Here is a 72,089-nt window from a genome sequence, read left to right as displayed (position 1 = left end):
CTGGATGATTCTGTGCATGTACACTTTACAGTTTACAGTTACCTTCAGCTACACTGTACAGTGCTCAGAGAAACTGCTTTGAAGTCAAGATCTGTTATGACAGCTTTTATATTTTTATATTTTTACCTGGAAGAATGGTCAAATTGCTGTGTATTGCCGACTTGTTGATGTGATTTTGACAGAATGACATATTGCTAACTTTAAAAATGAACAAAATGAAACAATATTTATAGTTTAACAGTAAATCATATTGTGCCTGGAACCACATCCACAAGTTTGCCCCACTTTAGGTCAAGAGGAGGTTTAGGTGGGTGGAATAATGTGTGGGCATGTATTTACATTGATTTGGGTAACTATTGACTTCTAGTGCTTGTCAGCAATGGTAGCAGCTTAGCTTTAGCGAGCAACTGATAAAACAAAAATTGGGAACCAAACCTGCCTTGGCTGAACTGCTACAGCCATTCATTATGTGAATTACATTTCTTTTAAGGTGTAAGTTTTGGTTTGAGTTTAAGATTTTGGTTTAATTGAGTGGTCAGGTTTGGGAGTAGGAAATCATATATTAAATATATTAGATATTTAGTTGAATGTAAGCACTGTCACTGACAGGTTAAGCATAAACAAACAGAACTGTCATCAGCTTCTCCTCCTTCGGCTGTCTACTTAACATGTGTACCTGTCAGTCAAATCAGCTCCATTGTTTCATGTGTTATTATTTTATTCATAATTTCAGGCCTCCTCATCTTGTCTTATCTATAAAATACATAAATATATGAAGAATGTAGTTTTACCATGCTTCTGAGGTTGATAAAAGGAGGGAGCTCTGAGAACTGAGAATGAGGGAACAACTTAAATCAAAATCATCATCATGCAGCATCACAGTCTTTCAGTTTTAGATCCAGTGTAAAAGGCAGCATTCATATGTATACAGTATGTACATTTAGATTTTTGTTGAACAGGATTGCCAAATCTAGCAAAAATCACCAGCCCAACATTTGCCTTTTAATTTAGACCAAAAGGGACCAAAAGGAGAAGTCTAACACACTTCAGTAACTGTGCTGGGAGATGATGGATGGACTAGGATCAAGGATAACTTGATCGTTATTTCCAAGTAGAAAATCAACACTTTTTGGCATTTTAACAGGGGGACTATGACATAGAGGGGCCCTATTAAAAACATATGAATTGAGTATTTTGGCAGAATTGATAAGAGTTGTGGGACCCAGTGAAACTAGTATATGTATTCATATCAAGTTATGAGAATGTTAATGTTTTCATTGGCACTTGAAAACATACTGCATGATTCTATGGAAACACAAATGATTCTATCTATCTATCTATCTATCTATCTATCTGTCTGTCTGTCTGTCTGTCTGTCAGTCAGTCTGGAATCATGATATTAATTGAGGACACCAGATTAAACAACAGCAATTATACCCACTTAAAAAATGAAAAATATGAAGGTTATCACAAAAAAGGCCAAAGGTCTGTTTCCATTGTCATTCCAGTACAGGCAGCTTGGCAGAGCAAAGCAGGTTCTCCTGTGTACAGATGTCTAGACACGTCTATTCAAATCACTCTCAATTCATTTTCTCCTTTGTTCTTGGTTTCGGCTGTTGGCTTGTCTGTCTGTCCCCAGCCAGGAGGTTAGAGCTGGACGAAGCCCAGCTGCACCTGTTTAATTGGGCAGCATATTGCTTTCTTTTAGCAAATGAACAAAGGCTCCTGAAAATTGACAGACCCCCTAGGGCACATCAACCTACAAGCTTGTTTTGTTTTATATCAGTCAGATACACTTCAACACCCCTTCTAAAGAGTCTCAGCTAATGTAAACTCAACTACTAAGATGCTCAGTTGCTAATACACGCATTTAGTTGTGCACACACAGTTTGTAAAATCTAAATAGAAAAGCACTAATAGAACATGAGCACATGAGCTTAAGATCATTATGGCCAATGCCAAGCTTAGACTAGAAGTGTCTAAAGCCCACCATTTTTGTGTTGTGGAGCAGTGGAATTGTTTTTTTTTTCTGAAGTGATGTAGCTCAATCCATATAATTGGAAAGTGTTAAAGTGGATGAACTGATCATCCAACATCTGACCTCACTGATGCTCTCATGTGGCTAAATGCAATCATATTCTCACCACAATGTTTCAGTATCTATTGTTAAGCCTTCCCAGAACAGACTCTAGCAGAAGCAAAAGGCACTACACTCCCTTTTCAATTTCAGAGAAAATCAGGGGAGCAGGTGTCCACAAACATATGACACTTGCATGTCTGTATTTTGTGAAATGGATGTATGGATAAAGATATTTTACTGCATAAATGATTGATCATTTATTGATTATTTAGTTCATCAATCACAGTAGGTAGAGTACTGTGTAGAGCAGTGTTGGCACACATCATACACCCAGTAAACAGCCCAGTAACCCTTGTTTATGAATGATAAAATGTGTTACAGTGATGTTATTTGAGGTAAATCTGGTATTGTGTGTTATGAATCTGGCCCAGTGCTTATGACCCAGTGCTGTGGCTCACCAGGAGCAGGATTAAGAAACACTGATTTAAGAGATCGGTTAAACATGCTTTCCATCGCATGCACTGTCGAAGTTCAAAGAAAGGTCATTTTTAATCTTATAAAATAGTGTGCAGCATTTCATTGAAGATAATATAATATTGGGGCTTCTATTTTGAAAGAAAGAAATAATTCAGAATAAAATGACAATAGTCCATATTTATGTCATGTTACTTAAATTTATAATGTTTTTATATAAAGATAAATATTATGGATGAACCTCTGTCTCAAGTTTACATATTTGTAGAGCTTTCAAACTAACATATCTCATAGAGGAAGCAAGAACAACCCCTTTCAAGAACACATCACTCAAACACCACTAACAACACAAAACAGCAAACAGTGAAAAAGACTGATTTTTTTTTTTTAAAGAAATGTTATAAACTCTATCTGTAAGTAAAGTAACCACCTGTGGACCAAAGGAGCATGGTGGAGACTGAAGTTGTCCTGGATTACGTCATCTCTTAGATTCTCTGAAGAAAGCACCTTTGAAGTAAAATGAAACTCTAGTTAAAAATGAAACAGAGCCTGTTTCACACAGAAGCACACCTCCAACCCTTTCTCCAGCCTGGTTCTTCTCTTTTCCTTTCCGGCCCAGTCTCAGCATTTGTGTTTCAGACTAGCCTCACCCCTGTCTTTGCCCCCAGTCTCATTAGTCCCATATTTTCAGCTCATATCCTTCTGAGATGTCTAGTTTGTCCCTGTGCAAATTTAGCCCATGTTGTTTCAGTGTTTCTTTGTCAGGTCTTCAATCCAGCAGTGTCACAGTAGATCCCTCTAAAAAACATCCATGGAGGAAAAGGCATGCTCTTGCCACTTTGGTATTCCTTTGACTGAAGGTGCCATTGCCCCATTGCCCTTCAGTGGTTAAAGCCATTGCTTTTGCCATGTCATCTACTGTAATTAGTTTTGTAATTAATTACATTTCTATTCTGACATTATATTTATTTTATGACAGATTCAAGTGCAACTTGGGTTTGTTTTGTTGTATGTAGAAATATAAAGGATGTTCTTTCTTTCTACAGAACAAGACTGTATCAGAGGTAAAATTTTGTAAAATTATCACTGGCATTGAAGAATTTCTGTTTTGATAACAAAAATAAGTTAAACATTTTAAAACCTGCACACTAAGCTCAAACTTTTTTATAAAATTAAAATTGTAATGCATTATTTATTAAACTTATACTTCCAAACATTAAGGGAGTAACCTTTGTATGTTTAGAATCAGCACTTTCCACACAATTTATCCACTTATTTCTAAGTGAGAAACAATGAATCTAAAATTACAGAATGTTTTTGGCATTGCAGGCATTAACTGCAACTTCCTAATGTCTGGAATTCGTCATTTTGACTGGCAGTGCTTTCCCTGTGGCACCATTGAGAAATGTCCCCTCTGAGAGATCCTGTCTGCAGTGTTTTGCAAAACAGTGACCTAAAAAGCAGGAGGTCAGTATTTCTAAATTATAAACACTGAGGGCTCCACAGGTTTTCATATAAAAACCACCACGCCCCATCAATCTCAGACATGACCTGGAGACGGCAGTTGCCACAAGGGACTGCAAAGTGAAAGGTAACAAGATAGCTAAGAGTGCATTCTGCTCTAAAATTAGCATTCCCCATCTCACCTGCAGCCCAGCATATCCTCCAGTGGTGCCTTTTAAATGATGCTTCCTTCCATGCAACAGGGCGTGAACTAACAGGATGGATCTTCACACTGTTCTTACTCCCATGTTGCTGTGTTAGAGCCACCAGAAATACCCACTGCCATTTTTCAGATTGTAGAAAGGAAAGCAAATCTTTATGTAGAATAATGTTGCAGTAAACTTTAAATTAAGACATTAGTGTCTGTAAGTTAAAAAGGACATATTTAACCATGCTTTAAAATTGATTGATTGAAGGTATTTGCAAAAAGAAAAGAAATCTGCATTTTACATTAGGGATTGTAATTGTGTTATGTATTAATTGTTAATAAATCATTAATTATCCATATTTGATGTATTATTTTGCTGTTCACCCACAAACTGATTTAGTACCTAGTGTTTAGTAACTACTTACCGTATAGGCTGTTAAAGTAGTTTCTCATTAGTTTATGGTGCATTTACTTATTACCTGCTACCTACTAGACTTCCAAAAAATATTCACACTTACCATAAAGCAACTAGAGAATTTTAGTCCCATGAATGACCTCTTAATGACAGATTTATTGATACACTTTCAGTGTGCAGCCTTGTTTGGCACATCAAGGTTTATCAAGCTTTATTTATGTATTTTCCTTTTTACATGAAATGACACACACTGATCAGTATTAACATTAGACCCCCTGCCTAATATTGTGTAGGTCCCCCTCATGCTGCCAAAACAGCTCTGACCCATCCAGGCATAAATTCTACATGACCTCTGAAGGTGTATTGTGGTATCTGGAACAATGACTTTAGCAGCAGATCCTTGAAATCCTGTAATTTGTGAAGTGGGGACTCCATGGATCAAAATCAGTGAACCTTGAGTGCCCATGACCCTGTCACTGGTTCATTGGATGACTTCCTTGAAGCACTTTTGGTACTGACCACTGCATACCAACAACCCCCCTACAAGATTTGCCGTTTTGAAAGTGCTCTCTGACCCAGTCAATCAGCCAGCATAATTTGACCCTTGTCAAAGTCACTCAGATTCTTATACTTGACCACTATTCATGCTATTTATTTTTTGTATAATTTATGTTGCTTTACTAACTAAATGAACAACAACAAAATACATACACTGTAGATTTTTTTATGCTGCCAGGTTTGATATTTTTCCTGCTTTTAACACATCACCTTCAAGGACTGAATGTCCTCTTGCTTTTATGGCTGATCAGAGTAAGTATAGTAAGCTCGTAAGTTATCTTTATGTGACTTCTACTGTTTATTGTCAGTGTAATAAGCAGGACAGTGTGCAGGGCAGATTTAACAAGTTCTAATTACTAACTATACCATCAGTTAACAGTGTACTTAAATACTAATTGCTATGTTATATGTTATGAATTAGTAAGTAATAACTAATGCTTAATAAATAGTAAGTTGATTTAATCAATGATTAATTAACAATAGTTCAAGAATAGTAAAGAATTACATTCAAAGTAAAGGTAATAAATGAAATCCACAGATTATCTACTTGCATAATTACATTTATAGAATGTATAAAAATGCAGTATTTGCTATGAATTATTCTGTAAATACTGAAGTCATCTTGATCATTTGAATAAACATTATTAAAAGGAAGACTCCATTACTAATATGATACATGAGACAAGTACTGTTGATGCATGGTTTTAACCTGGTATAGTCATGGTTATATCTGACAGCGGAATTAGTTCAATCTGCAGCTCTTGAGGATCAGACTACAGATTTTGGGCTTCTACATGGTGACAGATGGTCCACTGTTGGACTGTTCAGCATGCACACACCCGTCTAGTCCACCTCTCAGAGCCAACTCAGGTTTTAACATGCTCTTTCACTGCGGGTTCACATCTCACTGGCTTAAAAAACAGTCATAAGAAACTGTGCAGACCAAATTGCTCTGTGGTATCACAGATCTGCTTGGAAATTGCAGCACTGCAAGAGGTGCTTGTAGCTCTAATTCTCTCAGAGTAGCTCTTAGTGTTAGAGAAACCTAACACTGAATAACTTCACTTATTGTGAAAAGCTACAGAAACAAGTCCTGATTAATAAGACGTGATACATGATGTGCTATAACTTTCTTTAAGGTTGCTGCCTCTGGAATAATATGTAATGATCTTATGGCTGTGAATTCAGTTGTTTAAATTTTGTTATCTAATCTAAGCACACTACGTTTTACTGACCAATGATAATATGTGAAAGTCCCTTGACTCATTCAGCATGAACAATTTTTTCATTTGAGAAACATCTTTATAACTAGTGTGAAAGACTTTACTTAAGCTGCATTCAAAAAGACACTTCAAATGTAGTAAAAAAATAATATTTACTCAACTAAATTTCAAATGTTTATTTATCCATTGTAATTCATATTAGTGTAAAATTTTATTTGTGTTGTAATGCCACATACCACTAAACAAAAAAAAAAACACTGTGTGTAAACATTAATTTATCTTTTAACTTGACTTTAGTATATTTTTGGATATATATATCTGTTTTATTATGTAGTTAGATTGTAATACAGTATCCATACTTTCACTATAGTACAGTTTCTGCTCTTTTAATTGAGTTAGATTGTGATACAGTACTCATACTTTCACTATAGTACAGTTTCTGCTTTTAATTGAGTTAGATTGTGATACAGTACTCATACTTTCACAATAGTACAGTATCTGATCTTTTAATTGAGTTAGATTGTGATACTGTACCCATACTTTCACTATATTCAGTTTCCATATGGCTTTAGACTATTGCCTTTTGCACACATACACACAAACACATGCACATGCACATACACACACACACACACACACACACACACACATACAAAAATGCAAGTATTTTTGGACACCTCACATTTACCCCACTTGTTTTCTCTACTTGTTAAAATCCTTTAATTAGCTTTTCATGTCAGCAGCATCCACCATGTGATAACGCTTTTCCAAAGATCTGAACATAATTAAAACAACAGGCTCGTGTGCCAGCGAAAGCAGGCGAAAAGAGAAAAACAAAAACATGAAAGGAGCACAAAAGGATGGTTGAAGGGTCTCTGGCTAGTGTAATAACCTGTATCACAGGCAGTTATTGTTGTAATTGCATGGTATCTGTAGGCATTCTACTGTCTCAAGGCGGATGGTATGAGCAGAGCTCAATTTAATTACATTAAAAATTGTTGGAATATTCTCAGTTTGTAAAGAACAAAGGCACATGCCACCATAACACAAAGCCATAATGTATAGCACCCTGCACTGGATTGGAAACCTCTATTTTGTAGCACTCATCTGGAGTAAAACAGATCACTGATATTGTGTATTATTATTTAGCTGGGTGTCATACCCATATTTTAAACATCACGGCTCTGAACCATGTTCCAAACCTGATATGTTTTCTTCTGTGTGTTTGTGTCTGTAGATACTAGTGTCTGTAGATCCTAGATGATTATGAAATTATTAAAAAAGTGGAAACACTGCTATACTTTGAAACTTTGTTGCATGTGTGTCTACTAAACCTGAACACTATTATTATACAACACCACCAGCTACTCACAGTGGGAAGAAAAAGTTATTATTAGGAATGAATAGCTGGTTGACCCCACCTTGGCAGCAGTAACCTCAACCAGGTGCTTCCTGTAGCTGTGGATCAAGTTGTGGACTTGCTCCGGTGTTTTGGGTCATTGTCCGGTTGCATTACCCAAAATCTGCAGAGTTTCAGCTAATGTACAGACAGCTGATGTCCACATTATCTTGTAGAATTTTTGGATACACTTGGGAATTCCAGCCACAGACACCCTGCTTGTTCAAGGTTTTAGGGACTGTAGACTCGTGAACACAGATGTTAGCCTTTACCAATGATGTCTTCAAATCTTTGGCTGTCACTCAGGGTTGTTTTTTTACCTCATTGATGAGTCTCTATTGTAACACAAATAAACAGATCAAAAAATGTGGACAATATGGGGGCCCTGTGGACTGGTTTGTGGACCACTGCCTTCTTCCTAGAACTATTGCATTAAGGTTCCTTAAATTTTATTAATGCCCTTTAAATTCACACATTTAATCTCAATTACATACATGGTTCTCCAAATACCCATCAGTTGAAAGGTGTACTGTAAAATATGGCAACTTCAGAGGTCTATGCTGTCTAACCTAATAGTTAGATATAGGTGTGAATATGTGTTTTGTTTGTTATTCTGCTCTGAGTCCTCAGCTCATTTTCTCATTCATTTCTGCCTGTATCTATGTGACAGCCTGGAGAAACCCTTCACTTTATGGTTGTCAAATTTCATTATTTGAAATGAGAAGGCTTCTGTCTCTAAAATTGAGAAACCTGTTCTTAAAGACTTGTGCTTTTAGATTTGGCTATGTTCTATTGAGAAGGCTGTACAATATCATACCATTTCAATGCTTATTCCATTTTAACATTGATTTCACTATTAATTCACAGTAAAAAGCTATATTCTTAATAGCAACATTGTTCCATTATACTACACAGATTGAATCACATTCTTCGTTTTCTCTTAACTCCCACTCTCCTCACTCCATTCTCTCTCTTTCTAACTCTCATTTTCTGACCGGCTGTAAAATAATCACCATTATCAACCATTATTTCAGTTCCATCATTGTATAAGTTCATGAGCGAGGTGTTCAGACATCTGGCAATATTTGCACTGAAGACTGTCTTGACAGGTTTCAGCTGAAGTGTGTCAGCTAATGGGGGACATGAACACACAAACAAAAATACACACATTCCACCTCATCTTCATGTGTTTATCTAGCTACACTTGCACAAAAATGTATTTGATTATTTGATGTGTAACATGAATAGTAAGAGGCTACCCTGCCAAAAGACTCTTTGCCAATGTCCTAAAACAGTAAAAAAAATCTATCAAAATATTTTTTTTTCCTGTTAGAAACACAGTTATTAATGGAGTCTAATTGCTGTTCCCTTGATTTAGCTCTCCTCTGTCCTTCAGGCCATGACCTGGAAATCGATCAGTTCTTTAAATGCACGCAAAGGAATCAAGGAGGAGAGAAAACAGTGGAGGATTCCAATGTGATTAAGGAATGTAAGAGTTTAATAATAGTAGATGCTTTAAGCATAGTGGAGACAGTGCTGACTAAGTGAAAGATCTCATTTTGTAAACCTGTATGGCGTGGGCTCTTCTGTCCTCACATCATGTCTCTGCATCTCTTTCTCACATCATGCATTTCATGACATTTTTGGGTTTATGTTGGTCTCAATATCTTTATTGCTTTTAGTTCCTTTGGGTTGTATTTACCTGATTGTTGTGTTTTTCTGCTAACTGTTTCTATTAAATGCACCATCCATGACAGTTTCTCAATACCAAGAATGGGAAGACAGTATGTCTTGGGAAGAACTTCTTGGGAGTTACTTTGCAAGAACAAACTTACAAGAATACAAGGAGGGAGGACACCTATTGAGATGTGCTGTGTACTTTCTATTGCAGAATGCAGTGCACTCAGCAGTTAGGCTACCACAGGAGGGTATATACAAGCCACACAACAAACAATCATTGTTTTGATTAAATGAACTAAGATTTGACGGCTTTGCTACAGATTTCTCACCACATTTTTTAAAGCAGGACCAGGTGCATCATTTATTTTTATTTTTATTCATATATTCTTATTTTGGTCTAAAAAAACAAATGTGGGGTGAATTACTGATACTGAGCAACATGGTTTATTTAAAATGAAAGAACTAGGGTCTTCTGCCATTGTATCAATGCTACATTTGCAATGACTGCAGAGTATTTCGGTTTATTCTCTTTAGCAAGTCACCAAACGATGTATTCTCAGTTTTCAGGGCAGAGAAAGAACGCATCCAGGAACCATTCTTGGTAAATGCGTTCTTGAATATGCAATTCGGGCAGTGAAAGATGACGTCAGGCAAGAACACGAGAGCGGAAGAATACACAAGAACATGTTTTAAGAGACAGCCTCTATCTTTTTCTATGTTCCTTCACAGATATGCCAGCTTATTACTATCAGATGGGAATCAGGTGAGAGTCCTGGCTGCAGTAAATGGGGGAGGAGCCATGCTGGCTGAAAGGCAGAGGATGCCTGTCATGCACTGTGTGCTAAATGTTCTTTTAAGTGTAGTGTTATTAAATGTGTGATTAAAATGAGTTGCATTGTGCATGTCAGTAAATTGTGGTGTGTTGGAATCGAAGTACGTGCCTGTCATTTAAATAGGAGCCTTTGTGTCAGTGCTAGCAAGGTGTCTCCGACCTCATCTGCACCATTGACTTTCAGGCACAAATAAGCAAGTAATGAGCTGTGTAAGGTGGTGGTCTCATATTTTAAAGTGCTCAATTATATTTAGGAAATTTATGTTCTCTTTCGCCCAAACACTCGTCTTCCAATTCTACATCACTTTACACTCAGTCTTGTAATAATTAACAGGACAAGTAATGTTGCTGTATTCTTCATTGACCTTTCATTGACTTTTACCACAAAATAGTTTTAGTCTTCTAGAATAATTTACTCCTAATATAGATTTTGAAAAAATGCTGTGATCTGATTGCATTAAGGCCACACGAGAGCATTTGATGGGGTCAGCATTAGTGAAATCATACACTTACTGCTCCACAGCCCAATGCTGGGGAGTTTTATACCCAGATCACTGAACTCATACATGCACCAGATCATCTCATTCTATTGGTCAGTGCTTTTCTATGGAGATTACAGCAGCTGTGTGTAGAACAGTATTAAATGTTAACGCTAATGTCAATGAAATAACAGCAATTAAGTAAATAATAAATAACAATTATTTTGAAAAAGATTTGAATGAAGGAAGGTATATTCTACTTTTACCTGAGCTCTGGGGTTCTGGGGTTAATTTGTTTGTGTTGGTTCAGCTCCTGAACCGTTTTACTGTAGCTCACTCTTCTCACTTTTATGCTTTAGTGTTTTATTTTACACCAGAGGGATCCAAAAAGAGAAGAACGGAGTCTAACACACTTCAGTTCCTTTTCTGAGAGAAGCTGGATGGACTAAGAAGTTCCACTGCAAGTCTAGAAATTAGTCAAGACTTAAGGAGCTAATTAAGCTGCTAATCTGTTCCTCTACTCAAGTTGATATATATTTTTCACTTTTATTGAATTTATTATTTCACTGCAGGAGGATGGATTTAGATTAGCTTTTTATCACTAAGAGCAGACTGAAAAAATACTTTAATTAAAAGGCTGTGGAACTGTCTGTGTATTTAGACACCATGTATGAAAGAGCTTAGTTCAACCAATTCTTTTTTTGTGAGAGAGAGTGAGAGAGAATAGAGGTCAATCATACATATAACAGTAGAAAGAAACAGTGGCTGTGTCACCATCTAAATGCAATCCTTCCTCCTGCATCAGTCACATCACTGCATGTTGAAGTATTTACTCACATTGCAGAGTTGCTCTACTGTTATGTTAGTTGATGTCCAAGATGACAATTTAGTAAGCAAGGTCTGGAGCACATAAATGCAAGATACAATTTGTCTGTGAATCTAGGGCTCTGCATTGGGTTGTGTACTCCCCCACACACACAACCACAGAAAGAGAGAGAGAAAGCAGTTTGTGAGCTGATCGAATAAACAAAATAATAGTCTCAGTAGAGGGTAACACTCAAGACTTTTGTGGAAGTGAAATCACTTTTTATGACACTATATATTTTCTTTCTCTACATACTGTATCTCTCTTTCTCTCAAGGAGATAAAGTCATTCTTGGCTCTCTTGCTCCACCTGCTGCTGCACAGTAATTCGTGTGGGCCTTTGCATTCACATACACATACAGGAGCCTACTGTTAAAGCCCATTGACACCATATCCTACATTTATCTTGCATGTCTCTCCTAAGGTCCACTTACAGTACACCTACATCCTCCAATAGTAATTCATTTCCAATCTGTGCCTACATTTCTATTACTTGAAAGTAGCTAATGAGACTAATGAGAGATGATGTTGGGCTACTCCTGGTATGAATTAGTTTGAGCTAAACTTCAACTGTTTGGCAATGAAAAACCCTCTCAGATCTAGAGGAAGGAACCTTGAGCGGAACCAAGACTCAAAAGGGAAACCCATCCTCCTCTGGTCGAGATCGGACAGGATGATGATGTGGACACAAGAAAATCGACAGCAATAAGAAATTAGGTATGTAAACATTTACATTTACATTTATGGCATTTAGCAGACGCTCTTATCCAGAGCGACTTACAAGGTAACTCGTATTACAGAGGTGGGCCAATGTAGTGTTAGGAGTCTTGCCCAGGGACTCTTATTGGTGTAGCGCAGCATAGTCACCCAGACCGGGAATCGAACCCTGGTCTCCCACATGGTGTTGTTGTAACGCAATGGTAGGTGGTGGTGTTATCTGTTGCGCCACACCAACCACTAAAGAGATGTAAAGAGATATTGTTTGGAATTAACTTGGCTTGTTTTTAAAGCCATGGATTTTAACCTGTGTGTGTTTTGTGCAGATAGTCCCCCAGTGCACAACTAGGTTCTAACACAAAGACAGAGCTATATGCTCATAGGTCTGTGTTTTTTGTTACAGAATACTGTACAGAAATACTGTACAGCAGTAGTGAGGTAAAGTGTTAAATCAAGGAGGCTATGTTTTGTCATTTTTACCATCTCATGTCTTTACTGTTTCTTTTATTTTGTTGAAATAAAACCTGAGCTGAGGTGTGCAATTGAAGTGATCAGGGAGGTGGAAATGATTGAACAATTGTTATGCACTGTATGTGGACTGTTTGTCAGTAATAGTGTGTAAATTTCCTGTCTGTATTAGGATTACATAGTTTGTGTCACTGTTACTTTTGCCAATGTTTGGTTCATTGCATGTTCCCTGAGTGCCTAGCCATTTTAGAGTTTAGTACTTTATTTTGTAGTTTTTCTCTAGAAGGTAGTTTTAAACAAAAGGTTTTAACAACCAGAAACCAAACTCCAAACCCCCAAATTCCCTACTACATAAAAATAAAGGACAAATCACTGCAGTGCTCATCCATTTGCAGCAGGCATCTAAACCAATGTCTGTAACAGGTAGGAAGTGGTTAATTATCTATTATCATGTGTGTAAATGTCTATTATGAAATCTACAGTGAAGTGGGCTAGTTGGCTGGTGGGTGGTTGTCAAGCTCCCTGGAAACTAGTCTCTAGTCCGACAGCTGTACTGTACTGTTTCTCTGATAAAAGAAAGCCGAACAGTGAGTGTGCAGGGTGACTGGTGCTATTCAACGGATTTTCATTTTCATTTAATCTTCTTATCCGCTTGTCCTGATCAGGGTCGTGGTGGGTGCAAAGCCTATCTGAAGTCACTGGGCTCAAGGCAGGAAAAAACCCTGGACAGAGCGCCTGTTCATCATAGGGTACCACACACAATTGGCCATGCAATTTAGCGTAGCCAATCCACTTACTGCCATGTTTTTTTGGGAAGAGTACCTGAAGGAAATCCATGGAGACGCGAAGAGAACACTTATTTAGTGGATGGTATGACTTACTGAGGCAGTGTGTGTGGTAAATATCCTTCATTGTGGGGAGTTACAGCTACTGCTGTATCAGGATGTGATTCTTTTTTCTTTGATCCACTTTTTTCATCAGATCCAGCAGTTTCAGGTGATAGACAATAAAATCCACAGGTATACTAATACCAATATGCCATACCTCTCTGTATTTTATAGAAAACAATATCGTACACATTAAAAGCAATACTCATAGCTACTAGGGATGCACCTATACCACTTTTTTCTTTCTGATTCCATTACCAGATTTATAAGTATCTTCCAATACAGAGCATCATTACCGGTGCTCTGTATTAAAAACTCTGGCTTAAATACTCAACAGATGGCTAAAAATCCAGATATTTCTAGTTCCACTTTTTATGGGTTGTACATTTCTATATCTTATACCAAATAAGATACAATAAGTTTGAAAGGACAGCATTAACACTAATAGATACCATTCCCAATACACATCTAGACACCATCTTTATTATCAAAGATTTTAAATGTTACATTATTAAAACATAACCTAAACCTAGAAAATGTGCTTACATAAGCATCAACACCTTTTCTATTATATATGTAATGTTATACTAAAAATGTAACACCCCTACTACTAAAGTTAAACACACCCCTCAACATAAATGTTGTGTCGGAGGTGTCTAGCTAGAAATCAAAGTACCTTTTTCGTCAGAAATTTTTTTTTTCCTTTTTTATCCATATTCTTTTTCGTCCCATACATTTTCTTTTCTAAGGTATAAAGTAAAATATGGTAGCTATTGCGTGGTCCTTGCTGGTTGATTGCTTCTCCATGTGTGTAGTCTCCATTAAAAAGCGCTGACCAAGAGAGCCGGGCACTCTGAAGCAAACATACATGACCATGGCCACTATAGTGAGGGGTATTAAGCTCCCCAGCAAAGCCTGGGAGGGTTCTTTGGAGTGTTGGAGATCCAGTATCTTTAGGATGTGTTGGAGATGAAGTCATAGTTGGATGATTTACATTAGCTGTGATTTTCTATGCACACATGGACCTGCCCTTTTTTGCTGCTATAATGGATGCTGCTTTAATGGATGTTGCCGTATTGGTTGGAGGTGTATTAGATGGAGCTCTGTTGGACATAAATGTATGTAATGGAGCTCTATTGATCGGAGCTGTATAAAATGGGGCTGTATTGGTTGGAGGTGTATTAGATGGAGCTCTATTGGACATAAATGTATTTAATGTAGCTCTATTGAATGAAGCTGTATTAAATGGTTCTGTATTGGACGTAGCTGCATGGATGTAATTGTATTAAATAGGGCTGTACTGAATGGAGCTGTATTGGGTGAAGCTGTATTGGATGTAACTGTATTAAAAGGAGCTGTATTGGATTTAACTGTCTTAAATGGCGCTGTATTGGATGTAACTATCTTAAATGGCGCTGTATTGGATGTAACTGTCTTAAATGGCGCTGTATTGGATAGAGCTGTATTAGAAGGATCTGAATTGGATGGAGTTGTATTAGGTGGAGCTTGTTATGGATGTAACTGTATTAAATGGAGCTGTATTGGATGTAACTGTATTAAATGGGGTTGTATTGGATGGAGCTGTATTAGGTGGAGCTTGGTATGGATGTAACTGTATTAAATGGAGCTGTATTGGATGTAACTGTATTAAATAGGGCTGTATTGAATGGAGCTGTATTGGGTGAAGCTGTATTGGATGTAACTGTCTTACATGGCACTGTATTGGATGGAGCTGTATTAGGTGGAGCTTGGTATGGATGTAACTTTATTAAATGGAGCTGTATTGGATGTAACTGTATTAAATGGGGTTGTATTGGATGGAGCTGTATTAGAAAGATCTGTATTGGATGAAGCTGTATTGGGTGGAGCTGTATTAAATGGAGCTGTATTGGATGTAACTGTATTAAATGGAGCTGTATTGGATGTAACTGTGTTAAATGGAGCTGTATTGGATGTAACTGTGTTAAATGGCGCTGTATTGGATGTAACTGTATTAAATGGGGTTGTATTGGTTGGAGCTATATTAGGTGGAGCTTGTTATGGATGTGACTATTAAATGGAGCTGTATTGGATGTAACTGTGTTAAATGGAGCTGTATTGGATGTAACTGTGTTAAATGGCACTGTATTGGATGTAACTGTATTAAATGGAGCTGTATTGGATGTAACTGTATTAAATAGGGCAGTATGGGATGAAGCTGTATTAGAAAGATCTGTATTGGATGAAGCTGTATTGGGTGGAGCTGTATTAAATGGAGCTGTATTGGATGTAATTGTATTAAATAGGGCTGTATTGGATGAAGCTGTATTAGAAAGATCTGTATTGGATGAAGCTGTATTGGGTGGAGCTGTATTAAAAGGAGCTGTATTGGATGGAGCTGTATTAGAAAGATCTGTATTGGATGAAGCTGTATTGGGTGGAGCTGTATTAAATGGAGCTATATTGGATGGAGCTGTATTGGGTTATGCTGTATTGGATCTCGCTGTATTAAATGGAGCTTTATTGGATGGAGCTATATTAGAAGGATCTATATTGCACAGTGACGTATTGGCTGTAGCTTTACTGGATGTACTGAGCTATTGAATGTTGGATTGAATAAAGCCAATAGAGGGAGCTGTGTTGAATGGGGCTCATACACAACCCTCCTAACATCATGACAGAAGAACACCACACTTCATTTTTATGGCCCATTTAAAGTGTTGACTTTAATGGGGAAACTATTTTTTTAGCTTTGAATTTGTTGTCATATTTATGTTATCCTTGCTCAGACTGTTCTCTTACTCTCTCTCTCTCTCTCTCTCTCTCTCTCTCTCTCTCTCTCTCTCTCTCACTTACACACACACAGTTACTCACTCACCCATTCACTCATTTTAATGAAGTAGTAGTAAATCCATCCCGCCACGTTCCGGTCAAGGGTGCAATCCCTCACAGCCAGCGTATACATTAACCCTATTCCACCCAAATATCTCCACACACACCCACACACATGTGCCATCGCAGACCAAGGCTATTAATATCTAATTTCAAAGCAATTTTGATAAGAATTCTTCACATTAAACATGTTATGAAATTCCGCCATCGTTTAATTTGATTGTTTTGGCATGATAATTTCATAATTACTTGGTGTTTCATTCTTATAGTCTAATTCAAAGTAAATTTTAATACACACACAACCGGTTATTCCAGGACGTAGTGTCACATTTGCAATGTAACAGCAGCAATAAGCCATTGAATACAATACTGCAGACTACTGCAAATAATGTGCCTATATGAACTATTCACACTATAAATAGTGTAATAATAATAATAAAACACCGACCAATATTTACTTTGGCCAAACAAATAACACATTTGTCATTAACTATTATTACAATCAAGCTTAACATTTTATTATCAGTGTAGCTTTACCAACTTTAGGGGCATACCACAGAAAAAATAATTTCTTTATTTTTCATTAGAACACATTTTTGTAAAATTGGTGAACAAAATTACACTGACTTTAAAGAGTTCTCCACACATCACTGTTACAAAAATGATACTTAATGGAACCAAAAATGATTATTCTGTGGCACTGCTTTGTAACCCTTTTATTTATTATATTGCAACCATCACATCTGTTCTTAACCCTTTAAAAAGCCAATGAACTGCCAACAAGCTCAAAGTGTTATTCCAAACTTCTATTACCAAAGAATAGCCCCACCAGTTTGTGCAGAAGTCCTTGTAGTTACTAAATAATACACCTTAGTGTGTAATTTGTCTTGCTGCATTAAGGGATAAATAAGCCTGGCATTGGCACCTGGCAACAGTTACAGGCCTGTCCATAATAATAACCTGTCTTTTCTAGAGAAGGTGTTGGAAATGTTGCACAGCTTCAGGCATTTCTCTCAGAACACATCTCAGTGAGCTCTTTCAGCTTTAGTTTCATTACCTAGTACTGAGACTGCCCTTGTAAGACCTGCAAATTATGTCCCATCTCTCCTCTATTGGCATTACTGGCACAGTCATTTAGAGGTTCTGATCTAATCTCACTGATAGACAGAGCTACTATGCGCACAGCAGAATAGCTGAGGCAATCTAAACGTACAGTTTGGGGTTTATGTCCCTTTACCTCTTGAGTTACTTCTGAAGCACCACAGCTCAGCACATTTCGTCTCATATAGAAACAAACATGCACTTTACATTTTACATTGCTAGCTCTGATGCTGCTGTAGTAGCGTCTTATTTTTGAGTGTGTTTGGGTTAGTGTGTTGTAATCTTTTCTTTTACACACTGGTACTTAAAATCCCTTTTCACAAGTTATCGGCTCTCTGGGGTTTTAATAAAAAATCTGTGATAAGCTTTGGTCAGAATACCTCAAGGATCAAACACCACAGCACTCTTTTACCCGGTCAAAACATCTATGTTCAGAACAGAATAAAAAGATTACATCAATTAGAGGTCGCATGTCAGTCTAGAACCATTACCTAAAGCTAAAGTCTGCAATAAACTCTGGTGATGCATAGACTGTTACTGCCCTTTTAAATGACAGATCTTTACTGTAAAATACAAAATAATAATTCAAAATATATTTCTACAAAATATATATATTCTTTCATGAATTTATCATCATTCCAAGCCACAGAATCCAGGACTACTGTCATGTTATGGCTTCTCAGGGTACGCAAGATTCCCTATGCTGCTGAAACCTCCACAAACTGCCTGCAGTGTATTTCCACATTATACAAGCTGTCTTTACTCAACCGAATGCCTGTGTCAGCAACAGGATCAAGTTTTGATGGCAATGTTCGGGGCCAGGCACTGTTGAGATCTAACTTGGGTCAATTCCACTGATGTCAGATTTGAGATCCAAGCCTGTAGGTGTGCAGGAAGCTTATATATTATGTGTCCTTAAGATGTGTGTGGCAACAGCATTTCAAAATTACAGTGAGATCACTGGAGAGCTTGAATAAGATTTCTCCCAGAAGCAGAAACAGAAGCAAAAAAGGTCAGGATGAACACTCAGTAGAAGCAGGCAATAAAAGTGGCTTATATGCTGCGACCTGCATGACTTCACTCTGAGGGAGCAGATATTAAGATTGGATTACATACTTTGACTTGTACTTTGATTCCTCTGGGAGCAAGGGACAGCTTTCCCTGCTCATGCAGTATAAATCCTTTAAAGACACCCTTCATTCTTAGTATTCTGCACACTAAGGCTTATAAATCACATACATCAGTGTCAGAGTATGGATATCAGCCAAAGCCTTTCTATATAGAGGTTTCTCATTTTCAGGCCAATTATCACCAGGGTGTATGTTTTTTTATGTCTAAAAACAGCTTATTTCTTATCAGAAAGTAGAAAGTACCCAAAAGAAAATTCCCTTTACCATCTGCATATTGTGAGTTGTTTCTGTTGTCTTAAGTGCAAATGGATGGGAAAATTGGCACACCAACATACCAGTGTGTCATATCATTCAGTGACCCCTAGTGCTCTGTGGTCAGGGGAAAATGTAATTCGGAAAGATACCATTCTTATAAAGGATCAGTCATTGACTCATCCCTTTAAACCCAAACCCAGCCAATGCCATCCACAGGAGAGCAGAGCCACCGTCAAATCTGATCACAACATTTTTTTCACATTTTTTGTGATATTGACAACTAAAATAAGCTCCAGGGTTTTACTGTGTTTTATCCTCTAGTTGTAATGAGTGTAATGGCTGTAGTTCAGTATTATGTTTTTCATCATCAAGCAAAACCCTTCATTCATTCTCTCTCACTCCTCTTTTTTAAATGTGTATGAAAAAACATTACATGGCACCAGTGCTAACCTGAACTAGTGCAGATGTTACTACAGTTAATCTGGCTTTCTAAAGCTTCGTAATGTGACAGCTTGCCTGTAACATCACTAATCCACTAAAGGTATTTGAAAGGGAAGAGAAGGACACTATGGAAATATTTGATCTGATGCAGGAGGTGAGAGAGGAGCTCAAATAACATTTAAAAGCATCAAATCATCATGATTTATTACTATTGCTAAAAACTACACATTTTTACCAGAACCACAATGACTATGGGGGCATGGGGTAAAAAGACCTTTGTAACATCCAGATGTGAAAAAACAAGTACAATACTTTGTTTTTTCAATGAAAATAACCATTTGAATGATTAAAAGCAAAACATTTTTTTTCCATTGAGATTCAGTGGAGGACCTCTAAAAAAGCAGTCTATAAAGCACGTTTGTGATATATTGTAAAACATAACATTTCTGACAGGTAATAAAAAATAATACATATATTATCACATAATGCTGTGGTCTTTTATCAACTTAAGTTCTCTTGAACATCACACGTTTTGAACTTTACATTTCTAGCATATTGTCAAGTCATTGCTGTGTTACCCCATGTGGTTAGTTGGGAGTTACTAGTTTGTATCATCAATATCAATATAAAAAGGTTGCACACATGTGTGCACCCCATTCATTCCAATGGGAAAACATCTGTATTAAATTACATTTGATTAAAAAGCTGTGTACAAACATTGGTCTCCCAGACCAATCAATAATAGAAATTAGGTCAATATCTAAAAAAGAAACTGTGCAATGAGCAAAAATCTGGCAACAAAAGCATTAAAATGTGTTTACATTTTGTATTTTTATGCACGTTGCCCATGTGAAAAAACTACATTTAATTGTATTTAAAACATACTGAGATGTTGTAACTATACTAGTATATTTATGTACACACATAAAATGTATTAATAATACATTAATATTGTGCTTTCATCCAAGTAAACTTTGATCACACTTTTAAAAATGCAATATAGTTTATTTGTTTATAAACAATATATCCTAAAAAGTACATTTAGTTAAAATTAAGTTCATTTAATTTTTAGCACTCTTTAAGTGCACTGATCATTAGTGTTAGTGTATATAGGGTGAACAATAATTGGTAGATGTTGCATGTAAAAGTTGTGAGGAAAAATGTGAGGGCATGAGTTTTACTGGTAACACCAAATATACAAAAATATTATCAAAATGATCAAAATGTTTTTAGTGATTTGATGCCCGTGTGAGAACCTCATGATAGTCAGAATAAATGAACAATGTTTTTTAGAGAGAAAAATGCCAGCCCAAAATAAAATACCGTCCCAAAAGTGGATTTGGCAGGATCTTTGATATTTTAAATATTGTATCTAGTTTGTTTCTGGTTTGCACATCCTTAAAGAGTAATCCTTGTATAGGCACCATACGATTAACTGTGTTCCTTTTAATAATTAGTTTCAGTGAACAAAAGTAAAGATAACCAACAAACAAATGCAGGAGTGTCAGGAGAAAGTAACTGGCTCAGTGGAACCAAAGGTTGGCAAACTTTCAAGGAAAGAAACAGTAAATCAACTTCAAATGGGTCTGTTCTGACCAGAGAGAAAATTCAAGAGCATTTACAAGCCACAAGCCGAGATTGTGAGAGTACTCAATCAAAAAAACTCAGCACTCAAGACTAAGCACTTTCATTAAGCAAGCGGATCATACAGTAGGTGATCGCTAGGGTGGGACTCTCTGCTTCCCTCTGGTGCCCACAGCAGATCTTGCAGCTGACTCAGCCCTAAGCTGGGCTGTTATACTACTACCATTTGAGTAAGTGTATTACACAGAATAACTCTGCTCTTTGGAATAACACTTATCTGTTCTGTAATAACTGTTCCTTGTGTATCACTTCATTATTTATTTAGTTTGTTTACAAAACTCACCAGGGCTTGATGTGAGTTAAAAAAAAGTTAATGTAAATTACACAGATGCATAAAAATATGTGAAATTAGCCTCCAAACAATTCTACAGTGAACTTCTACTCCATCACATGTTCAGGCAATGGCAGCGGTTTAGACTTGTTCTTGTTCTACTATGCACTGAAAAAAGTGAACTGACCATGTCATTTATCTCAAGTGCATTTTTACATTGGTCTGATCAAAAACATGATTTCTGGTTCAAATGTTTTGTTTGGTTTGTTCATAATTAAATGCCATTCATTTTGAAGAGAACTTAAAAGCAATAGTTTTATAGAAAATAATATTTTTACTTTAAGCCAAAGATTTTAATTACAGGTGACTTCATGACAGCACATCAGATCACTTCTTGCCAAGTTTTGATGTCCACCTGTCTGTAAAAGCTAATTACCACTTTCTGTTTTGCTGAGTGTGACTATATGCTGGCTAAGTATGGCAGTCTCCACTCTGGCATTACTACAAGATTATACTGTCAGTGTTTGTATCGCAGATTAATGGGTCAATTAAGGAATGAAAGCCAAAACTTTATTTTAAAAATGCGAGGTGATGCACCTTCAGTTGAGATTCTCAACATCTTCAGTTGAAAAGCAAATTCAAAATATTCAATTAAAGTGTTAGGACTTTTTCAGTTGTTCTTGCCTTATTAATTAAGATTTAATTATATATATTATATATAATTATATATTTAATTATATAATGTATAAAAAGTTAATAAAATTAACTGTAACAAAATTAGACTGTTTTAACCAATTTATTCAAAAGTAAAAACTATTCTTGGGTGTAGAGGAAAATATTGTTTTTTCCTAAATAAATATGTAAGTCTTTATAAAAAATCATCTTTTTACTTTATTTGAATGTTATTTTTCATTGTTGGGTAAAGAAATAATTTATTATTAAATCAGAAAGTAGGATTTTAACTAAATTATACATATAATTTGAACAAATTAGAGTATCTGGTCTGCAGTATATTTTTTCAGTAGACATTCCCAGAACATTTAGACTTTTACCCAGAACATGCTCAGCCACATATTTGCTCTTTGTTGTCGTTCTGTTCTCTAACGTCATGCATTCTTTTTCATAGATGTGCTCAGACACACATTTCTTCTTTTGTTGTTGGTCTTTTCTTTCAGTTTCCCAGAACGCACGGACACATTTCTTTCCCCTGTATCTCCAGTTTTAGAAAGTGAGTTCTCACTATGGGGTCTTGTCAATGTGTTTGTGTGCTGGGGGTGGTTGTGATGTTGGGATTGTGGGTGCACTGCAGTGTTACAGAGTCCATGTGTGGGGCACATGCACCTGGAGACATTGTCATCGGGATTCTGAGTTCAGTTCACTTTAACATAAAAGATGTTCAGCCTTGGATCCTTCCAGAGATGTCCACCTGCATAAAGTGAGTACGGGACAGTTGAGTCTCTTTTTGATTGTGATGAACAGTTTTTTTTTTATAATAAAGAATAAAAAGAATAGACTCTCTCACATTTTTAGTACTGGAACCACACTTTTTGTCTTTCTCTATTCCAGCTTCGACCTAATAACCTTTGTGCAAGCTTTAGCTTCAATTCACACCATTGAAATGATCAATGACTCTGGGTTTCTTCCTGGGATTCGGCTTGGATATCTAATGTGTGACCCATGTGCTCATGCAGTCAAAGCCTTGCACTGCGTGGAGCAAATGCTTGCAGTTAATGGGTCACTTTCAGTTCTCTCTGACTACTCAAACTTCTATCCACCTGTGAAAGTCTTCTTGGGGGAGAGATACACTGAAACGTCTATTCCTGTGGCCAAACTCCTCAGCCTTTACAGGATTCCACAGGTAATATTAAGTTAAAATATCCCCAGCCAGAAACAGGACAAATGTTAAATGAGTGCAGCTGATTCCAAGTAAATATTTTGTTCTTATATTAAATTCAATGGCTCTAATTGACATGACTAGGCTTAATTTCTGGCTGGCAACTTTTATCAACCTCAAGAGAATTAGTTCAAATCCATTTGTCCCATTTCTCTCACTCTAGATAAGTTGCACATCTTCTGCAGCAGCCCTAAGTGACAAGTTACGCTACACATCCTTCTTTCGGGTCATTCCAAGTAACATACACCAGACAAAGGCACTGGCAAAGCTCATGAGTCACTTTAAATGGAAATGGGTAGGGGTGGTGACCCTTGATGATGACTATGGTAAAGGTGTCTTTGAGAATTTTTTAATACATGCAGAGAATGAGAAGATATGTTTAGCTTTCCAAGAGGTGGTACCAAACTACCTCAATTTGAACCAGTGCATTAAGGAGGTGGCCCATCAAATCCGATCCTCCAATGCCACTGTTGTGCTGCTTATCCTAAGAGTTCAGCAGGTGGAAATGCTCTTTGAAGAGATGATTAAGACAAATACTAATCGTACCTGGATTGCCAGTAATACCTGGTCTATGGCACGTTACTTAATGAAGATGAAGGACATTAACAAAGTGGGAGACATCATTGGCATAAACTTCATCACAGGGAACATTCCAGGGTTTGAGAACTACCTTCAGAATCTGAGGCCAGGCCCGGGGGCAAGGAATGATTTCATCAAGGAGTACAAGCAAATGAGGTTTAACTGCAGCTATAGTCAGCAATCAGAGCACACGTCCCCTTCAGCCTGTAGTGTGACAGACCCTCAGGAGGCAAATGATGACTATTTGCTCCAAGCTGTGGATCCGACAGAGGCCTACACTCAGAGAGTGGCAGTATATGCCTTAGCTCACGCCATCAAGACACTCCTAAAATGTAATAACACTGCCTGCTCTGGAGATAGAGACTTCTTGCCATGGAAGGTGAGATTTGTGTTTTCATTTTGTTACTAAATCAAAAATCAAAGATAAAAATAGTTTATTTATTTGCTTTGCTTGTTATTGTTAGTCATTTAGCAGATAACAGACTAATAGATATATGAGGGACATCAATCTGACATGAGGTGACAATCATAGAATGTGTTGCATTCAATGTAAATTTATCTGCCTTAAGGTCACATTGAACACTAAACAACTAGTGTTCTTTGGCTGATCCCACATTGAAATGTCCTTTCATTACTTTACAGTGTTAAAGAAACTTTTAAAGAATCCTTTTTTTAAAGATTCTTTTTTTAAAGAATCCTTTTTATTTTAAAAACGCACCGTATAAGGTTCCTCCACATGCTTCGCAAGACGGTTATACTTGTGCAGTCTGTTTATCAATTACATTTCTATTTCATTTTGTAAGTGTTTTTCCATGTGTGTTCATTTCTGTCACAAAAATTCGAATAACTACAAAATGTTCACAAGTTCTGAAGAATCCAAATCCCCCTAAATATATTAAGAAAATGATTACTATGTCCTTCTTTGGTGTTGTGAACCAAATGAAATGGAACTCATTCCGAGAATGTCCAGTTGGATTGGTGTCCATTTATTATTGCTTTTATTTTCATACATTTCACTAAATATAATATGTATATTATATTAATTGACATTAATACTTTACCTACAACTGCTACAAAAAGATTCTGCTTCTACATTCTCAGCTCATAGACATTTTTCGTAAGATGAACTTCACTTTGGATAATCAGACATACTCCTTCGATGAAAATGGTGATTTTGAGAATGGCTATGATATCTTAATGTGGAAGAACCATGGGGATGAAAAAATATCTGAAGTAGTGGGAAAGTACCTCATAAAAAACGGAGAAGTGGACATTGACAAGAACAAAACTGTATGGTCCAACAACAAGGTAAGATGAATTAATGCAACTCAAATTGCATCATTGTATTACACACAAGTCATACAAATGTTTCTGTGGAATTAATACTGTTAACTCATTTTATACTGCTGAAAATGTATTTAAAGATCCAGCATAGTTGTGTTTCCAAATTATGTGAATCAAATATATTTATATAAAGGGTTTTATACTTTCTGTTTTCTCTTTTTTCTCATTTCATTGTGTGGGTGCAAACCCCAGCAGATTTTTCACCTCCACCTTTTTGTCTGACAGTCTTGGCTTCAAACCTAGCAGTGCATCACACATGTGAGCCCACAGGGAATACCAACACAAAGCAGGAACTGAGTTCAGTTAAATATCTACATATCATATTCATACAGGATTATTTTTTTCATGGTGAAGTTTGGCAATGTAATTGTTATTGGTGTATAGCTGTGATTTTATTTCCATCAAAATCCACTATGTTACTTAGTTCAATTTACTGCACACACCCACAATACGTTTACTTAAATAAAATGACTCCTAATAAATTCAGCAACTGCAAGGTGACCAGGTCCTGTGGCTGCAAAATAAGCCCAGATTAATCACCTCTCCACCACTGTGCTTGACAGTTGGTATGTATGAGGCATTTGAGCTGACATGCTGTTTGTTTTTTGCCAAATGTGGCAAACTTTGTAGAAATGTCACTTTGTAGAAAGAAGAGGCTTCTCCTGAAAACACTTCCAAACAAGCCATACTTCAGTCATTTTCTAACTGTTCTGTCATGAGCTTGCTAACTTGCTAATTAGACATGCTAACTGAGGCCTGTAGAGTCTGAAATGTAGCTCCTGGATTTTTTGCAGTTTCTCTGAGCATTGTACGATTTGACCTTGGGGTGAATTTGCCAGGATTGCCAATTGTCATGAATGTTTTTCACATGTAAATAATCTCTAATTATAGAATGATGGACTTGAGATTGTTTGGAAATGGCATTTTAACCCTATTATAGGTAGTAATGGTAGTTAGTATTAACAACACTAGGATAGTTTTAACAGCTGTTTTTTGTACAAGTTCATTAATAAAAATGCATGTAATATAAAAATGAATACGTGTAAAGAAAGCTTTAGTTGTTTTGTAGATAAGCACAACAACAGTGGAGCATTTTTTTTACTTTTAGATTTGCCTTTCTTTAATGGGCCTACACAGCAGATGATATGAACCCAGATCAGTTCTGTGGCAATGTGGGAAAGAAAACAAAGAACATGAAAAAAGGATTCCAGGGGAAGACTGACCCAAGGGACAGGCAAACTGGAAAACCAAAATGAAATGAATTTCCCGAACCAAAAGAGAAAACTAGAAAGAGAGAGTAAGAAAGATAGAGAAGAGACTGGTTACCTCCCACAAAACCTCTCTCTTTGCCTCTAGGTGCCCATAACCAGATGTTCAGACCTATGTCCCCCTGGCACAGTGAAGAACATATTGGGTAGCTCCTGTTGTTACAGCTGTGTTAACTGTACTGAGGGATACTACTCTGACAAGTGGGGTAAGCTATACATGTATTATGTCCTTAAGGCACTATTTGTAAAGGTTGACGTTCACTGGGACTAAAGTAGTTTTCCTCACTACTATAGATTTTCATTGAGAATCTGAATTCTGTGTATCAATACTATGGCCAGTTTGCTTTTTTTTGCTTAAGATTTCATTGCAATATTTTAACAGTGTGGGGTGTTTGGAGTGGCATTCTCGTTTTACTCTTCTTTTGGCTTTGTCTGACATTAACAGGACATAGAATTCAGATAAAGTTCACATCACGCTTTTAGTGTATTGCATGACTCCAACATTATTAGCCTGATAGATAATAAATGGTAAAACACTGTTTTTGTATGAGGTTTACAGCACTTCTTTCTTTTCATTTCATTCATTTTTTTCACTTACCTTTTTGCCATATAAGCTGTGATTTTGCCATTAAAAAAAAAGAAAGTACATGTGCTCTGTTAGCCACACCCCCATAATTATGGCTAACAGAGTAAGTGAATGATGTCCTCTTTAGAGTACAGTGCCTGACCTATAGGTCTTAGACTCATGTCCCCCACAGTGGATAAAAAATGAATTGCTTATAGGATATCCATTGGAGACCTGGTTGAGACTGAAAAAAGAAACACTTTTTACATTCTCCACTTGACCTTTTAATAATTCCTTATTCTTTCTTTCTCTTTCCAGATCAACCTGTCTGTAAAAAATGTTCAAATGGCTCTTGGTCTCTTCCAGGGTCAAGTCAATGCCAGGAGTGGAAGATCTGGTTTTTGGAGTGGTCTTCAGCTTATTCCATTGTAGTGCTGGTTGGAACAGTAATAGGAATACTGCTGCTGGTTTTCTCACTGATCTTCTTCATTCAACACAGAGAAAGACCCCTCATACGGGGCATCTTAGGGATTTCTTGTTTAATGAAGTTAGGGCTGATGGTGAGTTTTGGAAGTGTAATAGTCTTCTTAGGCAGACCAAACATCCATCTTTGCAGGGCACAGCAGACCATGTATGCTCTTGGGTTCACTCTCTGTGTGGCATGCATTCTGGTTAAAGCTTTTTACACATTAATAGCTTTCATGTCCTCTAGCCCACATAGACAGCGTGCACTAAGAAAGCTTGACAAACCTCTGGTCATCATCAGCTTCCTCACTCTTGGTCAAGCTCTCGTCTGTATCTTCTGGCTGATATTTGATCCTCTTGATGTTCAGGAGACTCCATCAAAAACTCAACCATTAACCCTGAACCTCCTGTGCACTCAGGGCTCAATGTATGGCTTTGGTGCGATGCATGTCTACATTGCTTTACTAGCAGTGATATGTTTTATAATGGCCTTCAAGGGGAGGGATAATGAGACAGATCCTATAGTCTTCAGCATGCTCATCCACCTGTTTGCCTGGCTTTGCTTCATTCCAGTCTTTATCACACAAGAAGAATTGCGGCCTATTGTCCAAATCTCTGCCATTATGGTCTCCAGCTATGGTGTCATCTTCTGTCACTTCACTCCAAAGTGGTATAAAATTCTCTCGGAAAAGGCTGACACACGAAAGACAGCAAAAAGCCCGGGCAGTCTTCCTACAGATGACTCTGGAGTTGTCAGCAGGAGATCATTAGAGTCAATATCATTGCCCAGCCAACCACAGGCCAGGTTTAGTTTTGTAGAATCAAATATATCTGACTGGGATTGTAGCAGCCTTTATTCAGAAGTTCCAAGTTCCATCATCTCCAACAGCGATGTTAGACTTCGAAATGTAAGACGTCAAAGACCAAGAAGTCTCTGAGACTTTTTATCTACTAAGGAAATGCATAGTCCCCTGTCCCCTAGCATATCTAGCACCATCATGAGTAAAGAAAACAAAAAGTACAAATAATACATAATGCTGAAAAAAATATATATTGTGTATCTAATTACTGTTTTATATACACTTTAGAGAGGCCAGTGTGGATAAACAGTTGCATTTAACTTTTGAAAAAAAAATGACAGCAACTGTAGAGAGATTTTTTTTTTATAGAAAGAGTTTTGTACTGTTTTGTACATTTTATACTGTACCTGTACAGCATTTGTATTTGAAAGAGATGTTTGTGCTTCTAATTTATTTTGAAAGTGATATTTCTTTGTCTTTAAATTGGATCATATTGTTTGTATTGCAAATGTGTTGTGTTTTTTATGAATGATATGAAACATAAATTAAATATATATTTTTCTTCTCTCTGTAGTACTTTGCTCAGCTTTAACTTCAGATTAAGCTATTTTAAACAATCTTTTGAAACATAGGTGCAACCAAATTTACTCTACTCTCCTTGTAAATTAGGTTTATTAGCAACATGTAGCAACTTTCAGCTGTTTGAAATAAACCAATCAAACAAGAAGTGTTTAAATAGCTCAACACAACTTAGAACACATGCTTTTTTTTAATTCAGCACAAAATGTGATGCATACAAAAGCTCTGTATACAAAAAACCATGAAGCACCTTCACTAAGACTGGGTTGCAGTGGTGACTCTAGATGATGACAGTTACCCAACTATCTAGGCTATACAGATATTGAACATCACATCAAGGTAGTGGCTGATATACCCAATATACCCAAAATGCCAAAGTTGTGCTGCCCATCTTAAGACCAGAACTTGTGGACACAAATGTCTATGTTTTTAGCATTGTATTTATCTTTTGCGCTAATTAGAAAACATACATTTTGTTCTTGACTGTTTTGTGAACTCCAGTCATGTCTGTACGGATTTGTTCAGTTCCACCAGCAGCTCACCTGATTTTCTGACAAACAAGGTGTCAGGATAGGAAATTAAAATACTGGTTCTTCCTCCAGGGGAGTTCAGGAAATGGTTACAATAACACAGTTATTTTAAATCTCATAAAATCACAGGTTATTGTGTTCATTTAAAATGATAAATACACAAATAAATTATGCATTTATTAACACCAAGGAAATAAATAATAAATATCAACTGTCAGTATACAGTATGCATAGTGTATATCAATGTGGCCTGTGGAAAAACATGTATCTCCAAAATGAAGACTTTACAGGAGAAGGCAACAATCTTAACTTTAAATGGAACTTAACTTAAACTAAGAGTTTATTCCAAGTAATTTAGAGCATTTCTATTGGTCTATTCACCCAGAATTACTGACACAGTGTACAGAGCAGCTACAGGCTTCAAACTGTGGAGGAAATAAAAAAACAAAAAAAATTGGTTATACATGGATTGTGTGGACATCAGTGACATAAACAAGGATCTATTGACCTTGGCTAATATGTATGTGTATATATGTTTTCATTCATGATTGTGTCAGAAGAATAGTGTTAGCTTAAGTGCTTTCTGTTCATGCAATTAATAAACGGTACTTAACATAAAACATGACAGTCATTAAATCTTGTGTACAGAGCTGTTTGAAACCTTATTTGCATAGAGCTACAGGTTCACATAGCCTGGTCATAAAGCTTCCCATATAAGAATGCAAAAATGCATTTAAATTTATTTTATAAACTTTACAAACTAAGTTTAGCATTCTATAACTAAACTATGTGGAGGTGTTACAGTTAAGTCTTGTGTTGTGGGGAATTTTGGGTGTCACAAATTCATGTTTTGCTTTGTCAAATATTTTCTGCATTTTCATATTGTGGACATTCTTCATCAAACAAACTTCACCTTGGGCAAGGAGACATATTCTTTTAATGAACTTGGCAATTTGACAGTTTTATTCAGTGATCCTTACAGTATACATCAATACACAACCTACCACAATTTAGATTAAGTTTTGCACAATCAGAATGATCTTACTTGGATTGTAACAGCCTTAATTCAGAAGTTAAAAGTGCCTCTGTTAGGAGTCAGAGACCATATAGTCAAAAGCCAATGAATGTCTTTTAATCTACTAAGGGAACTCAGACCTTTTGGAAGGTCAAACGATAATGAACAATGATCAACATCTTTTAGTTGAATTAATGTGATGTGCAGTGTCCCCCATAAGCAATCTGACTAAATTTAAATACATATGCAGTACAGAGATGAGAAAAGCAAAGGTAGACAATTATTGTATAACCAATATACAATATATTCTGTTTTAGGTAAGCATAGCCACGCTAACTATATTACTGTAGTAGTTGGAAAATGGGGTAGCTGACCCTGTGGAAAATTTGCAGCAGCTCTGAGAAGCCTACTTGAGCCTTGTGAGATTAACCTAATTATCGTTAGGTTACTGCCATAACTGCCAGAAAGGCCTGTTACGATAACAAGTCCCAGAAATAATTGCAATAAATTATATTATTGTTGTTTTAAGACCATTTTATGCCATTGATATAATGATGATGTCATAATATCATGTAATTAAACCATTTTAAAGAGTAATACAATTTGATCATTAAGAATATTTAGACATTGAAAATCAAAACTAAAATCTAATAAAATCATGACAATTCAGAAAAAAAACAAACAAACAAAAAAATAAAACAAAAGAGATACAAACACTAAAACACCAAAATACGATGTGTGAGTAAATACAATGAGCAATATTGAGGCCAGCAAAAATTATGGATAGTAACATTCATATATTGTATAATAACATTCAGGAAATCTGTACAGTAGACAACACCAACATGTGTTTTGTATTGATTTACAGTCAAATGATTTAAATATGATCAAAGTTCTACTCCTTCAACCATATTTGTTTTTATTTTTCTATTAACTAAATACTGAAGAGTATTTATATGGCTCAGAATATGGGAATACTACAATTATACATACATAGTCACATCATAGCATACTGTTACTTTTTCAGTATGCACAAACCAGTTAAAATAAAACATCACTGGTTAAAAACCCCAAAATGTGCAAGTAAGTGTAATTCTATATTGTCATTGTCATGCAAAAACCTATCCATAATTTTAGCGGGCCTCAATATTGCTCATTGTATTTACTCACACATCGTATTTTGGTGTTTTAGTGTTTGTATCTCTTTTGTTTTCTTTTTTTAAACAGCTGTTAAACAACTAAACAGTCAATAGAGGGATTTCAGAGCCGTTCTTTGAACAGTTTTCTAAGTCCACAGGTCTATCAAAAAGACAAAACAAAAAGCGGAGTACTCCTACAGGTACTCCAGGTAAGTTTGTATTTCATTATGGCTGTTGCTGGGCTTTTTGAGTGTGAGAAGTGTGGCATGTTTAGTCTAGACCCTTTTCCCACCGCTAGTGATAATGATAGTGTTTGCACTAAATGTGAGTTAGTTAGCTCTCTGGTGGAAAAGGTGGAGTAGTTAGAGGTGAGCATCATGGGGTTACTGAAGGATAGAGAGCAGGAGTCACTGGTAGCAGCCCCGGCTGCCTCAGGGAGAGCTAGAACCCCATCCCCTCCCCACTCCAGCGTTAGAGCCCTCGCAGCGGGGCAAATGGGTCTCGGCGGCATAGCCAGAAAGCTAAGGCTAATGCTAGCGCTAAGGCCGAAGCTAGCCCACCGGAACACCGCGCTCCCCCCCCCGATTCGTGAAACACCCGCTGAGGAGCCTGTTCACAGTGCTCTGGTCATAGGAGACTCTACTGTTCCACACGTGAAAATAGCTCGTCCTTTAGGGGCTCCAGCAGTGACCGTTAGCTGTTTACCGGGAGCCAGAGCGCCGGACTTTAGCGGCTACCTTAAGCGGTTAGCAAACAGGAGCTATTCGAGGATAGTGATTCATGTAGGGGCCAATGATATTCGTCTGCGGCAGTCAGAAGTTACGAAGGATAATATTAAAGAGGTGGTTAAACTGGCCCAGACGATGTCCGATGCCGTAATTTGCTCTGGTCCCATCCCAATGAGGCGCGGCGCTGAGTCCTACAGCCGACTCACAGCGCTGAACCGCTGGATGTCCAAGTGGTGTTCCGAAAATCATGTGGGCTTCATAGATAACTGGTTAAAGTTTGAGGGCAAGCCTGGTTCTTTAGGTAGGGATGGTGTCCAACCTACGCGGGAGGGTGCTGCCTTACTTTCGTGCAGCATAGCCCATAGTCTGCTAGTTAGTCGGCAGAGGAGTGTAAAAAGCTGCTGACAATCCAGAGCCGAGACCAGGCCGCAGACAGACAGGCTAAACCGACCCTCTGCGAGCTGCTTTGAGGGGTCACCCAGGTTTCACTGTATTGAGACTGTGTCTGTGCCCCGAATTAAACCCAAACATAGAATATCTAGATCAGCTCGTTTTAATAATTTAATCAGTGTTAAAATCTCTCATTTCAACGATAACAGCAGCACCTCAGACCTAAAGCTCGGTCTACTTAACATTAGATCACTATCCTCAAAAGCAGTGATCGTGAATGAAATTATATGTGATCAGAAACTAGATGTTTTCTGCCTAACCGAAACCTGGATTAGACCTGATCAATATATAGCACTAAATGAAGCCACCCCCACAGGTTATAAATATGTACATAGCCCTAGATTATCAGGCAGGAGGTGGAGTATGCATAATCTACCAGAATACACTAGATATAACTCAAAAACACTGTAACACCTTCACTTCTTTTAAGATTATTACATTATCTACATTAATATATCAAATCCAGCCACAAATAAAAATGTTTTCACACTGATTAATATTTATAGGCCTCCAGGGCCCTACTCTGAATTTTTAAAAGAATTTAGTAATTTTGCTGCAGACTTGGCAGTGTGCAGCGACAAAGTTATAATAGTAGGAGACTTTAATATTCACTTTGAAAAAGCAGACGATCCATTAACAAAGGCGTTTGTATCAATTTTAGATTCTGTTGGCATTATACAAAACATAACTGGACCCACACACTACTGTAATCATACCCTAGATTTAGTCCTGACCCTGGGTGTTGGCATTGATCAGCTAAATATTTTACCTCAAAGCTCAGTAATATCGGATCATTATCTAATCTCCTTTGAGCTACATCTAAGGCAAAATGTTAATTCGTCTCCCCAACAAAAGTGCACAATAACACCAGTGACAGCTGTACAGTTTACTAAAAACCTCCCACCCCATCAACCTTAGCTTACACTCCGTCAGACCAAACGGAGCTCATTAAATTAACAAACGATCTAGAGAATACCCTTCGATCAACCTTAGACAAAGTAGCACCGTTTAAAAATAAAATGATGAGGCAAAAAAGGCTCGCACCATGGTGTAGTGATCAAACTCGTACCTTAAAACAAACAGTGCGGAAACTAGAGCGTAAATGGCGGACGACCAAACTAGAGGTGTTCCACTCTGCGTGGAAAGACAGCCTTAATCAATATAGAAAGGCACTCATTAAAGCTCGCTCAGTGTATCTGGCCTCGCTGATCGAGAAAAACAAAAACAATCCCAGAGTCCTTTTTACTGAGATCTCTAAACTCACTAAAAGCCAGGCAGATACTCAACCCCAGATCCCAACATCTTTAACCAGTCATGTTTTTATGGACCATTTTAATAATAAAATAGAAAATATTAGACAACAAATCCAACCCTGCTTATTAAATCAAACATGGCCGTCACCTGATGTAGTTGCTTTAGAACATAACTTAGTTGTAGAACAAAGGCTGGAAGCCTTCTACCCACTTCCACAGCCTGAACTAGAAATTTTTTTTTCCTAATTTCCTTCAGCTAATTGTACAACATGTACACTCGACCCGATTCCCTCTAAATTGCTAAAAGAAATTCTCCCAATTATAATCAGACCTCTTTTAACAATTATAAATTCATCCCTTAGCCTTGGGCATGTACCCCAAACCCTTAAAATAGCAGTTATAAAACCTTTAATTAAGAAACCAAATCTTGATCCTAGCATATTATCTAATTACAGACCCATCTCCAACTTAACATTCATTTCTAAGATATTAGAAAAAGCTGTGGCCCAACAACTTTGCTTATACCTGAGTAAAAATGACATGTATGAGAAATTCCAATCTGGATTTAGACCCAATCACAGCACAGAGACAGCCCTAGTGAAGATTACAAATGATCTCCTTCTTGCCTCTGATCAAGGTTACGTATCTTTATTAGTTACGTATCCTATTAGACCTTAGTGCAGCCTTTGATACAATAGATCATACTATATTACTAGAAAGATTAGAGAAAATGTTTGGAATCACAGGGACAGCCCTATGGTTCCAATCATATCTAACGGGACGCTATCAATTCGTAAAGATAAAAGATTTATCTTCAAATTACACAGAAGTAAGATATGGAGTTCCGCAAGGCTCTATTTTAGGACCGCTATTATTTACATTATACATGTTACCACTGGGCTCAGTTATAAGCAGACATGGCGTTAATTTCTATTTCTATGCAGATTACACACAGCTCTATATATCAGCCAAACCTGACGATAAATTTAGACTACAGAAAATGGAGGACTGTGTAAAGGATATAAAACTCTGGATGTCACATAACTTCCTTTTCCTCAACAGTGACAAAACCGAGGTTCTCCTTTTAGGTCCAAAAGACTCTAGAAATAAACTATCTGACTTAATGTTAGACGTGGCTGATGCTTCCATCATCCCTGGTTTAGCAGCTAAAAATCTTGGCGTCACATTCGACTCAGATTTATCATTTGAGCAACATATAGCTAATACTAGTAGAACAGCCTTTATGCAGCTTAGGAACATCTCCAAACTAAGAAACTCCTTATCACTACAAGACGCAGAAAAGCTAGTACATGCTTTTATTACCTCAAGGCTGTAATGCACTTTTCCTGTAATGCACTTTTGTCAGGTTGTTCCAGCAGGAACTTCAATAAACTTCAGCTAGTGCAAAATGCTGCAGCTAGGGTCCTTACTAAAACTAGAAAATTTGACCATATCAGTCCAGTTCTATCAGCACTTCATTGGCTCCCAGTTAAATTCCGCATCGAATACAAAGTTCTTCTATTAACATATAAGGCCCTACATGGCCTCACTCCTGAGTACCTGCAGGATCTTATTGTATATTACGAACCATCAAGACTACTTAGATCTCAGGGTGCTGGCCTCTTACTTGTGCCCAAAATTCAGAAAACCTCAGCAGGGGGAAAAGCCTTTTCTTATGAAGCCCCCCAACTCTGGAATAACCTTCCAGATAATGTTTGGGACTCAAACATTATCAATCTTTAAATCTAAGCTGAAAACTTATATGTTTAGTTTAGCTTTTGGTAATTAATGTTTCTTAGATAAGAGCTGCAGGTCCAGGGGTTCGCGGACCCAGGGAATTGTAGTACACTAAAATGCTGGAGCTGTTGTCTTGCTGGAGCTGCTTACATGCAATCACTCAGGTTTGTTGAAGGTGGAGCAGATAGATGCTGGTGTTTTCAGGGTGCTCCCGTGTCCGTGTTACCTTCTGGCTCTCTCCTTTAAATTAGGCTGTTATAATCAGACCTGCCGGAGTCGTCAGACATACTCTGATGCTGATGCTCAACATTCTCTGCCCTCCATAAAATTCCTCTCAGAACTAACTTTTCTCTTTTTCCTTCTCCGAGTAAATGGACACCCAGCCCGACCTGCTGGAAGATTGCCTGCTGAGGTCCCCTCTACCTTGCGTCAAACCAGCTGCCACCTACCAGTCGGGCCAGCGGGCCCCCCCACCCGCCACCACCCATGGCGGACCAGAGGCTCACCCGCCTGCCACTGCTGCCTGTTTGGTGGCTGTGTTGAAACCTAGATGGACTCGTGGCTGTCTGCCACTATTAATATCACCACTATTAACTGTCTGTTGTATCTGCTTTGGTCATTTTTATCATTAATGTTTAAATAGTCTGACCAGAGGAGGATGGGTCCCCCTTGTGAGTCTTGGTTTCTCCCAAGGTTTCTTCCTCCAGCTCTGAGGGAGTTTTTCCTTGCCACTGTCGCTGTTGGCTGCTCACGGGGGGTCTTTTGATCCTTCATGTTATTTCTTCTTTCTTCTCTGTCTCTGTCCTTTATTAAGTACTAATTATGTAAAGCTGCTTTGTGACGACAACAGTTGTAAAAAGCGCTATACAAATAAATCTGACTTGACTTGACTTTACTTGATTTCCAAGCTGAGGACTGAGAACGTCAAAAAACAACCATATTAATGATAGCATGAAATGGAAATGGAACTGTACAGCTTGTTTGCTTAATTCATTAAACATAAGCCATAAGCCAGCAATTTTCCACTGAACGGTGATCAGAAGCCCAGCTGGCAGTTTGGAATTCTTTACAATCCAGGCAGACTCTAATGTCATCACCCTCTGGAGCAGGGTTGCTCAATCCTAGTCCTGGAGATCCTTGAAGCCACCCTGAAGAGTTCAGATCCAACACAGCTGACTCTAATGTTCAGTTGCTCCTAAAGGGGCAGCGGCAACTCAGTCTGCAGAGTGTGTCTAAAACCATTGGTCACCTGGCGCAGCAACAGGCTGACCAACAGCAGCAAGTCACCCAACTAGTGGGTGACATTCAGGGGCTCATGAAACTGGTGCAAGCTTCATTGGAGCCCACTAATTCTCTCAGCCCTGTCACCGCAGCTCATAGTCTGTATCTGTTTTTCTGGCGATCCAGAGCTTTGGGAGGGGTTCTTGTTTCAGTGCACGGTTTACCTCTGTAATCAACTAGCCGGCACTGACCAGGCAAAGATTGCCTTTCTGGTCTCGAGGTAAAGCTCTGGATTGGGCCACTGTCACCTGAGAGGCTTCATGAGAGCTTCATGAGAAGCCCTTCTCGGAGTACTTGAAGCACTTCAAGGCAGTGTTTCAGCATCCCCGAGAGGGGCTCACGAAGGGCGACCTACTGCTGCGGCTGGAGCAGGGCTGCAGGTCGGCACTCTAGCTGCTGGGAGTGGATGGAGTCAAGCCGCGCTGGTCGCCCTGTTCTGCAACGGGTTGAGCCCCCGTTTGCAGCGAATGTTGGCATGCCGAGGCGAGTCCCTTGGCGCCATGAGCTCATCACGCTCACTATTTGGCTCGACCAACTCCTAGGTTGCTCTACCCCCACCTGGTCCAGTGGTGCTGGGGGGGCAGTTGCAGGCACTAGGGGGCCTGCCTATCCCGTAGCTTATCGCCTAGTCACGCATGCTAGCCTAGTCACACACCCTAGCCTATCACGCAGCCTGCAGCCACCTCCGCGTGGTACGGCGGTTGGTGTGGCGCAACAGATAACACCACTACCTGCCAGTGAGCTACCATACCATGTGGGAGACTGGGGTTCAATTCCAGGTCTGGGTGGCTATGCTGTAATACGTGTAATCTTGTAAGTCGCTCTGGATAAGAGCGTCAGCTAAATGCCGTAAATGTAAATGTACATGTACTCCAAGCTCAGCTCCCTGCTTCCTCCCAGTCCCAGGTTTGTTGTGTTTGCCACTTGGTGTGACATGAGTTTGTTTACTGTTTTGGCCTTAGTTGCTACTCACAATTTTGGTTTGAGAGTAGGTGTCCAGTAGGCTGTACAGGTTGTAGCATTTGTTTTATCTTCCATCAGCAGATGGAGACATAACTGAATTTTCACTCAAAAATTAACTTCAGAGAACTCTGATAAAAAAAAAGAAGAATGTTTTGATTCATGCTATACCTGAGCATGAATAATACTGATACCTGCAAAATTTTTATATTATACAATTGATAAATTACTATTTATGTTCATGTCAGCTTTTGGTAAACTCACAGCCTGAATATGTATGTGAAAAACGTTTTTACACTGATTGTACTAACAGCAGTGTGACACAGTTTGGCAGGGTGACATCTTACATTTCAATTACATATCTGATCTTTTCCATAAAGCCAAAGCTTTTCTTCTTGGTAGACGATTGTGAATCGAGATTTGAGAATCTGGCAAGTTAACAAATAAAAGTAAAGATTTTGTTTTTTAATGAAAAAGTGAAAAGAATTAAATCATCACCTTCCATCTTCTAAGATTAAGAGTGTTTAAAATATTTGGACTGATGTAAAATATTGTTATTGTTCATGTTTTGCTTTGATTCAAAGAATTTGTTTGAGTTTTGACTTTTATTTTCGTAGTCAATCTGCTTCTGACCACACACCTAACTTATACAGAAGCCATGTACTTCTACTGACCAAAGAAACATACTAAAAAGTAGAGCTGTGTAATTCAATCTGTCACTACTTGGACCTGCGGTTGTCACAGAATGCTTTCACTTTACTCAAAACAAGTGTTCTCTAAGATGCAGCCTCTTAACTTTTAACTTTTATATTGTGGAATACAAGAGAATATGCAACCCCAATGCAAATGTGTAGTTTTACCGGCTATGTATAACATGTCCTGTAGAGTGTAGAGTCATATACAGTGCTTATACACTTGCTAGTTTCTTGTTTCTGGACATTGCTGCTTTTCCTGCTCGCCCACATTCACAACACATTTTTTGTTCCATGTAATTCTGCATCAACCACACATACACGACATGGCGTCCTCCCATGTGTCTGCTCTATGTCTTCGTGCTCTAGGGATGGCTGTAATGTTGGAGTTATGGGTCCGATGTAATGATACAGGCCTGTGTAAGGTGTACGCGCCTGGAGACATTTTGATTGGAATTGTGAGTTCAGTTCATTCTAAAGTAAAAGATCTGCAAACACGGATTCGCCCAGCTCCGTATACCTGCACAGAGTAAGTACATCATTTTGAAATGTTCAGTGTTGATTTCAGTTCACTTGCTTTTCATTACTGTAACTGACTGTCCTCTCTCTATTACAGCTTTGATCTTAATCCTTTTGTTCAATCTCTGGCTGCAATTCACACCATTGAAACCATTAACGACTCTGGATTTCTTCCTGGGATTCAGCTCGGATATCAGATGTGTGATTCTTGTGCATACGGCACAAAAGCCTTAGAGTGTGTGGAGAACATGCTTTCTAGTAATGGCTCACATAAACTTTTATCCGACTACTCAGACTTTTCTGCACCTGTGAAGGCGTTCTTGGGAGACAGATACTCTGAGCTGTCTATTCCTATGGCCAGGTTCCTCAGTCTCTACATGATTCCACAGGTAATATAATACTGAGTGGGCTCTGAATGTGTTGGCTGTGGACACTACAGTTTTGTTCATCAACTAGGGCCAGCCTGGCAGATAGGCACTAGCTAACAGGCTAAAATGTTACATTTAAGTTTTAAATGAAGTTTGCTGGATGAATGGCCATCAACTAAAAATATACAATATAAAACTAAACAATTAAGTGGTTTTATAAAAAAATGTTTAAATATTGTACAAATAATTATTTTAAGTATGTATTATTATTTAAAGTGTGTATTGTTTATATTTTTAATCTTTAGTTGACTTAATAAACTGTCACAATAATCTGTTATCCCTGAAAGGAGTATTGGGACCCATGAAAATGGGTGTTACATAACTTACATTACACACCTCACAGGTTTGACAAAACTTGACAATGGCTACATAGTTCCATAAGCAGTTGGCTATTTTAAACAATTGTCAGATTATAATTAGGTACATTTAGCATGCTAAGCCCCTGATGTAAATATATCAAAATCTGTAAAATGGACACAATACAACCAAAAAAGAAGTTTGCATATTTATGCTGTTATGCTGGACAATGAGCAAAAATCAGCACAGACCATCATAAAAGGCATGATGGTCTATGCTTTTGTTTTGTTTTGCTGCAGAGTATGGAAAAGTAAGATTTTTATACATAATAATAACAATGATAATAAAATAAAGTTCCACTGAGCCCCTGCGGTAACATACGGGGTGAGGAAGGATGCCTGTGCATAGGGGTTTTTATTAGAGCTGAGGCTAAACCCCTCAGAACATGCAGGGGTCAAAACACAGGCAGTCAGGTACATTATAGGCAAATCCATACTCCAAGTCACAAAACGGAGTGTCAAGAAAACCAGGAAAAACCAAGAAACATCACAAGTGCAAGTTCAGGTAGTGTCACAGCGACTTCACAAACAGCATGCCAAACTCAAGTGCTTTTGAGGAGTCATAATCAGTCCCCAAATGAACAGCACCTGTGTGCTGGGAGTTTCAGGTAAGGGGAGGAGCTTAGCGCTTGCTCATTAGAGCGCATGACAGTAAAACTAAAAACAGTGCTGCTTACCTCCTTCTCCAGTGTCATATGGGGATGGAGAGGCAGGGCTGCTGAGCCTGAAGCTGCTGCTGTTTCTGTCTATACTTGCACACAGCAGAGGCAAGGACAACTCATTTAGTAGGAATAGCTGCTAAATTTGCCTGCATTGATCAGATATTAGATAACTAATGTACCAGTTGTCGAACATGGCAAAACTGTTTCATTTTACAAGGTGGATAGAGAAATGAAAGAACTAAGGACTACTTCAGAATTCTGCAGCATGACTTCAAATTATCATCTAGATGGTTGAAACAAAGGCAGTTGTGGATATAAAATAAATGAAGCAGGTTGACAGTTTTTAGAACAGCCTTCCAGTCCCAACACAAAACAAATGTGTTTGAATTCTGCCAGGGCGGGGGGTCAACTATACAACCAAATTCTGTCAAATCTTAATGAAAAACAGTGATATTATATTATTCTTTAAGCAACACTGTGTATGGTCACTGGTTTTGCTTCATCTTTGTGCACCATGTGACCCTGTAGACCACACTATCCTGCAGGGTAGAAAACTGGCTAGCCCTGTCTTGTTTAGGGATCTTATCTGACTGATTGCTATTAATTTGTACATGTTAACAGTGAAGCATGTGTGCATGTAAAGAATCCCGAAAATATAGTTTGTGTTAGACAAATAGACCTGAACTTTGGTTCTGTAATCTGATGGTGGGGAGGGGGATGAAATCAAGGGAATTTCTAAAAGAGTGTATCCTCCTTTCACTGGCCAGAATTTGATTGCATTCAGAGATGAGGAGTGTTAGTGAGGTAGGTCCACCCTTATCCCCAACTCCCCAACTCAACCTAAAAGTATTGGAAAGAGCACCACCATCATTCCAGAGAACACAGTTCCACTGCTCCACAGTTCAATTCTGCAGGCATTTATACCCCTCTAGCCCACGCCTGACATTAGACTTGATGGCAATAGGTTCCAAACAAATTCAAGAACTTGACTGGAGTTGTTTTGGGATTGTTTTGCTGATTCTGCCCCTGGATGCCTTGACTGTGTCCATTATGAAATCTGATGACTTTTGGAGCTCAATGTAGGGCTCGGTGTCACAAAGCTTGGTCTCTATCAGAGGTGATGGGACTTCCAGCAGGACAAAGTCCCAAAGCATACCTCAAAAGCAGAAATGGTTTAAGACAAAAAGAGTCTAATCAGTCCAGTCCAGTTCTGTGTGGAGTGATATCAGATTTGATATTAATTATCTGCCTTTTTGTGTTGTTCCAGTGCAAACAAAAGAAGAAACAAAAACAAATCCCTCTGCACGAGGTTCTGTTTTAGGCCCTACTATGTATGGTATATCTGCTACCACTAGTTACTAATATTCACACACATGGCTTAAACTTGCACTGCTATGCTGATAACACAGTTAAACTAAAGTTGTGTAGAAAACATAAAACACGAAATGTCAAGTCCTTCTTTACAACTCTGACAAAACAGGTCATTCTTTTTGGTTTAAAAGCTAACAGAAACAGACTGGCAACCTAGCAGCTGTAAAGATATTGTAGATACTGTAGGTGCAGTTTGTTCCAAATGAAATCATTTAACTTTTCTCTTTACAGATCAGTTGTACATCTTCTTCTCCAGCATTAAGTGACAAGCTGCGTTATGCATCCTTTTTTCGTGTGATTCCAAGTGATGTATACCAGACAAAGGCTCTAGCAAAATTCATGAAGCACTTTCACTGGGACTGGGTTGGAGTGGTGACTCTAGATGGTGACTATGGAAAGCCTGCCCTTGAGAAGTTTCTGAAAGATTCCAATGAAGAAAACATATGTGTAGCTTACCAGGAAGAGTTACCCAACTATCTAGGCTATACAGATATTGAACAGTGTATCAAGGAAGTGGCTGACCAAATCGAAAATACCCCAAATGCCAAAGTTGTGCTGCTCATCTTGAGACCAGAACACGTGAAGATGATCTTTGAAGAGATGATAAAAAGAAACATTACTAGAATCTGGATTGCCAGTGATGCCTGGTCTACAACACGCTCCTTAATGAAGATGAAGGACATAAACAAGGTGGGAGACATCTTTGGCTTTACCTTTCTCACTGGCAACATTCCAGGTTTTAAGGACTACCTCCAGAATCTGACAATAAGTCCAGGGGTGAGGAATGATTTTATCAGGGAGTACAAGCAAATAAGATTCAACTGCAGCTCTGGTCAGCAATCTGAGCACACGTCCCCTTCAGCCTGCAACGTGACAGACCCTCAGGAGGCGAACGACGACTACCTGCTCCAAGCTGTGGACCTGACAGAGGCCTACACTCAGAGAGTGGCAGTCTACGCCTTAGCTCACGCCATCAAGGAACTCCTTCAGTGTAATGACACTGTCTGTTCTGGAGATACCAACTTCCTGCCATGGAAGGTAAAATTTGTTCTATGTTTTACCAATCATGTACTGTATTATCTGTAGCATTGCTATATAATAGCGGCCACACTTCCTCATACAGTTGCTTAGAATTCTTAATAACATCAAGTCTAAAAACATAGCAGTGTGTTTTGTCTGTAAAACGATATGATAATATTAGAAAATCCAAACAAACATCAATGGAGTAAAAGGTAATAGAAATGTCTTGTTTTTAAAAAACAAGCTATCTTTTCAGCTGATCAGAAAACACAGATTTGGTTCCTGGCGGTCTTGTGAATTCCTGTCACTGTATAGATTTGTTCCGTTCCACCAGCAGCTCTGTCTATTTACTGATATGAAGAACTGATTAGATAAACTAGAAAATAGGAAATGAAAATATTGGTCTTCTCTCAGGAGAGTTCTAACAATAGTTAAAGGAACACAATAACACACATAAAATCATAGGATATTGTGTTCATGTTAATTGTATATATAGTCTATAGATAGCAGAAGCTATTTTTTAATCACATCAAGCCATAAACAATACATAATTATCACTATGGTAATAAATAATTAATATTGACAGTCAGTATACAATATGTATAGTGTTATAGATACAATGTTATAGATATGTATAGATACAAGGTATCTTTAATGCAAGGCTTTTCTCTTCTTCCTACCTAACTGAAAGTAACAAAAAAACATTTGTTTACCGAATTGTCACTTCACAAATGTGAGATAATGCAAAGATATTACATACATATGTTAGTAGAAGAGTTATTGGGGTTAAACAAAGCAGGTCCCAATCCTAATTACAAAAACATTCAAAATGCATTTAAAGCTGTCAGGCACTCGTTATGGCGCCCTCCCCCGGTGCAATCCCCTTCCTTAGTTTTCGTCTTTATTGTATCCTGCTCATCCCCTGTTGCTCCTAGCTCCTCCCAGTCCCAGGTTTGTTGTTTTCACAGTCCAGTTTGTCACGTTCTGTTTGGTTTCCCATTTTGGCCGTTAGTTTGCTGCTGATTGTTTTTAATTGCACCTTGTTTGTACGCCTTTTGTGTTCAATAAATTGTATTGCTTAGTTCCATCTCTGCGAGTGTTCATCCCCTCTTGTCTGGCCGTACATGCCATGACAGTAGCAAGTCTCTAAATTTTACAAACGAAGTTAAGTGTTAAAATAGCTTATTTAATGTTTTCAAATAACCAGTTTATAATAGCAAATAAATATTTTCTGCATTTTCAGCTTGTGGACATTCTTCATAAAATAAACTTCACCTTGGACAAGGAGACATATTCTTTTAATAAATTTGGTGATTTTGAAAATGCTTATGACCTCATGTTGTGGAAAATGGTTGATAATGGAAGAGTACCTGAGGTGGTAGGAAAATTCTTCATAAGCAATGGAAGCATGGAGATCTACAAAGATAAAAACCCATGGCCTAATGATACGGTGAGACAAACTGAAATGTTTTTTTTGTTCTGTTATGCTTAGAATATTAGAAACCAGCTAGGGAACCAGGTAAAAAAATTAATGAAAGAAAAATGTTGCAATCAATGCAGAACAAGTAATGTTTCATTACATAATACATTTAGTTTACATTAAACAAACATTTTGCATAGCTTTCCTTTTTATGTTGAAATGTGACAGATGCAACAATAAAAATAACTCTTATAAAAACAAAATCATGTGGCTTGAATAGAAAATTTACAAGTTGCTAGTTTCATTTGTTGTCACCAGAAATAACTGTGATTTCTAAGTACTAAAGCATTATTTCTTTTACATGAAAATATGATACATACCTTACAAATGAAAGAAAATCTTTTTCTTTACATTTACAGGCACCCCTGTCCAGGTGTTCACAGTCCTGTCTCCCTGGCACTGAAAAGAATATATCAAGTATACAATGTTGCTATAGCTGTACTAACTGTACTGAGGGATACTACTCTGATAAATATGGTAAGTTAAATATAGGTTATTTGTAAATCATTCCAGAGGTAAGGTAGTGAAGGTGGGCTTCATTACTGGAACTGGGAAAATCATAATACTGACTGGTGATGCGGAACTATACAAAAGATGTTTCTAGTCACTAACAAAGATAAAAGATCTAACACTGGTCATAATGATTTGATCATCAAAGTCACTCAGGTCTTCATTATCTCCTCATCGAACATGTCAACTACAAGAGTAACTGTCAAGTTACCATCTAACATATATCCCAAGCTTCATCTATGAATAATATTGCCATACTGTTTTGGTTCATTGGGCTATGTTTTATAGACATATTGAATATTGTTTGTTGTAATTCTGTTTGATTCATTTTTATGCCTTAGGTAAGAATCAGACTGCATTTTAGGGGCCATTTTTGACCATTCATCATAAAGAGGCCTGCTCTATGGCTCTAACAACAATTATAAGCTTGGTCATCATTGTGGTAGTTTTCCTCAGATGTTATGAATGGAGCGGACATGTTTAATATTGTCAGGAACTCTTCAGCCCTGAAACATGTCTATCTACATCTCCCACATTTCACGCGTCTCTGTCTTTCTCTTTGCAGATCAACCTGCTTGTGAAAAATGTCCAAAAGGCTCTTGGTCTCTTCCAGGGTCAAGTCAATGCCAGGAGTGGAAGATCTGGTTTTTGGAGTGGCCTTCAGCTTATTCCATTGTAGTGCTGGTTGGAACAGTAATAGGAATACTGCTGCTGGTTTTCTCACTGATCTTCTTCATTCAACACAGAGAAAGACCCCTCATTCGGGGCATCTTAGTGATTTCTTGTTTAATGAAGTTAGGGCTGATGGTGAGTTTTGGAAGTGTAATAGTCTTCTTAGGCAGACCAAACATCCATCTTTGCAGGGCTCAGCAGACCATGTATGCTCTTGGGTTCACTCTCTGTGTGGCATGCATTCTGGTTAAAGCCTTTTACACATTAATAGCTTTCATGTCCTCTAGCCCACATAGACAGCGTGCACTAAGAAAGCTTGACAAACCTCTGGTCATCATCAGCTTCCTCACTCTTGGTCAAGCTCTCATCTGTATCTTCTGGCTGAAATTTGATCCTCTTGATGTTCAGGAGACTCCATCAAAAACTCAACCATTAACCCTGAACCTCCTGTGCACTCAGGGCTCAATGTATGGCTTTGGTGCGATGCATGTCTACATTGCTTTACTAGCAGTGATATGTTTTATAATGGCCTTCAAGGGGAGGGATAATGAGACAGATCCTATAGTCTTCAGCATGCTCATCCACCTGTTTGCCTGGCTTTGCTTCATTCCAGTCTTTATCACACAAGAAGAATTGCGGCCTATTGTCCAAATCTCCGCCATTATGGTCTCCAGCTATGGTGTCATCTTCTGTCACTTCACTCCAAAGTGGTATAAAATTCTCTCAGAAAAGGCTGACACACGAAAGACAGCAAAAAGCCTGGGCAGTCTTCCTACAAATGGCCAAGACTCTGGAATTGTCAGCAGGAGATCATTAGAGTCAATATCATCACCCAGCCAACCACAGGCCAGGTTTAGTTTTGCAGAATCAAATACATCTGACTGGGATTGTAGCAGCCTTTATTCAGAAGTTCCAAGTTCCATCATCTCCAACAGCGATGTTAGACTTCAAAGAGTAAGTCGTCAGAAATCAAAAAGTCTCTGAGTCTTTTTATCTACTAAGGAAATGCATAGTCCCCTGTCCCCTAGCATATCTAGCACCATCATGAGTAAAGAAAACTTGTGCTATTCAGAAATGTCCAAAACAAAAACAAATCTCTGCATGGAGAGCACTGACACAGTTGAACAGGTCATCTTAGATGAGTGACAACTCCTCTCCATACTGGGTCCCTGTCGACAGTGGACAGTTTCAACGGGGCTTCCAAAGGTTCCACAGGGATTTGGACTTGTGTAGAATGGATGAAATTTAGTTCAAGGTTAGTTTGAGGTTTGTGTGGACGTATCCGACAGTCACACAGGATATGACCAGAAACGCCACAATATAAACACAGTCCTTTCTGCAAACTTCGCAGCCTTTTCTCAGGGGACAAAAAGAGATTTAACTGACTCTGAAAAGTCAAAAATGACCAAAAGTCTCTTAGAGGGATGCAGCACTCTTGAAATTGCTAAGATATCGGGCGTGATCACAAATCCACCAAACGTTTTGTTGCAAATAATCAACAGGGTTGCAAGAAACATATTGAGAAAAAAGACGCAAATTAACTGCCAAGGGTTTGACAAGAATTAAGCTTGAAGCTACCAGGAACCCATTATCTTCCAGTTCTGTCACATTCCAGAACCACTACCTACCCGGAGTACCAGAAGTACAAGATGTTCAGTGCTCAGAGACATGGCCAAGGTAAGGAAACTCGACCACCACTGAACAAAACACATCAGCTAAAGCGTCTAGACCGGTCCAGGAAATATCTGAAGACACATTTTTGGACTGATGAAATTAGAGTGACTCTTGTCAGACCAGATGGATTGGCTCATGGCTGGATCAGTAACAGGCTCAGAGCTCCACTTCGAGTCAGATGCCAGCAAGGTGGAGGTGGGGTACTGGTATGGGCTGGTATTATTCAAGGTTGGGCTGGTTGGACCTTTTCGAGTTGAAGATAGGCTGATTTTTTTATATGTCAGAAATGTTTATTGGAAAGTTTTTAACTGTTTGTTTATAATTCTCACTTGAATAGATGAAAATAAAAAAATGTGGGGAAAAGTGTTTTTCATTTAGCTGCATAATAATTCTGCACAAGAATAGTTGTCAAATAATTGGACACATATAGATATTCTCCTTAGAAAGTCAAACTCTCACTTTTATTTTCTCAAAAATTAATGTTTGATGTTTATTAATATTTTGGATTAACCGAGAGCACTGTAGTTGGTAATAAAAATAAAAATAAAATAAAAATAATCCTCAAATAATCAACTTGCCTTATAATTTTGCACACAGTGTATACTTCTCAGGCGTACTGAAATCAAACTGAGTGGGGTTAGCAGCAACAGGAACAGCAGCAATAAAAGCGGCTTCCTCCTCAGCAAAGACATTCTTTAAACACAGCTGTTGTAGTTGGGAAGTGATCTCCCTTAATATTGCTAGTTATTTGAGTAAGTTGGTCTTGTTGCTTACTTTGTTGCTGGGTGAGAGCAAATTGAGTCAAAATTTTGATAATGTTTTGACTGATAAAATTTTGACTAATGGATTGAGTCAAAAAGTTGATAATGTTGTCCCAGCATTTGTCCCTGACTGCTTATGGCAGTAAGCAGCTACTTATAATATGCCATCTGCATGAAGGCAAAGTATTCTATAATGCAGGATCTAAAAACAGGAGTCTTTGATGAAAAACAAAGAGGCAACAAATCAAAAGAGCTAGGCAAAGCCTTCGATACCCAGGCTCAGCAAGCTGCCACTGTTGAGCCCTTGAGCAAGGCCCTTTACCCACTCTGCTCCCCAGGCGCTGGAGTTGGCTGCCCACCGCTCTGGGTGTGTGTGTACTCACTGCCCCTAGTTCACTAGTGTGTGTGTGTGTTCACTACCACAGATGGGTTAAATGCGGAGGACACATTTCGCTGTACAGTGTACACAGTACAGTGACAAATACGTGCACTTTTACCTTTAACTTTTTTTTTTACATGGCAACACAAAACAGAGGCAGACATGACATTGGCACACGACTAGGCTTAATTCCTGACTGTTTTTCAACATTATAAGAATGATTTCAAATCCATTTGTCCCATTTCTCTCATTCTAAAAAAGTTGCAGCAGCATTAGGTGACAACTTACACTACACATCCTTCTTTTGGGTCATTTCAAGTAACATTCACCAGACAGAGGCACTGGCAAAGCTCATGAGTCACTTTAAATGGAAATGGGTAGGGGATGTGAGTTCAGACAAATACTAATTGTGGATTGCCAGTTTTACCTGGTCTATGGCACATTACTTAATGAAGATGAAGGATATATACAAGGTGGGAGACACCCTTATATATATATATATATATATATATTAAAAAGTTGATTGTGGATAAAAACTGTTTGTCAGTCTGGCTGTCTTGGACTTCGACACGATGGTAGGAGTGTGAAGAGGCTGTATTGAGGGTGTGTGCAGTCCCTAATAATGCTGTGGGCCCTCCTGATGACCCTGGTCCTGTAGTTGTCCTGTAGTGAGGGAAAGGCTGATCATCAGGGCTTCCAGCTTTCAGATTTCACTTAGAAACCTCATTTGATTTAGCTATTTTTCATTCAGAAGATTATTTCAGAATGTGTCTGGATCACTTAACCTATCTCAAATACGTGATGCCTTGGTAACCCAGCTGCACTGGAGAAAATGAGCCAGTTTGGCATCTGTATTGAAGTACTTCAAGGCTCTAAGCTGTCTCCATCTATCAAAGGCTTTGCCAATATTTACTCTCATTTTACTCTTGTCATGGAGCATTTTAGGTTGTGTAGCATCTAATGCTGTTTTTGATGATCAAGGTCTCTTGCTCGCTTCCATGGCTGCAGCCCACTGTGTTTTCATCGCTATTGCTGTACCTGGCAACCCCGGTTGTGGCAGTAGGACTGGGGTCAAGTTCTGCGGGGTACCCGAGAGTTCAAAGACAGGTCAAAAATACCGGTAGAAGCGCTGCTGTTGGGAAATGCTAGTGCCTAAACTATGTATGTTACTTTAATATCTGATGACACATCCTGATCCGGCTTATTAGTACAGAAAGTATAATACTTATTGCAATTTAGATCAATTTTTAAACTTTTAAATCTTATGAATGAAATGTTATAAATTCTACCCGGTGATATGCAATATAACCACAGCATAATAAGCAACAGTATTTTTCTTATAGTTTCCCTGAGCTGAAAGGCTGGCTGATGGGGTGAAGGGTGTGGTTTTAGAGGGACGTCTGGCATGTTAACAAGGACCCTCGGAGGGATTTGACCACACAAACCAACCCAGGAAATTGCCGGTCACTCCAGAACTGATTCAATCTGCTAAACCTGCAGAAAGAATTGTACTGTAATCAGTAGAACAATTAGTCATATTTTATATCATTTGTACAATTGCATAGCTATGGCCTGCTTTCTCATTCCCCACCTCTATTAGTTATTGATTGAAGGCAGTGACATTTGTTCACCATACTTCCTCTCTACCCTCAATATAATGACTGTCTCCAGCTGCAGCTCTGTCAAAGTGAAAAGAGAGATACAATAAATTGCATTTCTGATTGTTAGTAGTAAATCGGGGCATTTTCATCCATAAATTTTAGTAGCAATTTTAGCATAATTATTTTTTAGCACAAAATCCTGAAAAAAGAAACCACAGCGGAGTGGCAGGGACTCTAAAGTTCCCGCATGTGACTGTATGTGCTGGACAGCTTATTTAATCTTATGACTGGCTATGAGCATTAAGGACAACAAAAACATAGGAAAATGGCTGCTGAAGGCCAACCTGTAAATGTAAATACAGTTGGTTCTACAAAAAACCCGTTGCGGAACAGGGCCACTATAGCGGCCTGGTTCCACCCACTACGCGCGGCTAGGAAGCGGACCTCCAGCGCATAGCAAGCTGCCGATCGGTTGCCCTGCTCCATCTGCAGCAGGAGGTCGCCCTGCGTGATCCTATCTCGGGGGTGTCGGAACACCGCCTTGAAATGTTCAAGGTACTCCGAGAAGGGCTTTTTGCTAAGCTCCTCCCAAGTGGCAGTGGCCCAATCCAGAGCTTTACCTGCGAGACGGGAGATTAGAAAGGCGATCTTAGCCTGGTCAGCGCCGGCTGGTTGATTATGGAGGTAAATCGAGCACTGAAACAAGAACCCCTCCCAAAGCTCTGGATCGCCAGAAAACATATCCGGTGACCTAAACCCTGCCTAACTGAGCTCTAAAATAACATTTATAACTGATCAACCTGATTTTATTAGCATATTAAACTAAGATTTGATTTTAATGTTTACTGTTTAAAACAACAGAAATGTTTTTGAAAGAAATTAAGAGAGCTAATACAGGTTAAGTTACATTAAGTTGACTCACACTTTTCACATTCTTAAACAGAAATAATCTGACTTAAAAAAAGGATGCTGCATGTTTTCATTTGTGATGTGTCTGAGCATTTGCATGCTTTTGAAATGAATGTTCAAAATGCTTTCACATCTATTGTATAGGCAGCAGTAAGAAGGGTGTGACTCCTTGGCATGGTGACTGGATTTTCTTACACACCACGTACATACTGTCTCTGATCTTTCTTGTTGAACCAAACTTGCTATCAAGTTGCTCTCAAAATATTTTAATGTAATTAAAGTAATGGTTTCATTTTTAATAAAACTGAATTCACATTCTTTTAAACAAGTGGCATAATATGTTCTTCTATCTAAAGTTAAATTTACCTTTAAGGATTGTTTTTTTAAACTGACTTTGAACTTTATTATCACACCCTAAGGATTACTAATCTGTAACTACCCACAAAGCAATGCAAACTGTCTGAATTATTCCTGAATTATAACAGAAGGGGAAAAGGCCAGGAACCACCAGCGGTTCTAAGGAGTTTAAGAGCAGAGTTTAAACAGTATATAATGCACAGGCATTTATCTCATGCTGTCTTTGGACTAACAGGTTCTCCCACATTCTTTCTACTGATGGCTTCAGTTTTTTCGTCAGATACGCAGAGTCATATTCACAAAATGGCGTTCACTGTATCTGCTGCGTGTTTTTGCGTTCTGGGAATTACTTTAATACCGGGGTTATGGGTCCGCTGTGATGATTCAGAGTCCCTGTGTGGGGCGTATGCACCTGGAGACATTATGATTGGGATTCTGGGATCAGTTCACTCCAAAGTAAAAGACCTTCAGGAACGTATTCTCCCAGATGAGTACACCTGTACCGAGTGAGTAACAGATGTTCATGACATTGTATTGAATATTATTGTATTTGTATCATGTGTTGATATGTGTAAACATAATTTAGTACAAATACTGATTACAAGTCATTATAGCCAGCTCTCCTTCTGTCTCTTTTCCAGCTTTGATCTGATTCCATTTGTACAGTCTTTAGCTGCAATTCACACCATTGAACTGATAAATGACTCTGGATTTCTTCCTGGGATTCGGCTTGGATATCAAATGTGTGATCCTTGTGTATACGGCACCAAAGCCTTACAGTGTGTGGAACAAATGCTTTCTATTAATGGGTCACTTCCAGTTCACGCGAACTACTCCAACTTTTCTGCACCTGTGAAGGCGTTCTTGGGAGAGAGATACTCAGAGCTGTCAATTCCTGTGGCCAAGTTACTCAGCCTCTACATGATTCCCCAGGTAATAACTCCACTCCACTGGCTTTTTATCATTATATAATGTCTAAGCTTAGAGGTATCTTTAAATCATTAGTCTATTCTAACTAGCTGAGTTTTTTCTTGGGTAAATAGCAAAGCACTTTTGTAAGTCGCTCTATATAAGATAAGAGCGTCTGCTCTAGATAAGAGCGTCTGCCAAATGCTTTAAATGTAAATGTAAATATACACTCAGCTCCTTAATTTTTGGCACCGTTAGTAAAAACATAAAAGTATATATATATTTTAATTAGCTCAAGCTCACACTGAACATATGACAGGAATCTAACCTGTAATCTAATTAAATTAATTTTAAATTAGAAAACAACTTCACAACAATATACCGGTCACAATAAGTGATACTTTTGCTGTTCATTATTTAAAAAACATCTTATATTTGTCTATGAAAGAAACAGAATCATAGAATCATAAAATGGCGAATGAGCGGAATCAACTGCATACAAATAACCTATGTACCGTAACTGCATATTAAATTATATTAATCTATTGATATAAATCTTTCAGATTTGTGATTTTATTTTTCTGAACTATGTGTTGATGATAAATGTGGCATTATGTGCAAGTGCAATGGCAATAGCGTCAGGGTAACCTTGCAGCACTTAATCACTTCCTATACATAAAGGGTTAGTATGTCAATATTTGTGTGTACTTACCTGCCAAACCCACACTATTAAAATTAGTATATACCTTTTATAGTATTAGTGTGTTGCAATTGGGATATACCGCTCTTGATTTTAGCCAGTCACACAGTTCTGTTTTTACATCTACTCTCTATTGTTGGAGAGGACGAGTCTGTGAGCAGACAATGGAATCTATTGTGTAGGAAAAGAGTGAAGTGCACACAATGACCAAAGCATCCATAATGGCATGTGAGATTGACTGTCAAAGTTCAACCATAAAAGTGTTGGAGACTGTTTATTGCTACTGTAGTCTTTCAAACATTTATTTAAGCCTTACACAGACATTTGTGGCACTAACAGTACAAAAGGTGATTGGTCTGTCTTTATATGATAATGGTAATACAAACTCTTGTGTTTCAGTGAGACAATAAATCTTCCAAAAATGTGTTATTGTGACAGGTCTAGTTGTTAGAGCTCAACTCTACATAGAGCTCAATTTCACCTTTCCCTTTTCAGATAAGTTGTACCTCTTCCTCGCCAGCGCTGAGTGATAAATTACGTTATGCATCCTTTTTCCGTGTCATTCCAAGTGACATATACCAGACCCAAGCACTGGCAAAGCTCCTGAGACACTTTAAATGGGACTGGGTTGGAGTGGTGTCAATAGATGATGACTATGGAAAACCTGCTCTTGAGAAATTTCTGCTGGATTCAAGTAAAGAAGATATATGCATAGATTTTCAGGAACTGTTACCCAACTATCTAGGTTTCTTAAATATTGAACAGCGAATCAAGGAGGTGGCCAATCGTATTCGATTGTCCAGTGCAAAGGTGGTTCTGCTCATTTTGCGCCCAGAACTGGTTGAGATGCTATTTAAAGAGATGATTAAAACAAATACTACAAGGATCTGGATCGCCAGTGATGCCTGGTCTATGGCACGCCTCGTAATGAAAATGAAAGACATAAACAAGGTGGGGGACATCTTTGGCTTTACCTTCATCACTTGGAACATTCCAGGGTTTGAAGACTACCTCCTGAATCTGACAATAAGTCCAGGGGTGAGGAATGAATTTATCAGGGAGTACAAGCAAATAAGGTTCAACTGCAGCTCTGGTCAGCAATCTGAGCACACGTCCCCTTCAGCCTGCAATGTGACAGACCCCCAGGAGGTAAACGATGACTACCTACTGCATGCTGTGCACCTGACAAAGGCCTACAGTCAGAGAGTGGCAGTGTATGCCATAGCTCACGCCATCAAAAACCTTCTTCAATGTAACAACACTGCCTGCTCTGGCGATACCAACTTCCCCCCATGGAAGGTAAAATGTATAACTGTACAACAGTCATTATACAAAAGTAAAAGATAGTACTAGCTTCTTATTGTTTATTGTAGTTATATAAACTATAAACTAAGATGAACATAGCATTAGCAGTATTACCCAAGTATAGCGCTGTGTGCTTGTCCAGGCAGCGAATTATATCTAGTGTTCATACTCACTACACTACACTACATATTCACTACAATAAATTTGAGCTCCCATTTTATAATGCGACTCATTACTTCATAGCATCCATAGGCCAAAAAAACTGGTGGTCCTTCTTCCCCTTCAGAGTCAGCTTCTTCCTAGTACCCACTGTTTCCCAATCTACTGAGAATGTCACTGCGGTCTCCTTGATTAACATTAAGGCCACTCTTGAAAATTCTTTCTTGATTTGACAAGAATCTGACTGGAAATCATATTATTAAGACTGAGAAATTTTACACAGTCTATCTATTCAATACATTTGTGGTTTCCATGATACCCAATGGTAAAATGATTGTACAGTTTATATTCTATAAATGAATCTGTTTTCATTTGTATTTGCAGCTTGTTAGCATTCTTCGTAAGTTGACCTTTAACTTGGACAATGAGACATATTCTTTCAATGAATATGGTGATTTTGAGAATGGTTATGATCTCATTATGTGGAAAAAGAGTGATGACGAAAGATTGCCTGAGGTGGTTGGAAGATACCTTATAAAGAATGGAAATGTTGAGGTTCATGAGGATAAAATTCCTTGGTCCAACAGTTCGGTGAGAATTATTTTAATACTGCCTGCTGCTTGTGCATTCATTTAAAGGTGTCAAATGCAGAAATACAGAATATGTCTGATTTTACTTCTAGGTGCCATTGTCCAGATGTTCAGAGCCATGTCCCCCTGGAAATGAGAAAAACATATCCAGTATCTCATGTTGCTATACCTGTACCAACTGTAGTGAGGGATACTATTCTGATAAATGGGGTAAGTATGTGTCATGGCATGTACGGCCAGACAAGATGAGATGAACACTTGCAGAGATGGAACTAAGCAAGATAATTAACACAAAATGATAACAATAAAAAACAATGAGCAGCAAACTAACGGCCAAAACGGGAAACCAAACAGAATGTGACAAACTAGATGGTGAAAACAACAAACCTGGGACTGGGAGGAGCTTGGAGCAACAGGGGATGAGCAGGATACAATAAAGAGGTAAACTAAGAAAGGGGACAAATGAAAGCCACAAGCCAAGCTTGGGATATAGGGGTAACTAGAACAGAGAACCAGAGCACTGCTCTGTGTAAACAAATGGGGTAGCTGGAGAGCCAGCTGGCTGACTAGATATCGAGGCAAGCCCAACCTGAGTATGCTGTGACTGCCTCATGAGCTGGGGTCACCAAGAAGCATGAGCAGGAAGTGACACAATGTGCTTGCCTCTAGAACCAGACTTAGATATCTCTTGAATCAGATCAGAACACTTGCCAAAATGAATACACCACAGACGTGTGTAGAATCAATTCACAGCGCCAAGGAGTCATCATCCAGATCCTTAAATGCTCCCAGTCCCAGGTGAAACACATGAACACGAATCAACACAAATGAATAGGAAACCAGGTGGAAGTTCTTATATGGGCCTGTGGGCAGCAGCCCAGGATTGCCCCGGGGGAGGGTGCGATAACAACGGCCTGACAATATGTACCATAGACTTACATGAAACACAAACAAACACACACACAAATGCAGCTACAAATGCAATGAATAAAATATTTTTTAATTAGTAAAATTCTTAGTATAATGTATTAGTAATTACTAGTTTAAACACATTTATACACACATCACCTCATTAATAATAAAGAAATGTAGATGTTTTCCACTACGAGTGGGGAGACTATGCAATCAAACTGGCTTTATATATAAATGATTTGTGCAGTCATTAAGTCAAACATGCAGTCGCTCCTGCTGTTATTGACATGACAAAAATAAAGATTGAAAAATTCAATAGTCTAATAAAGTATGAAATACATTCTTATGAAGCCTATTTTGTTCGGTCACATGACTAACACTGCTTTAAATGCAAATTATTACATTATATATATATAAAACTTATATATATAAAATATATATATATATTATATTTATATATTATAAAACTACATCTGTAGTTTACTATTTGAGAAGTATTACTCCAAGTGTATACCAGATTAGTATGAAAAGAGTTATGCATCGATCTGCAACCTTTTTCTTTGCACCAGAATGTACTATTTCAGGAAGAACAAAAAGGTGAGAACTTAACAAGGCTAAACAAGAAAAAGGCAGTTAAATCACATAATATTGTTTTTTCTTCAGTTTATCACTATGTCCACTAAATCCAACAAATCCACTGATGATGCACATCATGCAGATCCTGTCTCTTATGTCTAGAATATAAGATTCTTTACTTTCTAAACAATATAAGTTGTCAAAGTGAATTATCTGGGGAAGCAGTCTTGTGAAATTAGGTAGATTATAAACAGTGGATTAAAGTCATGTTTTGGGTTTAGATTAAATGGAATTTATTACAGTCTATTTAAACTTCAGTTACATTTAGATATTTGGCTGAATACTAGTTCAAGTCATTGTAGTCATCTATGAGTCATCAAAATAGCACTTTCTGTGTTATTAAACAAAGTGCTTTATAAACAAATAAGTTAACATTTTTTAGTTTTTTAGTTTAAGTTAACATCGTTTAGTAATACCTTATTCTTTCTTTCTCTTTGCAGATCAACCTGTCTGTAAAAAATGTCCGAATGGCTCTTGGTCTCTTCCAGGGTCAAGTCAATGCCAGGAGTGGAAGATCTGGTTTTTGGAGTGGTCTTCAGCTTATTCCATTGTAGTGATGGTTGGAACAATAATAGGAATACTGCTGCTGGTTTTCTCACTGATCTTCTTCATTCAACACAGAGAAATACCTCTCATACGGGGCATCTTATTGATTTCTTGTTTAATGAAGTTAGGGCTGATGGTGAGTTTTGGAAGTGTAATAGTCTTCTTAGGCAGACCAAACATCCATCTTTGCAGGGCACAACAGGCCATGTATGCTCTTGGGTTCACTCTCTGTGTGGCATGCATTCTGGTTAAAGCCTTTTACACATTGGTAGCGTATATGGCTTATAACCCAGATAGACAGCGTGCACTAAGAAAGCTTGATAAACCTCTTGTCATCATCATCATCCTCATTCTTGGTCAAGCTCTCATCTGTATCTTCTGGCTGATATTTGATCCTCTTGATGTTCAGGAGACTCCATCAAAAACTCAACCATTAACCCTGAACCTCCTGTGCACTCAGGGCTCTATGTATGGCTTTGGTGCGATGCATGTCTACATTGCTTTACTAGCAGTGATATGTTTTATAATGGCCTTCAAGGGGAGGGATAATGAGACAGATCCTATAGTCTTCAGCATGCTCATCCACCTGTTTGCCTGGCTTTGCTTCATTCCAGTCTTTATCACACAAGAAGAATTGCGGCCTATTGTCCAAATCTCCGCCATTATGGTCTCCAGCTATGGTGTCATCTTCTGTCACTTCACTCCAAAGTGGTATAAAATTCTCTCAGAAAAGGCTGACACACGAAAGACAGCAAAAAGCCTGGGCAGTCTTCCTACAGATGGCCAAGACTCTGGAGTTGTCAGCAGGAGATCATTAGAGTCAATATCATTGCCCAGCCAACCACGGGCCAGGTTTAGTTTTGTAGAATCAAATATATCTGACTGGGATTGTAGCAGCCTTTATTCAGAAGTTCCAAGTTCCATCATCTCCAACAGTGTTGCTAGACTTAGAAGAGTAAGTCGTCAAAGACCAAGAAGTCTCTAAATCTTTTTATATACATTTTGTCTTTCTAAGCTATGTACATTATCTACAAAACGTATAAAAAATTAGTGTGGAGAAGTTTACTTCTTAGAATGAAACTTGCATTAGCAGTCAACTAGTGTACGTATTGTCCAAGGACTCATTTCTTTTCCTTAACTTATGACTGTGACTAATTTTATATGTCCAGTTATTCATTTCATTAATTATATAATATATATTTTTTATTTTTGTTTGATTATGTTTTTTTATGAATGATGTGAAATTATATTTTTATATATTTTTGGTTTCTCTCTATAGTACTAAAAGCTTAGCTTTAGCTTCAGCGTCAGCTGATTTAAATGATCTTTTGAAACATAGTTGCAATTCAAATGATTCACACCTCCTTGTAAATTAGGTTTATTAGCAACACTTACAAACGTTCAGCTGTTACAATAAATCATTTGTCAACAGTTTAAATAGGTCAAACCAACACATTTAACAAGTGTTTTTTAACACTTGTTTTTTAATTATAAAATTACATTTTTATGTCATTACATTCATCTTTAGTACTTAGTAGAGCACTATGCATGTATTTGTCACTGTACAGTGTAAAGCGAAATGTGTCCTCTGCATTTAACCCATCTGGTAGTGAACACACACACACACACACACACACACACACACACACACACACACACACACACAGCGGTGGGCAACCAACTCCAGCGCACGGGGAGCAGAGAGAGTAAAGGGCCTTGCTCAAGGGCCCAACAGTGGCAGCTTGCCGAGCCCGGGAATCGAACCCACAACCCTGTTATCGACAGCCTGGAGCTCTAACCGCTGAGCCACCACTGCCCCACTGCCCCTGCATAGCCAGAGACCAGTTTCTGGCAGCATTCCTGAGGAATCTTAGCCCATTCCTCACAGACAATGGCCTCTAGTTTTCTAGTATTCATGCTACAACCTGGGAACATCACAACCTGGTTTGGGAACATTACCAAGCAGGACAGACGGGGTCTTCTAACTCCGAACCAGGATTGTGACTGTTAAGACTGTTGACTACTCCTTACCCCCAAACACACACACACACGCACACACTACCTGCTACTCAGTTGGACAACATTTTGTTGCACATCCACTTGACAACTCATCTTTGCATTCTACATAGTTTTTTGTAATTTGTGTGAATTTAGTGTATATATTCCTTTTTTTATTATTAAATGTTTGTTATTATCTCTGTATGGATGTTTCATACTTAACTTAATTGATGTTATTCTTTAATTGGTGATATTATGATATTATTGTAATTTTAAGTACATTTTATGCTAATTACATAATGGCAATATAATAGCAACCTTAACATCATTTTAAAGAGCAATGCATTTGAATATTCTGACAGTACAATTGTAATCTAAAAATGTTTAAATATCCTAAATATATAAAACATAAAATCAAATAGAATAAAAAAACATTTAACTTTAAACACAGTTGAAATATAGCTCATTCATGTTAAGGGTCTCTCATTAGATCACAAAACTCAGAGCCTGATTATGCCTGGTATTAACATGCATTTTCTGGTGATTGGATTGCAAAACTCTCCGTTCACAAAAGCGTCTGTTTTGGGTCACGAATCATATAATTTTTTGGAACAGCAAAAAAGAAAAAAAGGGAGACAAACTGTGAATTGTCACTATATATGTAAGATCTTGCTTGATGTGTTCATGCAAAAAGATGCTGCACTCTATACAATAAATACATTTCTTTATTTAATTAAAAACATTATTTGATTGTAAGAGCTTTTTAGAGAAGAAGGCATTGGAGCATGAGCAAAAACATATATTTTTTTAAGGAAATAAAGACATTTGTCTGTGATCTAGAGTGCTGCACCTTTTTGCATGAAGATCTTTTTTGCACATCTACAAACAGTTGATTAAAGGACCTTTTTTCTTGTTTTGACATGCTTTATGTTTTACCATTGTCATTAAGATGACCAATCAATGTTTGTGCTGTTAGTGGTGTTTGCAAGTTCTGCTGTGTTTGGATACTCACTTACTGGACTGAGTGATGCATTCTTAGTGTGTATCAGGTAAGTTATGTTAAAAGTCTCCTTCACCATTATGGTTAAAACTTTGGCAGTTCATCTGCAGTTCACATGTGTGCCGATTCGTACCTGTCGCAGTCTGCTCTGTGTGTGCAGTGGCCGTTATAGATGTATTGGTGATTACACACCTTGCATTCTTTTCCCTGATAGTGTCGTTGTCTGTGTTCAGCACAACTTATAAACATTCTGCAAAAATATATGCAAGTAAACACAATAGGCAAGATTGAGGTCAGCAAAAATGATCAAGGCCAATAAGTTGAAAACATAATTATCATAAGAGGTTTACCTAATTTGACAATTTTCTGTATTTTCTGTACACTTTTGCTTCCAACCAAAACCTAACTGTAATATTGCACAGGTTATGAGTATTTAGTACATGAATAGCTTTTGGTGCTTTGCATTAATTAGACTGCCATCCTAGGCCATTATATTGCCTTTTAAAAGGTTCTTCATATGATCCCTTGGTCAAGACCATAGAGGAACATCTGTTGGATCCGTTAAGAACCATTTTGTAATACAGATGAGTGTGAAGAACATTTAAATTGATAAAGCACCTTTACATCAAGAAAAGACACTTTAACAGCTCCTTGGTGGAGACGGTCAGGAGTATCAGGATTCTGGGAGTGCACCTCTCAAAGGACCCTACCCTGACTCTCAGCACCAGATCTTTACCATAGAAAGCACAGCAGTGCATCTTGTTCTTGCAGCAACAACCCTTATTATTTTTTACAGGAGTGTAGTTAAGAGTATTCTGACCCAGCTGTGTCACTGTCTGAAATGAGATTTGCAATGTCTCAGACCCTGCCTAGGATAGTGAGAACAGCTAAAAACATCATCCAAGTCTTCCTCCCTCCCATTCAGGACACCTACTTCAAAAGCACATCCTTCAGCATAGTAGAAAATCCCTTCCATTCCATGCCAAGCACTCTCTACTCTGCCCTCTTCAGTCAGGAAGAAGTACTGCAGTCATTCTAGTAAGTTCCCCCAGACTCTAAGGTTCTATCGCAAGGTTCATTTCTTCCCCCAGGCTGTCAGTTTGCTTAAACTAGGGCCCCACAATAGTGCTGTTTGTAGTGATGAGTAATCTGCAGTTGATCTATTCAGAATTCTTTGTACAATACCAGCTTATAAACAGTGATTTGTAAAAAAAAATTCCCCCTTTACAAATTTTTCTAGTATCCCATAATAGTTAAACATGACCTTTATATGTTTAAACAACATGTACGAATGTAATATAATATAGCAAGCAATGCAATGATCTATAACAACAAAAAAAGCAGATCCATATCTGAGTGGCAGAAAAGAAACAAAATGGACATGGCCATGGTTTAAGTACACATGCTGTGGCCGGACCTTAAACAAACAGCTTGCAAAGTGCAGACAACACTCACTGTGGGCTGATGCAAAGGAGAGGAACTACAGAAACTTGGGCTGGAGTTCTGGGCAGCTTCAGCTCCAAAAGGAGGAGCAGTGAATTTTCTCCATGAGAAGGTGAAGGTTTGGGTGTGATCCTTCTCCGAAACTTTCGTTATTTCTTCATGCAATGCTTGAAAACATAGCAATATATTTGAACTAAAGCTGTTTTGTGAAGAAATGTGATTTCAATTGTCTCCAGAACAATGTGAAAGGCTGACATCATAACACATTCATTAAAAACATTATTTAGGCCTAATTAAAAAAAAAAAAAACATAGGTCTATGTCTCTCGAACTGAAAAAATACTATTGCAGTCTCTTCTGTATTCACTACTATCTGGCAATTATGTTGGCTTCTAAAACATCTTAACTAAAGTAGCCTTCAGTAAAGCATTGTTTAAGAACTTGAGGATGTTTAAGATCTAAATAACTATTTACACAGTATATGGACAAAACCATGGACTTGCTTAAAATGCTGTCCCACTTTAACAATGTGCTACTAAAATTCCAATTCCTAATACGTTTTTCTGGGCGACTTTCTGGAGCATCATAATCATCTTTTATATGTATACATTTTTGCCCTAAAAACCCTAAATCAACAAGTGTTTAATGTTTAGTGTTTTATACCCTCAGTATCTTTTACCTCCAAATGTTATATTATTTCACTACTGTTTCTGTCATGGCTTTGAATGGCTTGTTAACATTCTTTTGAATGGCTTGTTAACATGTTTTAAACATGTGACCTCTGACAAAGATTACCCCTTTAACAGTCTATGGCCTGCCAGCGGGCTGAAAGTGTTATTACAACCTATTGCCAAAGAATAGTCCCACCAGTTTGTACAGAAGTCCCTATAATTAAATAATAAGGTGTGTAATAAATAATATACCTTAGTATGTGCTTTGGAGGGTTAAGGAGTGGTTTAAACAGTAAAAATGTTTTTTTTAATAATAAATTTGCATTGTACTGTTATTTTACTTTTACTGATTAGGAGTTACAAGTAGAGCTTTGTGAATATCGATCTGCTGCTCTGCAAGTGTATTTTGTATTTAGTTTTTTACATTTAGATATATTGTTGGCCATTCCTACTCACATCAGGCACTGACCAAAGGTGTGGTATGATAGTAAATAAACATGTAGGGACTCGGCACTCCCCTTTAGGAACTTTTTGTTTTGTTTTTGCTGGTCTAACAGGTTTTCATTGGTGATGATCACAGAACACAATTTCAGTTCTTTTTAGGCATTCACAACATGAGGTCTCATGTGTGTTATGTTCTGGGGCTGTTTGTGATGTTGGAGTTGTGGGGCAATGTCACACAGTCCCCCATTGGTGCTTATGCACCTGGTGACATTGTCATTGGGATTTTGGGTTCAGTTCACTCAAAAGTAGAAGATCTTAAGGGACGGATTCGCCCAGAGATGTTTACCTGCACAGAGTAAGTATTAAATCTAATTATATTTCTATAATGTATATATTATAGAATTACATTATATTATTTATTTTCACCCATTCTGAGGTGGAAATGCCACAATCTGTGTTGCTGAAACTCATTTCTAAACTGATATCATCTGGATGATTCACGACAGATACTGTAGCTTTTAGGTGATTGGAAGTACAGTTATGTGAATTCCTGTTGTTATTATAGATTGCCATGACCTGCAGTTATCACCCACAGTGTTTTTTTTTTTACCAATAAAAATATTTCAATGGCAATTTTATGTGGCATTTAGAGACATTTAGGTATAGATGTGTCTCCAAAAGCATAATTTCAGAAACCAGAATAACAGTAAAGACACTGACTTGAATTGACCATGCTGATTGAAGCCTGCCTGATCTGATTATGTGATAAACAAGCTGAGGTCCAGTTTCCCAAATGCTTTTTTGTTTTAAGGTTTTCGTGGTCCATCTCCCACAATTCTGTTATGTCTAACTCCATGTAGCACAGTTCCTATATATATTGTCTCAAAGATAAAACTGTCAAAATTCAGTTATTGGTAGGGTTTCTAATTTAGTTTCTAATTTGTCTGTTATCTGTAAAAGCAGAAGTCTCAGACCAGGTTATCTTATAGCTTATGATTGAAGAATTGACATTCCTCCTCCACAGCTACTACAACCCATCAGTACATCATCCAGGATTACAAAAACCTGTCTTGGTTACCTAAGTCTCATCTTTTCTTTGCAGCTTTGACTTAATACCATTTGTACAGTCTTTAGCTGCAATTCACACCATCGAAGTGATCAATGACTCTGGATTTCTTCCTGGGATTCAGCTTGGATATGTAATGTGTGACCCTTGCATTCACACTACCAAGGCATTGCACTGTGTGGAGCACATGCTTGCTCTTAATGGGTCACTTCCAGTCCTCTCTGACTACTCCAATTCCAGTTTCCCTGTGAAGGCATTCTTGGGTGAGAGGTACTCTGAATTGTCCATTCCTTTGGCCAAGCTGCTGAGCATTTACATGATTCCTCAGGTAATTTTGAGGGGAGGGATAATGAATGAGTGTATGATCCTCTTGACAAATCATACGGTTTGCATTACCATTCAAATGTACCATGTATTCAAATGCCACACATGTTTCTCACAACAGATAAGCTGCACATCTTCTGCATCAGCACTGAGCAATAAGCTGCGTTGTCCATCTTTCTTTCGCGTCATTCCAAGCGACATATACCAGACCCAGGCACTGGCAAAGCTCATGACACGCTTTTCCTGGGACTGGATAGGAGTGGTGTCCCTAGATGATGACTACGGCAGATCTGCTCTCGAGAACTTTCTGTTGGATGCAGAGAAAGAACATTTATGTGTAGCATTCCAAGAAGTGGTACCATACCTAGACCACACATACAGCAGACAGCGCATCAAGGAGGTGGCCAATCGTATCCGATCCTCCAGCGCCAGAGTTGTGCTGCTCATCTTGCAACCAGAACTGGTTGAGATGCTTTTCGAAGAAATGATTAAAACAAATACTAATCGAACCTGGGTTGCCAGTGATGCCTGGTCTAAAGTACGCAACATAATGAAGATGAAGGACATAAACAAGGTGGGGGACATCTTTGGCTTTACCTTCCACACAGGGAACATTCCACGTTTTGAAGACTACCTCCAGAATCTGACAATAAGTCCAGGGGTGAGGAATGATTTTATCAGGGAGTACAAGCAAATAAGATTCAACTGCAGCTCTGGTCAGCAATCGGAGCACACGTCCCCTTCAGCCTGCAGTTGGACAGACCCCCAGGAGGCGAATGACGACTACCTGCTCCAAGCTGTGGATCTGACAGAAGCCTACAGTCAGAGGGTGGCAGTGTATGCCATAGCTCACGCTATCAAAAAACTTCTTAAATGTAACGACACTGGCTGCTCTGGAGAAACTAACTTCCCCCCATGGAAGGTAATTTGTTTTAAAAAATAAATTCATTATTAATGTTTTCTTACTTTACATCAGACAAAACCTTCTAATTAACATCTAAATGTGTTTACCTCAGCTTGTTGAGAATCTTCGTGAGATGAACTTCACCTTGGACAACCAGACACATTTCTTCAATCAATTTGGCGATTTTGAGAATGGCTATGATCTCATAATGTGGAAATCTAATGGTAGTGAACGATTTTCTGATGTAGTGGGAAAATTCCTCATAAATAAAAAAGAAGTGGAGATTTATGAGCACACAATCTCATGGTCCAACAATAAGGTGAGACAAAATGACCTACTGTAAGCCAAGGACAGTTGTCCCCAATATTTCAGTATTTCCCAATAGTCACAATCTTCAATATAAATATACACAAATAAACATAAATATTTTGATACAGACATTACAGTTAGCAGCTTATCAACAGAACTTTTAGCTGTACTAAAGCTTCAGCCTTAAGACGCAAGTAGTAGTATGATAGTTATCATTGGAAGTACAATTATATTTGTTATTGATTCTAAGAAAAAATAGATATGTGGCATATTCTTTTTCGATTTCGAGCCTAGTTTCAACCCATAAAAGCAATTCTTTATCTAATTAATTCTTTTAGGTACCAATTTCTAGATGTTCAGCACCTTGCCCTCCTGGTACCGTGAAGAACATCTCAGATGTGGCTTGTTGCTATACCTGTACTATTTGTAGTGAGGGAACCTATACTAATCAGTGGGGTAAGTAAGTAAAGTACTAGACATGTATGTTTATACTATTTTTGTACTATCTAAACTGCATTTTGTGTCTCTCACTCAGATCAACCCACCTGTCACAACTGTCCTAACAACACCTGGTCTGAAAAGAACTCAACAGAGTGCAAGCCAAGAATTATACGCTATCTAAAGTGGAATGAACCTTATCCAATTACACTGATGGTGGCAGATTTAATAGGCGTGCTGTTGCTGCTAATCTCTTTCACCATATTTTTAGTGTACAGATCCACAACTATTATTAAGAAGTCTGACTTTAACATGTCTTGTTTAATGATGCTAGGACTGTTGATTAGTTTTGGAAGCGTTATAGCCTTCATTGGTAGGCCAGACATCCATCTCTGCAGGGCACAACAGATCATGTATGGTCTTGGTTTTACCTTCTGTGTGTGCTGCATTCTAATCAAGTCTTTCCGCAACTTCATTGCATTTATGGCCTTTGACAGAGACAGACAGCACAAGCTTGGAAAGTTGTATAAGCCTCTTGTCATCATTATCCTCTTCAATGGTGGCCAAGCACTTATTTGTGCTTTCTGGTTGATTTTTGCTTCCCCTGATGTTGACACACCATCAGGTCAAAGTATGTACATTAACCTTTTGTGCACTGAGGGCTCTATAATTGGCTTTGGTGTGATGCATGCCTACATTGCCTTCCTAGCCTTCATTTGTTTCTTGTTGGCCTTCAAAAGTCGAAAAGTTCCTCATGATTTTAATGAGACAGGTATCATCATATTTAGCATGCTGATTCACCTTTTTGTCTGGCTTTGCTTTATTCCTATTTACATCACCAAAAATGAACAGCGGCCTATTGTTCAGGCTTCTGCCATTTTGGTCTCCAACTACGGCATTATTTTTTGTCACTTCATCCCGAAGTGCTACCAGGTCCTCTGTGAAAAGACAGAGAATTCATGGCCTGCGATCAGGGAGCGGCTATTTGCAGCCATTCAAGGAAATGTAACTAAAGGTGTTGCTGATCCAGTTAAAAATTAAAAACAAAACAATACTAGCAACAGTTTTTCTTGTTCAAGCAATATTTTATAATACATATTGAGCATGAGCACATATGTGATGAAATTTCATTTAAAGAAATCAAATTCTTGAAAAACAGTTCATATATACTGTTGTATTTTATTTATTCTTATTTAAATTCTTTTTTAACTATGGTGTTGGATTCAGCAATTTTTTGGAATTGTATAAACATTAAATATATTGAAGATGTATGTGTTTGTGTAAAATATGGATCTGTTAATGACCATACCATCTGTGATCCTACTTTTACAATCTCTTTAGCTCACCACTTTTCAGACATACTGGCATAGTCCAGAGCTGTGGCATGAGTCCAGGAAAGATTTCAGTGGAGGAAAACAACTTAAAATACACAAGCTGTACTCCACTGTTCCATTGTGTCAATGGAAATACACAGCTGGGAGTGAATGCAATGATGTAATGATAAATAAAATGAGATCTGACGAGTCAGTTTTAAGCCTGTGTTTTTGTGTTCACACTGTTAAGAAACATAAATACACTCAGCCATTTATACCATTTCTAGTTTGACATGGGCATTACAATGTCGTTATTAATGTTTTCATGTGTAAAAAGGTATTTAGCAGTAAGAAAAGATTCAGTAAGGTTTTTGATTTTGAAAACAAGAAAAAAAAAAGTTTTACACTGGATAAATATGATTCATAACTATCACAGTCACAGTCCACCATAAAGACAATAACACTGCTGTCCAATCTCTATTTTTGTCCTTTTTTAGTTTTCTCCATGGTTTGAACCCTGTACTGCTCTGTACTCTATATAAATAATTCTGGATGAGTAGATTAATAGAAATGCTCTGGAATAAACTCTTATTTTACATGAACTTCAATTGTGAACAGTTTTACCTTCTCCTGTAAAGTCACCATTTAGGAGAAACATGTTTTTCATTAGACAGCGGCAATAAGGAGTTCTACTCTACAATCAATAAGCATTTATTAAAGCTTGGAAAAACTAATGAACAGAAAAATGGCAACACACAAGTCACCATCTTGCCTTGATAAGCTTACACTCTTACGTGTGGCTTTATTCTTTTAACGTGACCATCTGTACATGCTAAGAGCGGGGATCTCCAATCCTCCTTTATCCTCTCAGCCACTTGTCTATTTGAGGAAGGCACAGCACAACGGAGAACTTCAAGAATGCATCAGTTCTGTTTACTGGTCACACTCAAAGGAAAACAGCTTGAAACAACAATAAGAAGAATATCTGGATTGTGGCAGCAACGTAGAGCATGACTGGATCTTGAGAGAATAGAACAAAAACAAAAAAAACGTGGAGCAACTGCTTCTTTGAAAGTCCAGACGTGCCGAGAGGAAGACTGAATCAGGCAAGATGGAAAGCACAAGCTACATTTCTTAACAAGGTATTTTATACACACAACCGAGTCTGTACCTTTGGTTGATCTAACTGCTGCACAATCAACACAAGGATCGAATCAGTCTATTAAAATGGGTTGTTCACCATCCAAAGGTCAGCTTTTTCCTGGAGTCTCTGCCCAAAAAGTTCTGCAGCTTGGATCACAGGAAAGTAATAACAATTTAATCTCTAATGGAACAGAAATTCACAGCAAAACAGAGACGGACGTCGTTTCGGCAGGACTAACAATATTAGAGGAAGAAAAAACACTAGAACCCCTCCAAGGTGAAGGACCTTCTCTCTCTGATGAAGTATGCGATACAGCAGCAATCAACAGAGAAGCAGATGATGTAGGATTAAATGTGGATTCACAAGAAGGATTGTTGCCACAAGACAAGGCAGAGACAACTAATGAAAAAAAAAAGAAAAACAAGGGAGCCAAAAGGAGAAAGCAAAAAGACAGGATGAGAAAAAATTTACATATTCAGTCAAAAGTCGATTTCTCGGAAAAAATGATGAACGCTCATCAAGCAGCATATGCTTATTTGAACCCCAACATTTCTAAATATGAGTCCCTTTTAGGACTCTTGGACCAAGCAACAAAGACTCAACTGTCTTTACAGCCTCTTGCGGCCTTGCTAGCAGTTCACTACGAGGAAATAAACCAAGCCTTGGAGGAAATGGCAGTGGAAGGAGAGCAAATGTTGGAAGAGCATGGGAACCACATGGTTTGGCCTGTTGCACTTAGTGAGGTTTTGTTTAACCCAACCAAATCAAACGTTGAGCCATATTCCCACAAACCTCCGCCATACATGCTGCAGCAGATGCTTCAACACTCCACTGAAAACATGAGGCTAGTAGGGGACTCTGTGAAGGGGCTGGGAGATGCTGCTTTGGAAGAAGCAGCAGACTACTTTGCCTCACTCTCTCGACTGCTGGGAGAGAAGCTGGTACAGAAGAGAGCAGAAGAGAGACGTTTGAAACAAGTGCTGAATTATGTGGAGGCTGCTGCCCTGAGGAAGTCTGGTCTGGAAGACTCTGCCTTGCACAGTGAGGATAGTGGCATTGGTGGAGATAATGAGTGCCAGAATGGTTCTGTGGGACTTCGACGCCACAGAGAGAGTTCTGGCTCAGGGGTAAGCACTGATTTGTCATCTGGCTGCCCTGAAAATATCTTACCTTCTCAGCTGCACCTTAATGGAGTTCATGAGGTCAGAAATGATGACGAAGATGATGATGACGAGGAGGATGATGAAGATGATGACGAAGAAGATTCCAATGAGGATGAAGAGGAGGTAAAAGATGAGCAGGGAAGGAATATTGTTGTTACAGAAAGAAATATGTCTAATTGCTCTCAAGCAGACCCCCAAAATTATTCAGTCCAGGCGGGTTTGCAGAATGGCAAGTCAGTCAGTAGTTCCTTAAAATGGACTAATCAGAGAAACACAAATATCCGACGACCGAAAACTGCAGACGGTTCCTCAGTAACAAGTCAAGGGAACCACAGGCATTCTCGTTTAAGGGGCCCACGCAGGGCACATTCTGCTGATTGTTTGTACAGCAAAGTAGATGACTATACAGTGAAAGCGCAGAAGAAGGGCCAGAGGGATAACCAGATGGCTAAAAGCATTGAAAAGTCTTTGATTGGAGGGGCAGCCCATGGTAGCCTTGGCAGGACAAGGTTGAGAAGACATTCATCGGAAGGCCAGAATACAGCACGATGCTATGGTCTCCAATACGGGAGCAAAGGGCCGTTCAAGGCAACACTGCCACCGAGCTCGCCTCCTGCATTTGCGCCTGTACCGCCTGGCAGAAATGCAGTCAAACGACTTATAAATACATTTAGCCAGGGGGTGCATGAGAAATCCAATCAAAAGCCCCTTAACGGGCCCATGAAAGTTAGAGGAACCAAGAAGGGTTTTCTGCCCATTTTAAGCAATAGCAAGGGAGCTGTGTCCAGCAACGGAAACAACAATAACAACAGTTATTCAGTTGATCAGAGACCTGAGGATGTAGATGTTGACAGCCTCCCTCCCCCTCCTCCTGAGGTACTGATGGACAACTCTTTCGAGAGCAATGAAGGCCCCTTTGATGATGAGGAAAGCACAGAAACCCTAAGTCAAAGATGTTCCACAGAGAGACAGAGATGTGGTGTTTCTCGACTACGAGCGTCACTGCAGACGGTTACTGTGCTTCCCAGCCGAGCCAGTATTCCACGACGCACTCAAAGTATCTCACCTGCCCGACCTATTAGGCAGTATGCTGTGGTTGGAAGCCAGGAAACTGGTGTCAATGCAGAGAATAAGGAGGCAACCAGTCTTTATCAGCAGTCTCGAAAGATAATTCACCTGCGCCATTCCTCTCATTCTCCAGCCAAGACTGGCATCATCAGAGCAGAGTCTATAGGGAGACAGGGAAGCAAAGACACAGGTGAAAATGATGCTTTGGCCCCTTACCCAAACAGCTATCCGCCAACTACTCCACCTGTCTCCAGAGCCCGGCTTCCACCATCTTGTCCCTCTGTATGCCACAGAGTCCCTAGTCCTCCTTCTCTTTCTCCCTCCCCAGCCTGTGTACAGTGGGGACCTTCCACCACACCATCCAGTGCCGGCACCCAAAGATGGACTAGGAGATGTAGTGATGAAGAAAATCTCACTAGTTCACTTTCATTTAATGATGCTCGCTCTGTGTTTTGTCAAGACACTCAGTCAGGTCCCCAGTCACTGACACCTTCCTGTAAGTCTACACTACCAAGACCATGGGGAGAACCACCCAGAGGAAGGCTGCAGACTATTCAACTGTCTCAGACCTACATGAAAAGTAGCAGTCCTTCACCTGTCGGATCCACCCTTACTGACCAGCATCAGACACTACCCAGTGCCTCCCAGCCCCACATCCAGAATAGTGAGAGGTAAGTATTACCCATGACTTTCTGAAACTGCATATGAATTTTGCATGAGTGGACAAGTATTGTTTGTTGTGCGTGTAAATTACAACACGTGTATTTCAGTGATTTTGTAGGTATAAACAACCACCCAAATACACCTTAATAAAAGCAACTGGTCCATCTGGTGCAACACAGATCACAGCTGTCAGTCAGCTGTCTCCTGGTCTGTCTCAGTTGGATCAGCCTGTTTATCAGTCTGGGTGACCTAACCTCTAATCTTCAGAGCAGTTCAAATGACTATTAGCCAAACAACAACAACAACTAATTCATTCAGCTATTCATGCTGGTTCATTCATACTTTGTCAGTTCTTCTGGATTTTCACAAATGCAAATGCAAATATAGGGTTGAAGTTTCTTGCAGAATATGTGGTCTTTGCCCAGGCTTGACCCTTCAATACCCTAAAAATGTGGGCCCATACATCAATTCTTCACCCAATTTATATTACAAATTAGTTTCATAGCAATTCATGAAGAATTAATATTCTTAAAATTTACACATAAGCAAAGCCCAGATTTACATTTCTGACAAAGAATAATGTAAAAGTGTTTTAATTGTTTTTTTCAATGGATTTGAAATGATACATAAATGATGATAAATGATACATGTAGAATGTCTTAATGTTAGTGACATCACTCTGCATCAAGTGTCATTTGATGCTTCTCTCATGAATCTCATGAATCATATACAGGAAGAGAGTGAGAGAGGAGGAAATAGGGTACTTTAGTACCACCAAAACAACCAGGGGAATTCTGCTCATTCAGAGAATTTGAAACTGAAACAGTGAAACCATTTAATTTCATCCACATTTACAGGCATCACATTAACACTGTACATTTTATATTTATTTATTTTTTTAAACAAAGTCACAATCAATAGCTGCTATTTTCAATATTTCAGAAAATGTTAGTTTGGTGGACTGTAT

The 72,089-nt window shown here is 38.3% G+C and overlaps 4 protein-coding genes across 4 annotated transcripts; all 4 read left to right on the top strand.

The window, feature by feature from the left end:
* The first annotated feature begins 22,681 nt into the window (after positions 1 to 22,681).
* On the top strand, positions 22,682 to 37,609 carry LOC140552572 (G-protein coupled receptor family C group 6 member A-like). Its single transcript, XM_072676610.1, has 8 exons — positions 22,682 to 22,875; positions 23,007 to 23,298; positions 23,498 to 24,292; positions 25,015 to 25,221; positions 26,614 to 26,731; positions 27,409 to 28,463; positions 36,988 to 37,165; positions 37,368 to 37,609. The coding sequence occupies exons 1-8, from the start codon at positions 22,682 to 22,684 to the stop codon at positions 37,607 to 37,609; spliced, it is 3,081 nt and encodes a 1,026-aa protein (XP_072532711.1).
* A 1,436-nt stretch (positions 37,610 to 39,045) lies between these two features.
* On the top strand, positions 39,046 to 48,110 carry LOC140552413 (G-protein coupled receptor family C group 6 member A-like). Its single transcript, XM_072676599.1, has 8 exons — positions 39,046 to 39,248; positions 39,336 to 39,627; positions 42,287 to 43,093; positions 44,319 to 44,525; positions 44,915 to 45,032; positions 45,631 to 46,691; positions 47,353 to 47,414; positions 48,023 to 48,110. The coding sequence occupies exons 1-8, from the start codon at positions 39,046 to 39,048 to the stop codon at positions 48,108 to 48,110; spliced, it is 2,838 nt and encodes a 945-aa protein (XP_072532700.1).
* A 3,611-nt stretch (positions 48,111 to 51,721) lies between these two features.
* On the top strand, positions 51,722 to 58,160 carry LOC140552315 (G-protein coupled receptor family C group 6 member A-like). Its single transcript, XM_072676545.1, has 6 exons — positions 51,722 to 51,924; positions 52,060 to 52,351; positions 53,523 to 54,326; positions 54,876 to 55,082; positions 55,174 to 55,291; positions 57,070 to 58,160. Exons 1-6 carry the CDS (start codon positions 51,722 to 51,724, stop codon positions 58,158 to 58,160), a joined length of 2,715 nt encoding a protein of 904 aa, XP_072532646.1.
* A 4,740-nt stretch (positions 58,161 to 62,900) lies between these two features.
* Positions 62,901 to 66,812, top strand: LOC140552245 (G-protein coupled receptor family C group 6 member A-like). Its single transcript, XM_072676415.1, has 6 exons — positions 62,901 to 63,085; positions 63,833 to 64,124; positions 64,242 to 65,042; positions 65,137 to 65,343; positions 65,672 to 65,789; positions 65,869 to 66,812. The coding sequence occupies exons 1-6, from the start codon at positions 62,901 to 62,903 to the stop codon at positions 66,810 to 66,812; spliced, it is 2,547 nt and encodes an 848-aa protein (XP_072532516.1).
* The last annotated feature ends 5,277 nt before the right edge of the window (positions 66,813 to 72,089 follow it).

Source organism: Salminus brasiliensis, chromosome 1, assembly GCF_030463535.1.
Source record: "Salminus brasiliensis chromosome 1, fSalBra1.hap2, whole genome shotgun sequence".
Classification (NCBI taxonomy): Eukaryota; Metazoa; Chordata; class Actinopteri; order Characiformes; family Bryconidae; genus Salminus; species Salminus brasiliensis.
This window is presented reverse-complemented; position numbering and strand designations above follow the sequence as displayed.

Excerpts from the sequence above, each read along its gene's own strand:
- LOC140552572 (XM_072676610.1), top strand. The coding sequence starts at position 22,682 with ATGGGGTCTTGTCAATGTGTTTGTGTGCTGGGGGTGGTTGTGATGTTG. Across the intron at positions 22,876-23,006 it reads GAGATGTCCACCTGCATAAA|CTTCGACCTAATAACCTTTG; the intron begins GTGAGTACGGGA and ends TCTCTATTCCAG. Across the intron at positions 28,464-36,987 it reads GCGATGTTAGACTTCGAAAT|GGGCAGCGGCAACTCAGTCT; the intron begins GTAAGACGTCAA and ends TTGCTCCTAAAG.
- LOC140552413 (XM_072676599.1), top strand. The coding sequence starts at position 39,046 with ATGGCGTCCTCCCATGTGTCTGCTCTATGTCTTCGTGCTCTAGGGATG. Across the intron at positions 44,526-44,914 it reads ACCCATGGCCTAATGATACG|GCACCCCTGTCCAGGTGTTC; the intron begins GTGAGACAAACT and ends TTACATTTACAG. Across the intron at positions 45,033-45,630 it reads ATACTACTCTGATAAATATG|ATCAACCTGCTTGTGAAAAA; the intron begins GTAAGTTAAATA and ends TTCTCTTTGCAG.
- LOC140552315 (XM_072676545.1), top strand. The coding sequence starts at position 51,722 with ATGGCGTTCACTGTATCTGCTGCGTGTTTTTGCGTTCTGGGAATTACT. Across the intron at positions 52,352-53,522 it reads GCCTCTACATGATTCCCCAG|ATAAGTTGTACCTCTTCCTC; the intron begins GTAATAACTCCA and ends TTCCCTTTTCAG. Across the intron at positions 54,327-54,875 it reads CCAACTTCCCCCCATGGAAG|CTTGTTAGCATTCTTCGTAA; the intron begins GTAAAATGTATA and ends TTGTATTTGCAG.
- LOC140552245 (XM_072676415.1), top strand. The coding sequence starts at position 62,901 with ATGAGGTCTCATGTGTGTTATGTTCTGGGGCTGTTTGTGATGTTGGAG. Across the intron at positions 64,125-64,241 it reads GCATTTACATGATTCCTCAG|ATAAGCTGCACATCTTCTGC; the intron begins GTAATTTTGAGG and ends TTCTCACAACAG. Across the intron at positions 65,043-65,136 it reads CTAACTTCCCCCCATGGAAG|CTTGTTGAGAATCTTCGTGA; the intron begins GTAATTTGTTTT and ends TGTTTACCTCAG.